A 71,940-nucleotide genomic window follows, 5' to 3' on the forward strand; every position below is an offset into this window, starting at 1 on the left:
AGATTCCTTCTGAGAGCTTCAGGCCGTATACCTCTGCCGGGGCGGGGGGGGGGGGGGGGGGGGGGGGGCACTTTCAGGAACCTTGTTTTTCTCCACCGCTTGGTTCTTCTGACTCACACAGCACATCTGTGATCACATGGCCAACGTTGATGGATGCACTGTTACCAACCCCAGCATCAGATATCAGCCCGATCCTGGCGCCCAGCGATGATGCGTGGCGAACAGAGCCGAGACAACGGTGGCAATGTGCAAATCCATCTGGACCACAGCTAAAAAAGGCCTTTAATGTGCTTTAATTAAAGGCAGACAGAATCCGGGCGATCTTATTTGATCTATTCACACACACACACACACACACACACACACACACACACACACACACACACACGGTCCCCTATCGAGCCCCCTCACAGTCAGAGGCCAGACAGGGTCAAGCGGAGGGTGGGACATTTATGAGGTGTAGATATTTGTACAGAAAGCATTCCTTCTGTCCACACTGAGCGACACCGTCTGGGTCCTGAACAAAACTGGCTCTGAGGAGTAACGGCCGCCTGTTGAGTGAGAGGTAAATAATAATAATTCTGAAACCAGCATATTTATGAGGTGCCCTGGCTAGATTCAGTGCCCTTATATTTTCTGCACACCATCGTTGGCTGAATTTACAGTTTAAAATCCGAACCCTGATGGGTTTAATCTCAACAGCTCCAGCAGGAATGACTAATGAACCTTTCCCAAATATTAGCATCCCCGCGCCCTCGCCGGTACAGGAGGGGCCGCGGCTCAGAGGCGGGGCAGCGGCCATAGCCAACGCTATAGGTTGTGGTGGTAAACAGAGCTGTTTGTGTTCGCTGGGCTGCTGTCTGAGATGACTGATGTGTCCATTAGCCCCCATCGGGGCATTAGGGGGAGGAGCAGCGGCTCTCAGGCACCGTGCATGACAAAAACAAAGAACCCCTGGGCTTACAGAGAAAGGTCGCTGACCCGTATTGTGTCTCCTTCAAGCCCGGCCAGAGGTTGTTTCACTGATTCAGGTTAGCCAGATTTACAGTTTTGTCGAGGGCGAGCAGCGCGTCGATGATGTAGACGCGACGCCTCGGGCGCCGCGTGGTGCTGGAATTAAACGGACCTCTGCACACGTTCTACTTTTCTTTACATCCGTCGTTAAGTTAAAGCCCGCGTAGTTCAGCCGCACATATTAAAAAAGATTTAGTGGAAGAAAAAAAAGATGTGGGCAGATATGTGCTCAACGGTGCTTTAACAGAGGAATTCAAGCAGCCTCGGAATTCTAAGGGTCACATTAGAACAGGGAGAAGTAGTAAATGATCCCCAGTAATTTTTCTCCCAACAGCAAATTTATGTATTGGCCTTCCTGGTAATTAAAGAGTGAAAAATGAATTAAAGGTCCGCTGCAGTCATTGACATAGTGCTGGATATTCATATAAATATGGAAGAGGGTCCCCCTCCGCGGTGCTGGAAAACTGCTGCACCATGTTTCTACAGGAGCTCAGAAAGGACAAAAAGACACAAAACAACAGCAGTAATCTGACGAGGATCATTATCCCAACAGTAAAGCTGTGAACATAAGTTTGTTCCCTGTCAGCCACCGTAGGTCCTCCAACACCATTAAAAATGCAGGAATTCAAAACATTCTCACGCTCCCTCACGCACACTTTCAGCTCTAAAAATGTGTTATTATAAATTTACAGGAATAAAAGACTGAACTCACAGATGTTTGCGGATGAGAAGAATCCAGTGTTGCTTTATTATAATTATCCTTTTTTTTTGTTTGTTTCTTTTCACTAGGCGGCCGCTACAGGACCAGTTTTATTTAAGAAATGCAAATGTGGCATCACACCAAGAAAAACAATGTCACATTCTCATAAAGCGCTCTTGGCATGAACAAACAGCAACAATGACAATAAATAAACCGTTGGCAAACAAAATAAAACTTTGTGAACAAAGAATACTCGGGATCGCCTATCAGACATGACGAAAACAAAGTACTTGGCACAAATTAAATAAACTGAAGTCGTTTTCGGATTGAGGAAACCTACGCTAAGTCCATTGCTTTGTGAATCTGATTGTCCTTCACAGTTAGCATCGAGTTAAACTAGCTCCAATTACTTGTCAGTACTCTACACCTTCGTTTGCCGGTACCTTCGCCCTGCCCTCTTGTTCGCACAGCACAGAACCGCAGGTGCGTTTGTGAGAAATCATTGTCACAATGCAAATCCCATATACAACAATATGCACGTGGCGGCGGACAGTTATTCCAGTAATATCTGACTTGAATCCAGTACAGGCGCTCGACCTTTATTAAATTTAAATAAAGGAAATAAAAAATATAAAAGACACTTTGGTATTTTGTAGTCATAATGTGCTAAGCTACGCTATTCGTCAATGAGTGCACACGGAGGATGCTTTTCATCAAGAGACCCAGTCTTGTTTGGAGCTGATTTGTGTGGACATGATTATAGTGATGCCAGGACACTTCATCACACACAAATACTGTGTCAAAGTACTCGGATCTGACCTTGACTCGTTTTGACCCTTGCAGTCCGGCGGGACGTGCCTGACGATGACCAACAGAAAAGTACATAAATTAATGAGAAAAAAAAAAAAGGCGTCTTCAACAGAAGTGTATGAAAAAGCTAAGTAACACAACACCTTTACAAAAAAAGCCACTTGACCTATTTTTAAACAGGATGACCCCTCTCTCTTAGAAAGCGAGCCTTGACCTGCTTGGGATGATTATTTTATAAATTTGATTTTCTGTCTTTGTGCTCTGTCTGTCTCCGTCCGTTTCAGCAGGGCATAAGCAGTGCAACACTAACATCTCCCATCTTCCGAAAAAGCAAAGGGAAGGAAGAAAAAATGAACGTCATGTTTTTCTACATCCATATAAAAATAAATCAGTTGCAAACATGGAAAGATACATCTCATATATACAATAAATTCCTATATAAAATAGCTTTTATGTACATATAGACAACAGACGACGATACGATAAAGGAACTGTACAATATACACCTGAACAGTTAAGACAGGCAAGAGGTACTGAAGTGTATGGCTTAATTAGGAAAAAGAAAATCAAAATATTTACACCTATTTTACATCCTTTATATGTTTAGAACTTCCCTGGACTGTGAGGTTGAAGGAGAGACCCTGGCCTCACTTTCTTGTCTATTCCCTTAGGTAAGGCTACCTTGAATTGGTCCACAGAGACTATTCAGCCTTATTGTACTTTGTACAGTCAAATGCACTCGCAGCTCTCGTTTAGTGACGCGTGAGTGGAGTCTGAAAACCAGTTATGGAACTGTCAATCACATTGATTTGTTTGGGGTATAAAAAAAACAGAGGACATGCCATTCGCTGAATTCGCCCTGGAAGAACTTTGACTTCCACCAAGAGCATCCACCGACAGACTCCAGTGTGCAACCGAAGTCGGCCCAGCTGTGGTGAGTCCGTGGGAACACCGACGATCTTCCAAGGCTGGATTTGTCTCTTCTCCAAAGGTGTCCTTCAGTAGTGACCTCACGAAGGTTCAGCACACGATGGAAACCCCTTCAGCGGTGACCAGCTGGCCAGAGGTAGGATCATACGTCCCTGCCAGGTAGTAGAGGTCTGGGGGGGCACCGCCCGGCTTTTGATTGCGGGTCAGACACTCGTACTCCTCCCGGCTTACCACCTGGCACTTATGAGAGATTGTCTGGACGTCATTCTCATCCTCGTGGCACGACTGGTACAGGGCATGCTGAGAATGGAAAAGAGACCTGAATGTAAGTAAGAGTGTAGGTGACCAGGGACCAGGAGCCCATACAGGCAGTTTAGTCAATCACGCCTTCATAATATTCCAACACGCATCGGGGCTCACCTTGCCATCCTGATGCCTCTTGCCCAGTTTGGTTTCTTCCGGGTGGTAGAACCACTTGACTTTAACTACCATGCTGGAGGTCCAGGATTCCCAGAAGTTCTCAATTCGTCCTATGTATGGGAGATTTGGACGTCCCGCTGAGAGGAAGACAGCGCAGTCCCCAACCCTCACCGTGTCTCTTCCTCGCACGATTGCCTTGTAGAACAGTTTCCTGGCTTTGCCCTTCAGACCTCGTCTCTGTTGAAAACCGGATGATATTAGCTGTTCTAACGTCTACTGATTTAGAGTTCCAGTGAAGAGCTGAGGGTAAAATCTGGAAAGATTATTGTCCTCACCTGTGTTGGGTTTCCAGACCACCTCCACATTTCTCGCCCTGCAAAAAATGGAGACGTCTTGGGCCTCGGAACGAACGAAGTGTCTTTTGGAAGCATCCTTGGCTTCTTCATGAAATCCTTAGAGGATTTAGAAGTGGAGTTGCTGCAATCCTTTCTCTTCAAGGATTTGCTATTTGAGACCTGGTCAAGAGGTCCTCCTTTGCTGTTGGGCACAGCCACAGCTTTGGCCACAAAGGACTGCTGGTGTGACCTTGAAGAACTAGAAGGTTCAGGGGGTTGAAGGAGTCCCCGGTGAGAAGACAGGCAGCTCTGAAGCATCAGTGTAGAGCTGACCTCATCCTCGGAGCTGTAGGAAGAATCGTTGTCAGAGGAACAGACGCTGGAACTGGAAATAGAACCTGAGGAGGAGGAACTCGAAGAACCTGAAGAGGAGGAGGAGACAGAGAAACGAGAGAGAAAGCGGCCAGCTGTCCCTAGTACTCCTGAGGAGGCAGCCAGCGTGGTTCGCCTCCTCTCCTCCTCTTCCTCATCGGAGTAGGAGCTGTGACACTCCCTGTGGTAGGTGAAGCCCATGTTGCCGAAGTTGCCCATACGTAAAGAATGAGAGGGTTTCCTCTGAGGCGTGGTTCCTTTCACCAGAAGTTCCACCCTGGAGGCACCACCCTTTTTGTTGTCTTTGACTAAGAGTACGGGATGAGAATAAGCGTCTGTCCTTGGGACACCGCTCATACCGGAGGCTCCGCCTCGTAACAGAAGAGCCTTGCTGTTCTTCGTCTTGGGTGAAGTCACTCCTTCGTGATCTAACTTGACCAGAAACTCTGGTCCAGTCTTCCTGACCTTTGGCAGAATAGCTTCATCTTGCTTGCGCTTCTGGCCGTACAGCTCACTCCTGGGGCCCAAGGACAAACCCGAACCTGGGGCCGTGGACTGCGTGCAGAAGGAGGAGTAACCGTTGGCGATGCTGCTGAAGGAGTCCACCTCAAAGGAGCTGCTGCTGAAAAGGCCTTTAGCCGGGGTGGAGGTCGATGGCTGATGCTGAGACAGAGGGAACAGATCCTCCTCTTTCCCTCTAAAGGCCTTTTTGGGTGCCCCGTTCAGCTGAAACAGGTTGTCAGAGGTCCTTTTCTTGGTGTTGGCCAAAAGAGGCCAACACAGGAAAGGTGAGGGACTCACACTGCCCTTGTCAGCCTGATGCTGTTGCTTTTGTTTTTTACCAGATCCCTTCGGTCTCCCTGGAATAAAGAAAATCGATTTTAGTTCCGGTTCACTTTATCTCAAACCGATTCAACAAATTTGATTGGACCTCAGGTTTTTGAACTTTGAACATCAGTTAGAAATTGCAAGAAAAGCAGCTTTAACGGGCACTTTCAAGTCTCACCTGGTCTCCTTTTCTGAACTGTTTGGCTGTTGTTTTGAGTATTGAGTACATTGAGCCGGTCACACGGTCTGTTGCTGATGGGGGCCTGCTCCAGGGTCGAACTTCTCTTGTCTGCTGTGGAGGTCAGTGGGGCTGGAGTTGACTCTCCACCTATTTCCACAACCAAGAATAGTTAGGACTGACTTACCAGTGGACAAATTAGTATTAATGGAGAAAGTTTTTAAAGGAATACAGGCGCCACTCACAGTGAATCTGGTATCCTGGAGGCAGGAGGCGGATATTGTGGAGAGAAATCTTCCCTCTGTCTCCATCATCGAACTCTACCATCACACCTCCTGGCTTCCCTTCATCAGAAGAGCCACCTAAATTAGAACGATAATATTTTAAAAAAATGGAGCCTTAAAACCAAAGTGAACGCCTGTTAATTGTGTCCGGATTGTGAGTTTTAATCTTTTCTCTGCTGCCCAAGTTTCTCCACAGACGCGGTGACACGTGCTGAACGTCATATGTCCCCAAAGTCACTTCCTTGCTTGTGACTGTGGAGATGATGCAGCCATGTGTGACACCGACATCTCACATTAACCAGCCAAAGTCGCTGTCGCGGGCTGCGAGACAGTTCTAACTGTGAGTTCCAGGCTCCAAAATCATTTTGCCGCTCTGTGTTTTCATTAAAAAACATCCAGAGAAAGAGAATCGGAGCTACCCGGCAGTCGCGATCACTCATAATACTGTGATGGAACTGAAGACCTGCAGCGTTTGAAAGAAGCTCACCTCTGCGGACGTAGCCCGGGTACAAGCAGCGTGAGCGCTCGCTCCAGTAGGCACACACCCTGGTTCCTTCGGTGAGCACGCTCTCCGATTCGGGACGTACATCCAGGACCTGCAGGCCAGACCGAAATCTAATTAAGATTCATTACAGGCTACACTCACACACTTAGACGGGCGCTATAAGAGCGGCGGAGCATTGTGCACGGTCAGCCTCTGTGCCACGTTTCCAAGCGGCACTTATCTCATGCCAACGTGCCAGTCAGGCCTGAAAAGAGCGGAAGCCATGATGCAGTAAATCCTGACTTGCTGAGTAATACTAAAGAGGGCTTGAATAGAGGGTTTGTGATTGCAGGTTGCCAGATCCTCCCTTCAACAATGCAGGCAGCCCCAGCATCCGCTGCTCACTGGGGGCTCTTTCAGGTTGCTTTCATTTACTGTTGCCATGGCGAGGGACCCTTTGACTGATGAGGTGTGGATGTGTGTCTGCGTGTGTGCGCACGGGGGGGGAGGGAAATAGAGCGCGGTGAAAATCGGGGGTATTGGTTGCGGGTAAATGACTTTTGGACTAAGTTTGGACAAGAAAGTTGATGCATGGCATAATTAGAGGCAGCTGCGGTTCCAATTTAGAGGTGTCGGTGTTAGAGAATTAGACAATCGCACCGAGACACCGGCTTTATCGGGGCACCGACATCGGTCGGCAGGAAAAGGGGGTCCATAAAGAAAAGGAATGAATCATGGGTAATGTGTTTCCTGGAGAGGTCACAACAGAAAACTGCGTCTGATGCCCTCAATTCAAGTGCGTTTGGTCATCGCTGACACTGAAATATTTTCAAACTTTTGCCCTGTCTGGATTTGAATGCAGTTATTTAAATCCTTGTGACTTGAGGTGGAAGATCCAGCGTGCGCGCTAGCATTTGCTTTATGTTAAGGGTCGTCGTGTCCGATGGCATTGAGGTGTTCAAAAACAACATACAACAAGCTGTGTTTGGCGATAATGGAAACTTTTCCACAGGTGGAGGAGATGTGGGTTTGACAACATTGCTTTAAGTGACCCAGCTGTTATTGGTTCATATAGACCAGCATCCCCCACAGTGGAAAAAATAAATGGGACAAAGGTCACTTATTAGGGTGACTACACCAGGGGGTAAGTGTTAGCTAAATACAAATGAACTGGAGCCACGAGCGTGACGGGTTTTCTACGCTGAATGATGGCGTGCTCAGACGTAGGTGTCTTAGATGAACCAGAGCTGGAGGTTAAAATGATCTGAAGCCAGGATTATGATTCGCCCTCAGAACTGACTGATAATGCTTTAAAGTATTTTGTTAAGACCTCAAAACTCTTCGGTCTGAACCCTTTCAAAACACTTAAGTTCAACTCTCCATTTTAACATTTCACCTTCGCCAAGGAGGTTGTGTGACGTCCCCGTTTGACTATTAGCAAAACAACTCAAAACGTTAGGAGCGGATTTTAATGGGATTTTTAGAAAATGTTGATAAATGGACAAGAAATAATGGATAAATTTGGGTGTTCCAGGTTCCGGAGGGACTTTACCCTTGATCAAAGCCAAGGAAGCCTATAACAAGTTTGTGTAACCTGTTTACTACGGCCTATATATTTATATTGGTATATATGCTGTGGTTGTAAATCACAATATGTGTCAGTGACCTGATTGCCAGAGGTCTGTGCTCTTTAGGTGCTTTTTTCTCATAAAGCAGTAGCAGCTGACGATACCAGTGCATCCAGGTGTTTGCAGGATTATCCCGCCCACACACCCAGATGGGTTCAACGGACATTTGTGGAGTCTCGCAGACATAAATCTAAGGATCCTGACTCCCATATGCTCATATTTACTGAAGAGGCTTAGGCCACTGTGACAGACAGGGGGTGGACCGGGGAGGAGAGAGCCAAGGGACTGGCAGAGCTACAGAAAAGGCGAGGAAGGCAATTAGGAAGAATAGAAGAGTTAAGAGAAAACAAAGAACGCTTCTGTGGAGCAGGACAAACTTACAGCTTCCTGTAGCAGCTGCTCCAGTGAGTAGATTCTTGGGCGGTTTCCTCTTTCGCCATCGATAACAATGCTAAAGCTAAGGAAACACAGGAGAGAGGGGAGAGACAAAGGAGATGAGGGCGTTTTCAGATGCTGGTGTTATGCACGGCGAGCTGCCAGGATCACGCTACTCCCACTCTGCTGCTGTTACAGCATCGTTCCGCTGCCTGGGCCAGAGGAACCATATTGATACGAGCCTAAGGATGGCGCCGCGTGCTGGTAACACGCAAACACACACGGCGAGATAAAAAAATCATCTGGTCCCGGAAATAACTTGGTGCCGACTGTTACGGCGGCTACCCCGTGGAAGTCTCAATGGTTAACCGAGTCTGAGCCGGAACTCATAACGAGCACGTGAACACACGTCTGTTTAGTCCAAAAATCGGCTGTGAAGTGCAACAACCTGAATTGTTGCTTTGGTTTGTCTGCAGCGCCTCCAAATCCTATTTGATCTTGAACATTTGTGGTGAGAAATTCCCAACAGTTTGATCAGTTTAGTGACGCCGCTCTGTCGTCCGGACACTAATAAACACTTTGAATGTGAACTCGTGTGTCTGCAATGAACCCTGCAGCCGCTCCCTCCGCAGAAAATCCATCAAGCTGTCGCACATAATTACATCCAGTCTGCCCGCTTCAATTTCAACCCTAATAATCTGGTTTAGATCTGGGCTTTCACTTTCTGGTCTGGACAGCAGTTGTCAGAATTCTAGTGGACTGGGCAGGACGGGAGAGGGAGCCGATCCAAATCGCACCAGACACGTGCTTCACCTACAATTTGTGTGGAGAATCTGGACACTTTTCAAAATAAAATGCCGGCACAGCTCGGCTTTGACGACCTGTCCCAAGCGCCTCTCCTCCTCCAGCGCAGAGAACATTCAGTCTGCTTACATGTCTGGAAGGTCCAGAGAGTGGACCCTCGCAGCATAAAGAAGCTCGTCCTCCTTGGAGACCAGGACCTTCAGCCCATCAGTTAGGAGATCTTTGGTCAGCACACAGTTAGGAACTGCACAAGGAAAGGAAAAGATTACAAATGATGGAATCATCTTCCTTTTTTTTCTCTCCCCACAGGACACACGGCGGCGCCTCTCACGTTGGGGGACTTTCTTCTCGTATGATTTGCTGCTGTCGTCTTCTTCCTCTGAGAAGCTGCTACCATCCATCTGAAAGCCCTCGTCGGCCGCAAAGCTCTCCAGAAGCCGGCTCACTGCTCGTCCCTTCGACTGGAAAATGGAACAGAAGGAATAAATGGATGCAGGCGCGTCCTGTATATAAAAGTAGGTCCGGAGATTGAAAGTGTGATAGAAGGTGGGAGAAACAACCGCGGGAGACTGTGCGAGGCCTGTACCGTCTCCTATTAGCAGCCATTTTATGCTAACACTTTCAGAGTGTGCGCACCACCCTCCTCCCTGCATCTTGTCTACCGTCCTCTCCTCCCCTGAGCTGGCACAGCGGGAGGTTGGGACATGGGAAACGTGCTAAGCACTTTTAATAGTTCTACAGTTACAGTCCTCGGGGTGAGAAATCTGGGACGGCGGAGACGAAAGGAACGGACGTGATGTGGAGCTGGGTGCCCAGAGACTTTGGTACCTGGTGTTCCTTGCTCCTCCGTCCGGCGCCGCCCTCCTCGCTCTGCGAAGACGCGAGTGACCAGCACGTTCTCCTCTGTGCAGGGACGGAGACGGAGGGGAAGAGCAGCGAGATGTGGCATTATTACCCGTGAACGTGCACGCTAGGTGAATGCAAAATGTGCGCTCCTAAATGAAGCTATGAATTATTAATCTGAGAAAACATGCTTCTCGTTTCCGAGCACATTAAGTTCAAGATTTAATTCCGCACGCGCTAATTAAAGCCTATTAATTAAGTTCAAAAATGAATATCTGTGTACAGACTCTTAATAAAGCTGTCAGACTGCTACTGTACAGATGAACTGGAGGCGCTGACTGGAATTCTAAAGTTTGGACTCACCTTATTGATCACTCCTCTCAACATGGTGCTCTTGCGGGTCGCCCTCTTTAACCTTTCGCTGGTGGTTGGAAACGTGGCGAGTCCCATGCTCCTCCGGTAGCGGCTGCCTCTGGTCCCGATGCTGCCCCAGTGAGGCTCCTTTGACCTGGGAACACACGGCCGTCGGACCCCTTCGGGTCGCTGCTCTTCGCTGTGGTTTTTGGCTGCGGTGGCCAGGCTCGGCCTGCAGGGGGGCTTCTTCCTCACTTTGACCTCCCCCTCGGCTCCAGACAGACTCTGGGAGCCTGTGCCGTTCAATTAGAGAAACAGATTTAGACCAGACTAAGAACCCAGGAGGCAAAACATTAAACAGATGCTTCCCATGAAGATTTGGGGCAACGCTGTTGACGGTGAATCCGTTTCCAAGGACGGTCTTACCGTAAAGCTCCTGTCTCTGTTTTTTGTTTCTGGCTTTCTGATTGGCCTCCAGCTTCACAACAGAAGAGGGGCTCGGACCCGTCACAGAGGGGCTCGTGATGTCCCTGGGGGGCTGCGCTCTGTAGTCTTGGCCTTCGTCAGTGTCATAACTGCCGTCCTCCTCTTCGTCTTCTACCGGATAAAGACACGTTTCTATTATGAGATGGGTCTCGTAACCTTGTTGGGCTGATCGACTCTATCACTTCCACCTTCTCACCACACCTCATTAGCATTTAAATAGTTAAACCCTCCATGCTAATTACAGATGTGGGTTTGCCACGTGCGCTGCAGCGCTCGTGAGGGTGCTTTACGACTGCGTTTGTGAGTGTTTGGTGGTACAAGTTTGCTGGCTAAACATCTTTTCAAAATTATAGTGACTGAGATGGCAAACCAAAAGCATCTTAACCCCCAGTTTACGCTCATGTTAGAAAAGTTCTGCTAGTTTCTATGAGCATTTGGTGTAAAAGTGGTCAAAGTTTGCATATTTTGGGCCTGTTTTATTGCTTCACCTTGATCAGAGGAGTCACTCTCTGCGGGGGAGCTTTCCCCCTCCTCCATGGCCTCTGGTCTCTGGCCACGGAGAACTCTTGCTCTGGGCTGGCCCAGGCGGGAAGAGGAACCCTGTTGTTGAGCAACGGATCCCTTTTGATGCCCACGGCGCACCAGCCCTGTCCAGTTGTCATGGGAACCGCTGTCCCCGCTGGCTGCTTTTGAAGAAAATTAGTGAAACTGATCAAAGCTAAAACCAGAAAATGTGCGAAAATGTTTGTGGACTTAGCGGTCTGTGTTGGTTAAATGAAAATATCATGAGACAGTGGGTAGAGCGGTCTACCTGTGTCGCTCTGGCCCCCAGACTCCCGCCTGGACTCGGCTCTGCTTGTGCCCTGGCTCCGGTGTCTATGCTTGGGGTTGGAGCTGCAGGGCGAAACCTCCTTGTCCCTGGAGCCTGTCCCTGAGAGATTCTTTTTACCCTGGGCTTTCTGTTTGAGCTGAGTCACATCGCTGGCCAGCTTGGAGCTGAGCATGCTGTGAAGGCTGCTTTTTCTGCAGCCCTGTGCTTTTATCTGCTGCAACAGAGGGAGATGAAAGAGGAAGAGAAAGCCAGTTACACTCCCGGTCACAGCAGCCACAAAAGCATCAGAACGTCAGAGGAAGAGGGCTCTCATTTGCTCTCACAGAGAAGATAAAGGGAAAGTTGAAGGCCCACTGCAAAATATATTAACATGGAGAGCGGCGGATTTGACTCCTGAGGGGAGCACCTAATTAGAAATAGCGCGCAACAAAGGAATATATCAGGAAACAAAGAGTCTCCTCTTTCTTCTCCTGTTCCAAGGTGGAGGACGAGGGGACCCTAACCTGCGTGTTGCTGAGTCGCCAACCTCGACTGGACAGCCTCTTCTTCCTTCTGTGGCCGTCTCCGCCTCCTCCGAGGTCCTCGGGCGACGGTGAAAACCCGGCCCCTATCGACCTGCCAGTCAAAACAAGAGAGAGGCGTTCGTTAGGGAAGAATTAGCTAGGAAGGAAAAGAAATGAGAGAAGTCACGAGTGAAGACAGAGCAGAGTCACCTCTCACCGGGACCCAATAACTCTCCTTTCCCTGTTGAATGAACAGAATGGCAGGAAAGGACACGGCAGAGCCAGCGTAGGGGGCTGAACGCTTGAAAACTGCGGTCTAATGAGAAACCTGGGATGGTTTGAGGGCGGCGTGGCGGTACACTTCTTCCACGCTTTATCTAAGGAAGGCTTTCGCAGCCTCTGAAGAACGGCGCAGCTTCGAGGGACACGCTGAATGGCTGGAAGGCATCGCCTTTTCAGGCTCCCGCTATTGTTCTGAGCGAGGATCCAAGCTCCGCGGTCGCACTCGCACTTCTCCGCTGCGCGCTGTTTCCTCTACACTGAGCAGCATCACAAGCCAGCTACCCCAAATGCCCTTGAACGTGCCCCTGGAAGCCAGCCCAAAGACCACACGTAAGCCGGGCTCTGCTCAAACAAAAGATTAACTTGGCGCGCTCCGAGCGTGTCAGAAATCAGGCACATTTACAGATGACAGGGTGTAAACTTTAATCATTTCATCTTGCTCTTCCATTCGCAGTCGTAATAAAGCACACACCTGACTAATAATGTGCGTTTAGTCAGCACAGAGAGCGCATTGTGTGCAACTTCTGCGCGAATCCCCATAATCAGCCTGTCAGAACGCATCTGCGGCCAAACGGGAAAAAGCAAGAGCGACTTTCAGGGAGTGGGACTGTCTCCCCCATGACTGACAGGAGAGGTGGCGACACTGCGTAAGTTTGTCCCTGTGAGGTAAAACCTGCCACCGCTCGCCTTCCAACGCTGACAAATACAGCACGACAGAGGCTCTCCCCCTCTGCAACGGCCGAGCCGGGTCCGACCGTGCGCTGGCTAATTAAACAGAATTGATTAGCAGCGTTTGCTGGGGAGCGGCGTTTTTCTCCCCGGCCTTTCCCTCCCTCATCAAAGCTGGACCCCAGTGATGCACCCGCAGGAGTCGCTGAGGCGCGCACATAAGCAAACAACGGCTGCGATAACGCTCGTAAGCACATGCTTACATCCACATTTAACTGCACAGATGCATAGAATACACAAGCAGGGAGACATGAAATTGTTGCTCAGCAGACATGCACACACACACACACACACACACACACGCACGCACGCACGCACGCACGCTTGTGGCTGCAACAGAATCCGCCGGGGACATGGATGATCCAGCTGGGCTGTTAGCCACGGCTCCCCATTTAGCGTGCTTGAGCCTGGGCGTGAGTGGCAGGTAAATACATGAGTTTACATGACGCTGAATGTAACACAACGCAGGGCTGTTTTTAACAAGCCCGACCCAAATGTTGACCATATTTATATACAGGCCAGGCTTTTCAATGTATACAAACCTGGCAATTTCTGCAGTGCTATTCACATGCATCTACAGAAACCAAGAAACGAGGACCGATGTTGATGCCTGCAGGAAACCCAGCCACCCCCACCATCATTGTGTTGGCCCCGGCCCGCCTGCTATGCGTTTTCGCTGCAGGGCTCTGGGCCGTTACCCTTTCATTTGGGTGTCACTGTCACCCGGCATCAGCTTCCCAGCTCCGATCGGTGCTGGTCTGGCAATGGGGGCAGGGGTACATGGGTGGAAGGAGAGAGGAGGTGACAACGCAGAGGGGCAGCTGGAAACACTGCCCAAAACTCCACGGCGACAAAAGACGGCAGAGGAGACGGAGGGCGGTCGGACACAGCGAGGTGACATTTGCTGCTTCGGGCCTTTATAAACCCCGAAGACGGGACTAATCAAAGCACGGATGCAAACTTCCAACAACCCCCCCCACGACAAGCTCTTGGTTTATCGCTTCAGCCACCACTAAACTCAAAAAATACAAGTTTTAATGCAATTCTTTTGTGATTATCATCTTCCGCCTGTCTCTCATTATTTCTCTTCAGCTGTCCTGTCGGTCTGTTTGGCCCCCTCACACATGCGTGAGTCTTGCACGAGCATTCTAAATGCCAGCGTATCACTGAGTGGGTGCCCAGTCCCGACCATGGTGGTGCCCTTTAGACCCCTGGTGTCCCCACGGGGCTATGGCGTGTCACATTCTCGCTGTTGGGACAGATTACCGGAGAATTCGAGGTACTCTAATTACATCCTCTGCCTGTCATCTCTACGCCCAGCCCCCACCACCTGGTATCAAGCCCAGCTAGGATGAACATGCACTACAGTAATGCCACTGAGGTTTCAGATTACCTAAGCAGACGTCTAACCAGCCCAATGAGTGGTTTTCTAGGTATGCAGAGTCCATATACTGTATCGAGCGTGCATTAATATTCTGCCCCCGCAGACATGCACTCAGCTGACTGATTGGGATGTTAGACAAATAATACCAGTGTTGATTAGATTAGCTTAAGCTCTAGTGGACTTCCTTGAATGGTTCCACGGCATTCTCCGATTTCCTGTTTGTGTCTACTCACTTGACTTTCCTTTGCCCCTCAGATAAGGACACTGGTCCTGTGGTGAAGGCAGGTTTCCGCTTCCTTGGACGCCCCGGCCCCCGTCTCGCCGGGCTGCGAGGTGTTTCCTCCTTCCTGCTTGCAAACACAGATGGAAACACACCAGTGGTCAGAGGCATAGCCTAAAGGGTAAAAGGGTAAAAGGGTAAAAACAATGCTCACTGATGGTCATGCTTCCTCTGGAGTTTGGCTAACTCCTTTTGCTTCTCTTTGTAGCGCCGCTGCAACTCGGCTAGCTTCACGCGCATGGCAAGCTCAGGACCGTCCATGGTCTCCATGGAACCTTTGGCTGGACACACCTGAGGAGGACCAACGTGGTGCTTAATTTTTCTATTAAAAACAACATTCGCATTCAAACGAAGTCTCAACGCAGGCAGAATGCGTTTATTTACAGGTTCATTGCGAGGCGTCCAGTTGAACTTCCGACGTAAATTGAGGGTTCTGCGGGCCGGGAAGCATCGGCCCGAAGCTGCACTGTCGCCCTCCTGGGTGCCCATCTCCAGAGCACGTGCTGCGGCCAAAGTCGCCAGGCTTTGGAGGTCAAAGATCAGCAACTCTTCTTCTGTCATACAAGAAAACAATGGATTGAGCATCTCTTGTCAAAGCAGCAAATCCAAACCGCCGTTTTGATCTTTTTAATTTGAGAGGGGAAATTTAAAAAAAATGGCCATGTTAAATTTGTATGAAACACTCTGGACTGACCACATGCTCTTGTCTCTGTGGCCATCTTGGCACAACGTTCTTGCATGTTTGCCGAGTTGAGTCGAACATAATTTCGCCCAGCTCAGCAAGACTAGTGGGAAAACATCGCAATTCGCTTGTGATGTCACATCTCCGTATAAACGTCTTCTCCATGCTTCTTTCCGCTATTGTTTCGGGAGGTTTTGATGAGGCGCGTGGCCCTTCCCAACGCCGTCAACAATATCACATCACAGAGACAACATGACTGACTTTAAAATCATGTTGATGATACCCTGCTTTTTATAGGCGTCTCTTTTGGGAGCTGTTAAATGCATTAGGATGCTGGTAAACACAAAACATCCCTTTTGCACGGATTAAAAAAACAAAAAACAAAAACACATGGCACTTTGAAAAACAGGGAAGCTTTTAAAGGCACTTTAAAACAATGGGGTCTAATTAGACAGGCAATGCTCCGGGGTACCGACTGCTTTTTGCTATTGGCTGCTTTTGTGATTATACACTAACTTTGTGTGTGTGGGAGAGTGGGAAATCACTCCGCATGTTCAATTTTTTTTTTTTTTTTGCCTCCCCAGTTTTTGTTAACGTAGTGGCTTTTTTGTGGTGTGCACGTGTGTGGATCACACACAGGCAGGATGAAGAGAGAGAGGCAGCTCCCCAAGGGAAGCTGGGGGGGAATGAGAGGAACGGGAGCCCCTCCCGAGGAGTTCAGCCCTGTCCTCCTGCCTCGCCTCCTCCTCCAGAGGCCTCTGCATCGTCAGAGCAGCCTTTTAGAAAATAAAAGTGCCTTTAACAACCAAAGAGAAGCAACAGCGAGCAGGAATGCGGACGGCTTCTCTGGGGACATGTTAGAAACCACCAGAGGCGCTTGAGACCGGCAGGAAGAGGGGAGCATCTGAGAGGAAATATAGAGGCTAGGCTAGGCCGGAGGGGGAAGTGGGAGTTTGTCTCAGTGGACGTGGAGGAAAACTCAGAGATTTAAGTTATTCCCCTTATGTGCGTGTGTTGGGATGCAAGTGTGACTGCTCACCCTTGGTTTTACCACAGGTGCGTTTCTGCTGCTGCAGCTCCAGATCTGCCAGCTCACTCAGAAGCTCCATACCCCGGTGGGGGTTGGGCTGGGAGGGGACAACTGAGGGGGCGCTGAGAGGGAACAGGGGGAAAGGGGGTACATCTGTGCAGAAGGCGGCAGCAATCAGCAGCTCCAGACTCCAGTAGCAGGGCACAGGGGTCGTGTGGGGAGCGGTACCGGCTGCCTGGTTTGAACCGCAAGTGGCTGCAGGAGCAGCGGAAGGGGAGGCAGAATCCACACCAGCGGGGGTCATCTCACTCTGAGGTTGCTGTGTGCCCTCCTTTGCTTCCTCGGGGGCTGGGGACGGAGACTCCGGGGCGCCAGGGGAAACAGAGTGGAGCTCAATGATAGCGGGCAGCTCTGTGTCACGCTCTCCCGGCACGCCGACCTTTTGAACATGCTCCACCTGGCTCTCCTCACCCACCGCCTCATCATCCTCTTCCTCTTCCAAGGTGATGACAGCTCTTGGCCTCTCAGGCTCCTCTGGTGAAATGGGAGTGGGACAGGATGCAGCCTCACACACTGGGCTCTCCGCAGGGGGGCAAACCAGGACTTCTTCCTCAGTGGGGCCCTGCTCCTTCACCTCCTCGTCTCCAGGCACATAGTTGGCTGCTGTCACCGCTGCTACCTCCACATCCTCCCTCTGTTCCAGAACTCTTTCAACCTCTCTTTCCACCTCTTCCTGTTCCACATCCTGGTGTTGGAGAGGCTCTGGGAGGGGCCTGACCAATGCCTGGCAATTGAGCTCCTCCCCCAGACCCGAGAGAGGCTGGGGGCCATGTTCACTTGGCTCCACTTGGACCGCTTCCAGGTCAGCTGGTTCAGCCAAGTGAACATCCTGAGGGGTGGGTCCACTCTTGTAGCCGGGGGCAATAGCAGGGTAGGTGTATCCAGGTGGTAGGGCTGGAGAAAGACACACAAAGATTAGGCCCCTTCACACCAAGAAAGGAATAAAACAGGAATATCTGAAGAACCTTTAGGTTTTTTTTGGTTTTTATGGGTAAATTTGCTTATTCTTACCAGGTTCCAGAGATTCAGGGTAATCACGTGGGGGATGTCCCTCTCCCCTTTTGTCCTGAGATTCAGATCCCTTGTGCATCTGCGGTGGCGCAGGGCTTATGGCTGGGGAGTGGGGGGCCGCAGCGGCGGGGCTGGGGGCCGGGCAGGGTGTCGACGGAGTGCTTTTGGGATGCGGCCGTAGTGAGGGGGACTGGCAGCATGGGGACAGGTGGGCGGCACACGCTGCGGCGGGGGAGGGGTTCCTCTGGGGAGGGTTGTAAGAGAAGGGCTTGGCCGCTTTAGACATTCTGGGCTCAGAAATGAGTTCCTCCAGCTCAACCGAGGGCTCGTTGGGCCTCTTCTGCACCTACGGAGATTCATGAGCAAGTAAATTAGCGATGAAACCCTCAATTCCTCGAAGGCTTGTAAATGACACTAAAAGGTACTTGAGCAGCATAAATTTAGCCTTTCCCTCAATCCCTCTGAGAAAATCAGTATATCACAGAGAAAAGGAAGTTAAAAATGGAGCCGTCTGAGAATTTAAGATGACGGGGGGAGGTAATTGTCTGACTATTCAGCATCTGTTTTGCGGACAGCTGGATTGGCTGAATCACCTGTGCAGTATGAGCGGCGTGGTGCTGCATGTCCACCACGTGCGCGGCTCTGTGCGGCTGCTGCTGGGCGTGAGGCTGCTGTTGGGGTTGTTGCGACTGGTGGCTCTGGTGCTGATGCTGGAGCTGCTGGTGCTGCTGGAGAGCGTACAGCTCCTGTTGCCGTAGAAACTGGGATCGGGAGTACACAGCGGGATGCTGCATGTGGGAGGGTGGGCCCCGGGTGTTGTACACAGGGGGCCAGAGCCCTGGCTGCTCCATCACATCTAATGAGAAAAAGGAGGAGGAATGCGGCAAAGACAGTTACATTAGCCAAAAAAAGGCGTACAGACACTTTTCTTTTGGATTCACATGCACACGTTTTGCACTCACTACTTTAACACCGCTACCCACATTTCTCATTATCCGCCTCCCACATACCCATAAACACTTAAACATCATTGTATTCACTTTATTGCATCAACGACTAATGTCTTTTAAAAAAGGCAGCTTTTTTGTCGACTGCACAGACCATCTCCCCAGGCAACAGCGATCCCACACTCTCCCCGGCTGTGAACAGAAGTGCCGGGAGAATTTTCTGGAATGGCGTGGAGCAATATCATGACAAAATCGTGATGGATGGATAAAATACTGGGCCGGAAATTCACGTCTGTCTCACCGGACCATTAAACAGATTCACAAATGGTAAGAGGGTCCAGAAAGATCGAGGAGGAAACCAAGTTCCCATGACCGTGGACGAGCTTTTCTGTTAACACAGGGACTATCAGGGTAGATACAGTATCATAGTGGCCTTGTTGGACACTTTGGGACTTTTCTTTTGGGGTTTTTACGGCTGTTCTCAGGGAAGTACGGCACAGGGACGACTGATCACTTCAGGACCATTATCATGAGGTTCAACAGTGGTCTCCACAGGATCACCTGCCCCCTCCCCCCAGGTTGTCAACAGCCTTCTAAATGATGGTTTCAGGTTAATGCCATAATAGCGCTGTGTAAATGACTGGAGGCAAAGCTGTGGAGTTTCTAATTTATGTGTGCTCACATTTGCATGACACATTCTGATGGCTAATGCATCCTGCTCACACGCGCACGTGTGTGTGTGTGTGTGTGTGTGTGTTAGAAGAACAATTGCTTAAGTAGGGGAAAGCAAAGGTTGCGTCCTACCCAGGTGATGGGTGGCAGGGTGAGCAGGAGGCTCAGTTGGCAGGACCACCAGCTGGGCAGAGGGGTCCTGGGGAAGAGGCAGGACCGGCTGCAGAGGGCCAGGCATGGCTGCAGAAAACCCCGGGGGCAGGTTCTGGTGCAGCGCAGTGTGACCTATACCTGCTGTTAAGAGGGGAGACATACGTGTGAAGTCACCAGAATTTTAGTGTGGCTCTAAACTATATGACGAAGAAATGACTTTAATACGGCTTCTTTATGTAATCTCCAATCTTTAATTTTTAGGATCAGTCCATGAAGTTTTACAGCCTGACCGCGAATAAACTTCATCTTTTTCCGCGGTGATTAATACTCTCTCACCATACGAGTGTCCTGTCATCCAGAGAGATGGGCTTCCAGTCCTTGGCATCCAATGATGGTGAGCGGAATGTGCAGAAGGATCCCCTAATTGGCCTGACTGGAGGGAAGTCCCACCTGGGACCATCAGATGAGACGGTAGGTCTCCGTGACAGCTGTTAGAGGGGTGGATTCTCGCAAACTCCACCCTTTCCTTGTTGTCCCTGGTGTGGGGATAAAACAAAGAAATCCAGACCACTCTGCAGAGCGTTGCTAACAATAAAAGATTTAACGGAGCACTGAGCAGTGTCTTACCGAATGTATGCGTCTCTCTCTCTGTCCAAGCAAGTTAGATTTATTTGTTCTCCACTCAGCCGTTTTCTCTCCTCCTCAGTGGGATCTGAGGGATACAGGGAGCGCGGTGGTCCTATGAGACAAACATTAGCTTAACCGTTAGCATTCGCTCTCTTGACAGTATTCCCAAGTCTCTCACCAATACTAAAAATACTCCTGCCGTTCACAAGAGACTCACCCGCTTTTCCGTCTTCGCTGTTTTACAAGATTTGCATCATCAACAGTTGGAAATCGGTTTGTACAAACGTTCCAGATTAGTTTTATAACTCTTTCTTAGTCCTATGTCTTAAGCCAGGGAACCTTATGCAACCGCACATCCTAGACAAATACTGTAAATGCTATATTTGGTCAAAACAGGCTGGATTTTTACAAGAAATGACCTTTATTACACGTGGGACCTGCCATTTTAGGGCATTTAAATGATTTTGCACCAGAGGTTTTGCGCCTGCACGTGTCCCTGTTCCTCCTCTCCCGTCCTTACCTTTGACAGAGGGGTGAACTCTGCCCTGTCTGCTGTTGGAATGACTGTCTGCCGAGTGACACGGCGGTTCCCTCTGCCTGGCCACAGCCACAGCGATTCCCACGGGTGGCTGCCGCACCTCACTTTCCCCGTGACCGGTATCACCGAGATCCCGGCTCCGCCCGCTGTAGTCAGGTCTCTCGTTCTCATTAGTTGGGCCTTTTCTGGAGGGCAGAGTTTGTTTGTTGCCCTGCATGGCGCAGCTCCCACCGGCAGGACTTGATTTGAGGTTACCCAGTCCCCCAAAGGGGCTCTTTTGGGAGAGCAGCAGAGGCTGTTGCTGGTTGCTGTACTTTAATAAGCTTTTCATTGCGCTGCTCTCCCCCTGTGTGGGGCCCTGTGGTTCAGGGTGCTGCTGTGACTGCTGCTGTTGCTGCTGCTGCTGCTGCTGCTGACTGAGAGGAGGTGCAGCAGGAGGCTGTGGAGGAGGCAGGCTAATTCCTGGCTGCTGCTGGGAATGCTGTCCCCCAGTGTTCCCCAAGTCCATGTATGTCTTCCTTTGCTCTTCCTCGGGCTGTGACATGTGGTGTGGAGGCCTCATGGCCCAGGGTGGCACCGCGGGCTGCTGGTGCTGGTGCTGGCCACTGCTGTAACCGTACGGAGACATGTCCATCTTTCTTTTCAGCTCCTGACTTGTTCCCTGGTTCAACTCGGCAGGAGACGGAGCGTCAGGGCCAGGCCGACCGTGCTGCTGGTGGCGTATTCTCGCCACCTTTTGACCATCTCTCTGTAGAGAGCAGCTACCTGCAGGGGCGGGACCATGGGATGCCCCTGCACCACCATGTTGACCCATATTTTTACCTCCAAGCGGGGAGGAGTTCGGAGGCGGCCCGGAGTGGGAACAGTCTCTATAAGGAGAGGTGTTGACTGAATGAGGGACTGAGTGCCCAGATTTGTGCCCCTGGGTCAGCGAGGACCTGAAGACATCCATGTCCACGGTGCTGTTGATACACTCAGCACTACGTGAGCGTACAACCTGGTGCTGCTGCTGCTGGGGATGCGCAGGCTGCTGTTGTTGGGGGGTGGAGGAAGCTGTGATGGTTGTAGGTGTTGGTGGTGCATCCAGTCTGGAGCCTTCTCCGTCTTCCTGTAAGCGTGTTGCTGCTGCTGCTGCTGCTGCTGTTTTCTGTGCCAGCTGCTATGGTGCCCACCCCCTCCGCTCTTCTCTATTTCTTTGTCTTTCATATTGCTGCCTCTCCCTCCGACACCCTGGTAGTCAGGATTACCAAGTTGGAATGGCCCAGCAGATTTGTCCCCCAAGTCCGCCACAGATGGCACAAAAGTAGGCCCTGTGACTTTAGGGTCCCGTCCCACATTCGCCTGCCCCCTGTCATGTGAGGTGGGATTGGATAGAGGGGCCGGTGGAGGTGAGCAGAAGAAGTCGGGGTGGTGGTGCGTATGGTGGGAATGATGCGGGTGGTGGGGATGACTCGGGTGGAGCTGAAGGCAATGGAAACCCCCTGGATGGGGATGCGTATGTGGGTGGGCATGAGGATGTGTTTGGGGATGTGCTCCTGCCGCAGACCCCATATGTAAAGGAGGGGCTACAGAATATGACAGAGAGTGGTGGAGTGAGGCCTGGCCCCTTTCTAAACAGTCCGAAGACTGTTCGCTTATCCTCATCTCCCCACTTATCGCCTCTTTTGTGCAGCGACTACCACTGTTGGACCCCATGTGCCTGCTGTGGCCACTTGCCCCACCCCCCATTGCCCCAAGCACTGTGGCCTCCCCTCCACAAGTGGTCATGGAAGCTTTACATCCTGCTCCAGGTCCTGCATCTCCATTTTGCATCTTGCCGTTGTGCAAGCAGGCACTGAGGGGCTTGCCCATAGTCTGAGGATGCTCTTTGCCGTATTCCATTGCAAGTGAGGCTTTGTGTCTCTCCATCCCCCGACTATTGACCTCCTCCAGGGGCAGTGAGTGCTGCGGGTAGAGCGATGGTGCTGATGGGTGTGCGAATGGTGTTGGTGCGTGGGCTGGGGAGGTGGGTGGCTGTGGTGCTGTTGGTGCTGCTGCTGTCGCTCCTTTGCTTCGTGTTTGCTACTGGACCTTTCCTTGTCTTTGACATGTCCCACTCCTCTCTCAACAGGACCATCTTTAAGACCCTTGTGAAGACCCGTTCCTACCCCCGGGTCTCTGTCTCTGCTACAGGACCCCTGAGAATGTCCCGACCCTGCCCTGGACATCGGCGGCAGACTGTGATTGGTTGAGATGAGAGGCGGCTGGGAAGGAAGGCCCCGGAGATAGAAATTCTCTGCAAGGAGAGAGAAGGATTATTTTTAAAAATGCATCGGTGAGGAAATAAAAGCAAAGGACTGAATTTAATTATTAGCCTCTTTAGTTGGCTGTCCCGAGGCATCGAGGACAAATATCAATATCCCACGTCAATTACACCCAATGCTTTGCCTCACCTTTTTGGGTGTCATAGAAACGGTGCTGCCCATAGATAACTCCACTGTTGGCATGGTGATCCAAGTGGCTCATGGGAAGGAAAGTGTGGGCTAGACTCCCTGAGAATCGAGGATACCCTGGAGCTGCTGCCATGTGTAACAGAGAGAGGGAGAGAGACGATCAGGCGGAAAAATAACGACCAAGATGCAACATTCAGGCGCAGCTCAGCAGCAGCTTTGTCCGTCGTGTTTGCTTTTGCCGTCAGAGTAGAATAAAAGCAGGAGGAACCCTCTGATGAATGAAATTTGTCTATGAAACGCAGGTCTCCTTTAATCTCAACGACCGTCAGACCGTCTAACAATGGAGACTGGGCAGGGTGGCCGACCTCTGCTGACCCACGCCACAGGTGGATGCGGGGGCCAGTTACACGATCATCATCTTGTCCCAAATTTAAATGCAACATTCAAATTTCAACGTGGTGTTGAAAAACAAAAAGGCCTTTGAAGGGGGTAGAACAAGACACTGTGGATTAAAAGGCCGCCGCAACATTAGGACAAAAGGAAAACATTACTATGACAACCCTTTCAACCCAAACATTGAAACAACAATGCCAAATGAATGAGCCTGCTTGTTCTGTATAATTAATAGGACTGCGGGGGAAAAAAACGATCTTTAACGACCAAGAGTAACATTCTTTAAATGTCAGAAAAGGCAGGGATATGATATCGGGAACACACGCTAATGCAGGAACGCCGCCACAACGCTGAGCTCTTCCCCCGACGACTCCGGCGCGATCGTGCTAAACTGCACATCTTCCGTCCGTCAGCGGCGGCGGCTTAATGGCTTGTGAGAGGTGCGGGTGTTTCCGCGGCTTTCTATCCCTGCACCTGCACCTGTCTCACCCTCCGGCCTTCGTCTCGAACGCAACTCGGCGCCGTCAAAGCTGGTGGGAGGGAAAGGGGGGGGTGGGGGGCCGTGGCTGAATGAAAGGGAAAAGTATTTGTGTTGGCAAGCATGCGATATGATCCCTGAAAGAGCAGATGCAGTTCATTTGACTGCCTGCCTGCCTGTGTGTGTGTGTGTGTGTGTGTGTGTGTGGGCTGTGGGTTTAACGTGGAGTTCCCAGTCATGAATGTCTGACTTTTGGATAACGCAACAATGGGGCCGGTGCTGTGAACTGGCTCCGCGGAGGGAGGAGTGTTGTGGTGGGCTTAATGACCCCGTCTCAGCGCGGCCTCGGCGTGCTCCCATCTTAATTAAAGAAACAGGCGGAAAGGGCAAACAGCCCTACAAGAACACAGACGGTGCTGCTGCCTGAAAAGGGCAATAGGATCATGATGATAAACCCTCACCTTTAGGGGTTTTTTTGCATATTTTCTCTTCACCATCTTTGATTGATAAGCAGACAAATTTCAGCCAGACTGAAAAGACGTGTGAAGAGCGAAGGTCTTTATTTAAGATGGGTTTTTTTCTTTCTGATTTTAGGATCCAGAAAAGCAGGGAGAGGTTTAACGCTCACTTTTATCCAAGCTGAGATTTTTTTTTTTCCTGCAGCAGCATGTTGTTTGCGAGCGTGACGACTGGCGGCGTAATCCCGTTTCACAGCGTGGTCTGGCTGCGCCCGATAATGCCATCCCGCTCCGTTTCAGCATGCCCTCTGCTGGGGCGGCGAGAGGGGGACTGCTGGGTACGGCAGATCCCATTCAGGCATTAATCTGGCCGGGACGAGGGAGGCTGCCATCGCCGCCGCCGCCGCCGCTGTCGCGGCAGCTCCGGGCGATGTGAGCGGGCTCTTGCTGCGGGCTGCTGACTACACAGCAGCTTCGCTCTCACATGCACGTCCACACTGGAAAGTGGATGACAGAGGGGAGCTGGCAGTGTAATTCCCGCCTTTCCACGGGCGGAGCAAGGGCGAGAGGCTGAACAAACAGAACCACGTCCCAGGGATTTCCACAGCGTGGTGGGGAGAGGGGGGAGGGGGACACAGAGAGAGAGAGAGAGAGAGAGAGAGAGGGCAGAGATGTGGACTGTTTCAGGACCCCATCTCCATTTTTACACATTTACCAGCTCGCCACTGTGTTTATATGTCACCTTCCCTTAAAGACAAAATAGGACAAAGGCTGAATTGGATGTTTTCTCTGAAGATTTGGTGGGGGGGGGGCTTTGGAGAGAAATACATGAGGGGAAAAAGAGAGCCTGGCAGTGAGAGACCAAGTGGAGAGGAGGAGCAGGCTTAGCTGCCTGTCAGGTCTGCTAATTGAGAAAAAGTGACAGAACCATCAAGGCTGAGCGGAAGGAGGAGGGGTCTGGCAGAGGGTGGGCAGGGCTGTCGTGGATCTCCTCAGGTTTGACTAATTGAAAGGAAAAGATGCAGGCTGGCATGAGATGGAGAGAGAGAGAGGGAGAGAGAGAGAGAGGGGAGAGAGATGGGGGAGAGAAAGAGAGGGGGGAGAGAGAGGAGGGGAGAGAGAGAGGGGGGAGAGAGAGAGGGGGAATGAAAGAGGCAGCGGTAGGAGGAAAGAGAGGTGGGGGGTGAGGCTTAAATCCTACAAAAGGAAAAGCAAGCAACAGAAGGAAAGATGGACAACTGAAGATAGGCTTGGAGAGGCGTATCAAACAGAAGTGGATTAGACAGGTGTGCGCAGGCGGCCGCGGCGCGCACGCGCGTGTGTGTTTGCGTGTTTGTGTTGACAGAGATATGACACTGCGATTGTCTTTGGCATATTGTAAGAAGCCATTTGGACCAGAGCCAGCTGGCCTGAAGCCGGCGAGCAGCCTGCAGCTTTTTCTTTTGCAGGACCCCCCCCCCCCCACCCCTTTTTTAATTTCTCCCCTCGGTTAAATCGGTGGTTTATTCAAACGCAAGAATAAATCCTTCAAAACCTCAAAGGGCATAATGTATTCTGCCCCCCCCCCCCAAAAAAGCTTCACATTTAGGAGAATGGTCAATACATTGTGTTTTAATGCTGTGTGTGCATGTTTGTGTGTGTGTGTGTGTGTGTGTGTGTGTGTGTGTGTGTGTGTGTGCAACAATACTAGTTCACAAGGCTTTTTGAAGGTTAAGACTTGGATTAAAGGGTTATCATTAGGGGCTGGGGTGGTGCATTATTTCAACAAGTCCTCATAAAGATAGTAAAAAGGTATGCTTGCCGTCGCCATGAACTAGCAACAGCACACACAATTGGTCGAATGAGGAGAAATCCCTTTTAATTCTTGCCACCCAGTGACATCATGAAAGCCACTAATGGGTTGGTTGTTGGCGCTGTCGTCTTGTACAAATATCTGAGTATTTGTAGAACAGAACACAGTTTTCGTTTCCAAACATAATAAATCTCGCAGCATAAGTCAACACCGGCTTTTCTTCTACCAAACTCACTGACTCCGGAGTTATCCAAACGGACCAGAGCGGCGCTGTTATTTATAATGTCAGCCGGCTACTCCTTCCAGATTCATCATCCTAAGAGAAATGTGGCCTGTGTGCATGACTTTTTCCTGGCCTAGATGTCCTCAAATCACATCCACACTAATGTCTGCACTAATGAGGATTAGGTTCTCGCACCGTTCTCCCTCTCTTCTCTCACCCAACCCAAATACAGGAGAATAAAGCTCAATCAGGCTTGTGTGTCATGTGGCAAGTAACCAATCAGAATGATTTATTTGGGAAGTGTTTTTTTTTTTCTCACCACAAATCTAAATGTTGGTGTTTGAAACCGCTTCAGTTTCTTCGGCTGTGGAAAAGCGGCGCTCCAGAGGAACCCGCCGTGTTTATATCTGACGCGTTTGGGGCTCGGCGAGCTTTATTATTTGACGAGCTGGGCTTGAGGATCGTCTCTGAATACAAAACCGGAGCCGCGCTGCCTGGATCTGCATGCAAACAGCCGCTTTAAGTGCCTGTAAAGCACTTGTAAAAGGGAAAAAAACAACCCAAAAAACAACAGGAAATAAAATAGAAATCCAGAGAAGGTTACAAGTGAGACGCTAACGTTCTGACAGGCGAGCAGGAGTTGGCGGCTGCTCGGCTGCTGGTGGGGTTCTGCCGACACCCGGAGAGAGGAGGCGAGAGTCTGGGTAATTGTGCCGCTCGTTTTGATGACTTGCTTTTTATGCAAAACAGGGAAAAGACAATATGCAATTATCCCAAGAAGGGAACAGCTGAATGCGGCTGATGAACAGTCTGGACTCAATCATGCTCTTAGTGCGTTATATGCAATTAAACTGCAATAGAGATAATGGCCTCCATTGCCAACTGAGTAATAATCCCAGTCATAATCACCTCCATTACTTTTATTAGGCTTGGCATCATCGTCATCACTCTTATTAATATTATTCTACTCTTCCACAAAGAAGGAAATGTTTGACAACGAAACCCTGGAAGGGTAAGGTGAGGGAGCCCGGGCGAAGAGGGCGAAGCATCGTCACCTATTCGCAGCCGCCCCGCTGACTCCAGCCCTGGTGGCTGCGGCACGGGAGCGCCAGGGTGGGGGGGGGGGATCGAGGGGGGGGGGGGGGGGGGGGGGGGGGGGTTGTAGCTGGGAGGCATCCGCTGGCTTAACGCGTTCAGAAAACAGACAGAATCTCAGCTGCGCTGCACTCATTCAGCCAGTCACACATCACGCAACTGGGGCGCCGCTGATCAGTGACCACAAATAACAAACGCTCCCCGCTGGCTTTACTCACCCCACCCACCCACCCACCCAGCCACCCACACGCACACGCACACACACACACACACACACACACACACACACACAGGCAAGACTAACAGCTGGGCTATATTTAGAAGATAAATAAACCGAAGACAGCTGGAAAAACAGGGTCCCGATGAGTTAAGACGACGGTTCGCGAGGCGTCATGTGACTGAGTAATTAGCAGAAAATTACGGACGTGCATAAGCAGAAGTGGCGACGGAGTATACGTCACCCTCGTGCACGAACTGAGCTCACAGTGTGGTTAAGATTCCTGAAATACCTCAGAAAATGAATCTTTCCACTTTATCCTCGCCTGACGCCAGCCACAACCGAGCGTTTGTGTCTTCCCCAACGCGTGTGTAGCCGTTGTGTTTGGTGGGAACCCTCTCATTGAGCTGTGATGGACACGACGCTCCGCTCTGCAATCCCTGCAAGGTTTTATTGACCCACATGTGCACGTGCATGTCCTTGGCTACACTTTCGACCCCGTTGTCTCCATCCAGGAACCGTAGCATCGTGGCCCCATCCCAAACATGCTGGGTCTATTTTAGCGCACAAATAAAAGGGTGGGAATCTGGATCCTGTTAGATGATTACAAGCCACGCTTCAGTGGAAACCTTAAAATACACAATATCGGCGTAACAATACACCCAATAGGAGCTGAGATGAATGTCCCGTGAAACAGCACGGTCAGAGGGTGAAGCTGTGTTGTGTGTGTGTGTGTGTGCCAGAGCGGAGGTACCTTCATGCGAATGGGGGAACCAGATTTGCGAAGCACTGGAGTGGGGTCCACCCCGGAAGGAGGGCGAGGAGGGCGAGGAGGGCGGCCGAGAGGGGTGTGACGGGTGGGAAGAGGCTGTACCTAGACTACTGGCCAGAAAGGTTCCCATGAAGGAGGCGGAGGAGTTGCCCATCAGTCCACTGCCTGCATTTCCACATGAACAAAGGGAAGCAGAAGAGACGGGGTTAGCGTTAGCGGTGTGCGTGTACATGCTGACCACATGTGTGACCAAACACAAAGACAACAGCTTCAGATCATTGGCCCCTGAAGACGGAATGAGTGAAACGGTGGGATTTCATCACTGCCGTGGAGGGAGGGTGTGTATGCGTGCGTTCGTGTGTGTGAGAGAGTGTGAGACACGACTCCCCCTCACTGACACTGGAGTCCTCTTCCCTCGTCTTCTCACCCCCCCCCAACACCGCCCGCCTCTCTCCACGGGCAGAGAGAGGTCTCATCTCACAGCTGAGTACACACTTTCTCAGGCTCTCTCCCTCTCGCTCTCACACACTTTTGCTCCTGCTCCCCAGTGTCCCTTTCTCAATTTTTGCTCCCTCCCTCCATTATGCTCCGCTCTCCATCTCTCACTTTCATGCCCTCGGTCTCTCCCATGCCTCTGTTGCGTTTCACCGTCTCCAGTTCAGCCCTTCTTTGCCTCGGCATGACTCGGACAGCTCTCCGCTGACTCGAATTTGGCATTTTCCTTCATCTCCCCTTCTGTTCTGAAACTTCCCGTTTTTGTTAAGCGTTCTAATGGCACCAGCGGAGTAATCTGTCCCTGACTCGCTGAACTGTGTGTTTAACAAGACTATGATGAGTAATTGACCATCCGTAGCAGTGCCTGTGTGACTGGGGGCTGATTGTCTATTATGCATTGCAGGGGGAGTCAGAGAAAACACACTGATTAAACACTGCTTAAATTACATTCCCATTACGCATCCGCCAGTGCACTTGAGTGAGTGGCCCGGGCACCCGGTTCTTTACACATTCATCTCCTGCGAGTCTCATGCATATGTACGAAAGGGCCCGGATGAGCGCTCAGATGCACAGATTTGCATCAGCGGTAAAGATACACTATCGTTCTCGGCGTCCAAACAAGAATGAATCCCATCCTGCGAGGGTGAGGACAGCTCTGTTTGAACCTGTGACGGAGAGCAGCCAGCGAGCTGGCGGGTCAGGTCAGAGCATAGTAGAGCCGGCCATGGGCGCGCAGTCACACCTGCGTCACTCTTTACGGTTCAGACTTTTTTACAGCTCCTGATGGAAAGCCTTAACTATCCTCATCAGATGCTTCATATGATGCTTGAGCACAACTTGTCCACAATGTTCCGAGCGCATCGACATGCTCACAGGCTAATCGGTCCACTAGGAAGTGCAGAGCTGACTTGGGATCCCCTCAGAAGAAGAATTACCTGGTTACGATTCATCATACATATATTTATATAAGTTCCTTTCTGATCTTTGTTTCAGAACGACCATTACGGCGCTAGTACTGCCACCTGAATCTGTGTAATTTAAAAAAGAAAAAAGAAATCAATGGACATTTTTTGCAGTGGTCCAAATGAAATACAGACATTTGCTGGAAACAAGCACACACTCATACTAATACGCAGTAGTTTGGTCCCCTTACACTAAAATGGGTTCTTCCTTGGCATTTTTTGCTGAAATCCGACTGTAGTTTTCAGTGGAGGATAAATTACGAGAAACTCTTTCATGAGCTTGAGAAAGCAGCATTGTGGGTGGTAAATAGTAACGTCATTCATGCTGGTGAAGGTGGCCTAATATTTACAACAGTAGCCGAGTTTAGTTTTTTCCATTTTTGGCCTGCTTCCTCCCCACCGTCACCTCCTATAACCCCTAATCTAGTGGAATACTGTTGGCAGGAGAAGGTGAAGGTTGGGGTAGTGCAAAGGAGGGGGTGGATTGCGGCCAGCTTGCTTGCTAGATGCACATCCATTAACCATCATCCTCCTGTACTGTGCGCTGTTCGGCCCTCTTCTTCCCTGTCGCCCCAAGGAAGCTTTCCTTGGTGCCCATAAATCGGATAATCTTTCTGCATTATTAACAACCCAACCACAGAGAGAGACAGAGGGCGACATAGAGAGGCCACAAAGCTACCAACTGTGCCCAGATGAAAAGAGGGGATGCCAGGCAAGGTGCCATTTGAAATTTGAGGAGGTTTCTGAAGGAAAACCATAAGAAAATTTTGGATCCACAATGCAGGCAGAGCAACGGCGATCCAGATTTGTAACACGGTCTAATGCAGGGATAATTTCCCAGGGGAACCACAACAGAACCGATGTCTATAATACTCTGATTCATGTTTGTTCAGCTGCATGTTAAGGTGCAAACTGACGTGTGCTTCTGGAGAGCAAAAAGAGCTGGATGCCCCCCACCCGGGCCGTGAAATACCGTCCAGTGATGCACGGTAGTCTAAAGGTCACCGACCCTAGATCCAGAAAGCCAAACCTGGTTTAACCATCTAGAATATTTATGTTTGGTTCTGAAGGAGTGCCAATGGTGTATTAATATCGCCTTTTAAGAAACTCAAGTCATGTGCAACCTAATCAGCACCGATCCCTGACAGCAAGCCAGATTAATCCTATTACAGACTTAAGGGAGAATTGTGAGAAGCCTGCCTCCCTCCCTGACATCCAAACATTTCACCCTGACGCGCTTGCGGTGCGCAAGTCTACAGGCGAACGTGACCTCTGGAGGTGAATGTGCTGCTCCGCCCACGCTTGACCCTAGATTGGTGTAAGGTGTAGGAGTCCGGTATCTGTGCACAAATGAAAAGGCACACGCATACAAAGGCAGTGTTGTGGGCCCAGGCAGAGGCCCCTGTGGACGGACAGAGCCAACAGCAGGCAGGGAGTCAGAGCAGGCAGAGTGAAGGCCTAGTTGTCATGGGAACAAAAGAGAAACAGTGCTGGAGGCAAGGAGGCTGCCGTACAACAGCAGCGGGCAGATGCGGTCAATTGCGTGCTGTGCAGAAATCAGCGGCCCTGCAACCTGCCTTTAAACCCCGCCCCAGCTCCGGCTTCTAATTTCATCTGGTTTAATTTGTCACTCCGTGAGGGGGGGGGGTCCTGTAAAGAACAATCTGAACCCATCGTCGCCCCCACCCGTGAGTCACTGTTGAGGTCGAGGGCTCGTTTGGGATTGAACAATAGGATAGCAAAGGATTGTCTCGCTAACTGCAGGCCAAGAAATCATGGGAGACAAAAAACAACAACTGAGAAGACAACAAGCACCCACCCACAACATGCTGTTCTTTTGAATGCTGGGAATCTGATCAAAATTCCATCCCAAAGAAACACACACCCATCAATTCTCACTCGTGCACTTGCGAACCAACGACTACCGACTACCGTCATTGTTTTCACGTGCATCTGCTTTTAAAAGGCAAGCAGAGCTAGCTCTACAGTTCCCCTCTTCATCAGAGGGGAGGGCCTCTCGCCTACCGGAGTGACGAGGACTGAGGGGGGCGATTTTAGAATGCAGGAATGGACAGGAAAAACTGCAGGTGCACCTGTGAACAATCTACAGCCACGTTCCTGTACATCTGCTGCTTTAGCAGAAATTTGAAAACAGCAAGAATGCAGTTTAAGATTCTTGATAGCTTGGGCATGATTCAGCGCTAACGGCCCACTCAACGGAGGGCTGCTCAGGATCCAGATTTAAAAAAAGAACCCAGTAAGGCTAGCAACTGGCTCAGCTAATGTTGGCCATGCTAACGGAGCCTCCCAAACAGCAGAGGCTGGATTACACATCACTGTTCTCTCGACCGTCCCCTCCCTTGCTGTGCAATCTAAGAGCCGAAAACAGGAAAATTTGGCACATATGTTGGCGAAAGCCAGGGTCAAAGTTTTCAAAATATGTATAATTTATCTTATTCTTTCATGGACTAACAGCAAAAATAACACCAAAGTTATTAAGTAAGAGTTGTCTACTTTTATGATGCAGTTACTTGTAAATTAGAGTTGACGACCAACTGGTTTTAATAAAAGATGTTTTGCAAGTCGCCCGAAGCTTACCGCCGACTTGTTCCTCAGAAATGAAACTAGAAACTACCACAGAGGAATTCAAGTGAAAAATACACAAATCATTGATAACAAGCTTCATCACGTGGAACTACGTCACAAAATCGGTAGTTGGTGCCATGTGGCAACCAGGCTCGGCACACAACAGAGTGATCACAGTGCAGACGCTCTCCCCCTGTCATGTCCTTGGATAAACACACCCCCTTTTCTTCTTCTCTCACATAAATTCAATTAATAACTCCAAAAGTTGAGTGGCGCGAAAACGAGGCTGCTGCGCGGCGTGTTGGGACGCGGACCCGAATGATGAAGATGTGCGAGTTCTGACTTACCGAGTGAGAACATATCGAGCGTCTGGGAGACATCAGACTTTCCGACCGTTGCCACTTCACGTTCTGCCCGAGACAGCCAGACTTTCCATATTCACTCATAAACACACAACCGAGTCTCTGACCTCTCGGAGAAACTGCACGGGACTGGGCGAGTGTACGCACCAGTGGCCCCAGACAGACTGCGCATGCTACGCTGGAGGGCCACTGACTAACCCAGAGCCGACTTCCTCGCAATAAAACGTAGAAGGAATTTCAAATGGCTATTAAAGGATGGGAGGCGGGGGGGATTTCCTTCAAACAATCATCTTGAAAACATTTAAACAACTGGTAGCCAAATTCCTCTCAACATCAACTGAAGTAATTTCTTTTTGTTTGTTTGTTTTCTTGCTTCCCACCCTGGCTTGGGTGGATTTGGGTCGGTGGGTGGTTGAACAGTTGTGCCGCGGGTCCCTGAAAGTTGAGTCGTAGGCTCGTCTGATCACAAGCGTATTAAAGTAAGAGAGAGCGGGAACAGGCGGTCAAGTCCTGGAGCCGGGCCCAGTGCAGGGGTGGGGGAAAGTGCCAGCAGCGCACGCCTCCGACACTCTCCACACTGCGTGCCTGTGGGGTGAGTTTAGTGGATGTGGTCAGCGCGGGGGTGGGAGAAGTGAAAAGGGAGCGGCAGAAGCAGTTGGAGGAGTAGATGTGAGAAAAGACCATGTGCACCAGACGGCCGCATCCAGAGGAGGGGGTACGGGCCGAGAGTTTGGACTTGAAGTGCAGATAAGGGTGCGAGGAAATGTGAGAAAGTTTGAAAGTGAAAGAGCGGCAGAGCGTGTGTGGGAGTGCGCGCTGCCAAACATATGCGAGGCCAGTGTGTGCGTATGGTGGTCGTCTCGCTGAAGTTGACAGCCCGTGTTTGCCGAGTGGCTTCTGTGGTCACCCCCCCCCCATTCACGATTGAGGGGATGGCAGAGTTGTAAGAATTCTGGGAATTTTTTTTTTCTTTCTGGAGCAAAAGTGCTATGCAAATACAAAAAAATCATCTCGGGGAGGTCAGCCAAAGCAACCCACCCACTTCACCCAGCTGTTTATACGGAACACAAGTTGACATGATGGGATAACAAATTCTAATCCAAACAAATTATTCCAACTGACGAGTCCTGGCTTGGCAGGGAGCCTAAAAACAACAATGGCCACAACCAGGCCACAATGCTATGAGAACTAAAATGGATATTATTTTCATATTGTGTTCTGGATCTGGCAAAGCGATGTCGAGGAGCATGCGGGAAACCTCCCAATTTATTGGCTTTCATGCCCTTTCTATCTGCAATGGGCAGAATCACGGTACCTACATATTATTGGATTGCTCCACCTGTCCACATGGCCATGCACCTTGAAAATCTCACCCCTGAGAATGGCCAGAGGGGCCACACGATAAAGACGAAAGGGCAACATCTGGAAGAGTTCCCGCTGGAATGGATAAAGGTTTCAGGGTTAGGGGCTCTGGGGGTGCTGTTTGATACCACGCAGGTTGGGAGATGAAGTTGGGGACTTCCATCCAGCTCCGTGTGAAAAATGCGGCAGTTTGCTGAGTCAATGGCCTCATCAGACATTCCAGACTGGGACACAGGAGGTGGGAGGACATATTGGAAAAAAGAACCAGGACTAAGCCAGGACAAATAAGTTCAAGGCCCATTACCCTTCCTTTTACAGCCTCCCACGCATGCACATTCATATCCCCCACTCCTACAACCCACAGTTAATAGCAGACACAAGAAAAGCCAGGTCACAACACAAAACTCTGCTTTCAATTTCTCCCATTCCAGCCACTCTCCGTGAGCTCAGGAGTAAATGATGTAAGAGGGAATGTACGTTACAACAGACCCTGACGGTTTTCCTTGAAATGGACGCTTGTTACAGGATGTTTTCCCAAACACCATCCTGTGTTTCCCCCATATTAAAAAAAAGAACCTCTTGGTTCAGGCAAAACAAGAGTGTTCTGGGCCATTAGGGCCTACTTGTATGACTAGACGGGCCGTTCTCTGTGCTGTTCTTTGTACCCACACTCCTCAAGGAGAACCATTAATTATCCGCCCAATCTTAACAAACGAGCGCTTTGTTAAGTGACCCATTGTTTCGCAGCAGCGTTTCAGGCCCTCTTTATTTCCGAGGCATGAAACTGCGATCGCCAAAGTGGGGCCCATCCGTCTCGCGCTCTCATCCACAAATTTTTTTCAAATTTTTGTTTTACCTTTGTCTCCATAGCTTGCCTCGCTTTTCCTGTTTAACCCCTCTCTCACTCTCTCACACACACACACAGCAACACAAACACAAAGAGAGCCGCCCACAGCTGCGTCAGGCCATCTCTTTAACAATCCAATCTGTTTTCTTTCCCATGATGTTTCCCACTGGCACAGGGAGGAGAAAATCAGATTTACTCCCCCACAGGGCCCATGCAGTTGCACTGATATGGAAAATGATTTCAGTGCTGCTCGAGCCCATAAACATTATTTTGGTCTCCCCTGTTAATGACACATTTCTTCCCAGCATTGTGGATCTCACAGAGGAAGAGATGACTGTGACGGGGGATCGGGAAGGGAGGAGAGGAACGGGGAGGAAGAGGGGGAGGAATCCTCGAGGGCCGCGCCTGCACCGGGGGAGTCCTTCACCCCTCTAACTGCTGTCCTGACATCCTCTCACCCTCTCCGTCATTCACACATGCGTGCTGAAACACATGCGCAGTGCACACGCTAATCAACCGTGTAGGAACTTAAATTTCCATGGTCTTCAAAGACACACACACACACACACAGACACACAGTGAAAAGAGAAAGAAATGAGAGCACAACGATCCCCCCCACAGGATTTCTCACCTCTCTTTCTCTATCTAACTGTCAGCCTGATTCCAAGCACACTGTATTTGGCTGCAGGGCTCAAAGCAGCACCACTACAACTGTGTCACAGAGCCATGAGAATCTTTTTTTATTGCTGGCTGCAGCCAATACAGCAACCGGCTTCTTCCCTCTTAAACGTGGGAATCAAATTGGTACCTTTAGTGGCGAGTTACAAACACCGTTTGCCCCAGGCACTGCGTCAATGAAAGGACGTCGTCCTGGGACTTTGACACATGATGTTTAATACGGCGGCGTTAAAAGAGACGCTCGACGGCGGCAGCGGCACAGTAAACCTCCCATTTGGCCCAGATTAGAGCCCATATGGAGGACAAAATCTGAGGGTGATAACAGGGGAAAAAAATGGCGTTACATATGACTAAAAAATTCTCACACGTCTCCACATTCAAATATGGGATTTTCATGGTTCTCCTGTTCCACTGGAAACATCACGTGGAATGTTCTGGATCTGGTTTGCTTTACGGGCGATGACTGATCTGTCTAAATCCATTGGTTTTGTGTTCTGGCCATGGGGAGGGATGGGTGACTAACGCCGGCTTGCGTGCCATGTTTCTGCCGACGCAGCCAGAGCTCAGCCAAGCAGGTCATGGACACAGACATGCCTGGAAGTCAGGAACAGGCCGGATAAAACCGAGAGCTCAGCACCGCTCTCTAATTAGTCCCCTGTTAACTTTTGAACTTAATTGGTTAATTGAGATGCGGTTAGACTGGGCAGGTTTCCTCTCCCCCGGGGTGACCGTAAGACCCCAGTATTCCAGGCTGGCACCAACTGGCGCGGGAGGTGGCTCACTCTCCCCACCGGTGCATCCCTCCGCTCGATCCAAAGAAGCGCCGCCGCCGCCGCACGGGAGGCAGTAAAACTGCATTTTGCGAGTGTGTCTCAGCAGAAAGCGCAGCCGCGCACAGCACATATGCTCCTGCCACATCAAAGTGGCTCTGGCTGCCGAGTCCTGGGTGGTCCGAGCCTCTCTTCTCTCCAACGGCATTTCCACAAAGAGAGCTGCAGAGACGCGGAGTGTGAACGTGGGTGATTTTACCTCACCACAGCCGAGTGCCCTCTGTCGAACTGGGAAGTCAGTTTGCTTTGGAGGACAAATGAACGGCGTGAGGACAGAGAGCAAAAGTGTGGCGGGACACAGATACAACAAACACACGCACACGCACCAAGCCACAGGCGTCACATTGCTCGAGTTTCCCCATCTCCTGTGGTGGACGTGTAATGATACAACACCACATAAATCTGGGAGCAGCCCAATTCGCCGGGACAGATTTTTTCCTCCCGTCTTCCCCTTTTAAACTTCCATCTATTCTTCTCCCTCCGCTCTGCTGAACCACATCACTCACTTCCCCTCTCGGTTTTCCCTTTCCGTCCATGCACCCTCTCCATCATCCCTTTTTCAACTCCTTCTTCCTGCCGCCGCTCCGCTCCATATTTCTGTCCTCCCTCGTCACCTTGCCTTCTTTCCTCGGTCACTGTCACCCGCATCCCTCGAAATAGAATCGGCTTCCCTCTGTTTGTCAGGTTTTTCCTTGTTTGTCTCTCGGTGTTCCCAAAACCTCAGAGACTAATGAAAATCTTGCTTTATGGGGGAGTCATAGGTTCACACATCCCTCCATCACAACAGCCCATAAATCAGCAACCCCAGCACTCTACTGGCAACCAGGCCATTTTGGAATGTCCTGTTCTAATGCTCCCACAATCTTTCATCTGCGGCTCAGCGCCGCCTGTAGGTCAGCGGTGGATGCGAGGGGCCTGCTGTTTGAAGAGATTTCCAGCAAGCTCTCATGTATTGACTCGTAATATGATAAAGTCCCACAGTGATGTGTGCGAGAGAAACAGAAGGCAGCTCCCTGCTCTGGCTCCCCACCCCCCCCTCTCTGATGTAGCCTGTCAAAGGCGCGGAGACAGTGCAGAGCAGAAAACAGGCCGGCTAGCTGCCCTGGCTGACTGGCTGGCTAGTGTGGCGGCTCTCGGCTCCAAGGCCTCAGTGCAGCCGTGAATTTAATTTGCTGCTGGTTCACAGGGGGAACAAAGGAGAAAGGTTTTATTCTTAGTGGTGGCTAAGACAAATGCAAGCATTTTGCTCTGATAACCAACAGACAAGAGGAAGGAAGGCACCTGTGTTGTCAAGGCCAAACAACACACACCATTACCTTGTAGAGAACACGTTGCATGCATGTGCATCTCCTCGCTACGTGGAAACAGGCCCGTTCGAATGACGACCTTCTACCCGCTATAGCAGCCTGCACTTTAAAGTGTCCACAAGGTCAGCCACATCGCACAGTAAATTCTCTTATGAAACGACAAACTGGCCTTTAAAATTGAGTTACGTCCCCCTCACCCCACCCCCCACCCCCCCAAACTCCTCAAACTGGTCATCCATGGAATGCTGGTCTCGGAGCCTGCTCAACGTCTGCGGCAAAAACAAAAAAAACAACACACTTGAGCGGAGATGAGTAAAATTAGGAGCATTTCCTGCAATCTGTGTTGGAGGAGAAGGTCGTCCTCACCCCGACATGAGCAGATGAAGTGTAACGCAGAACAGGGCGACCATAAAAACCCCTCTACTCCAGCTGGTTAGCTTGATGCAGGCTTTAAAGGTTAGGAGCCGAGTATGCACATTCCAAGGTCACGGTGGGGACAAAATGGGACAGTTATTATTTTAAGTCAACTGCTTCACGCTTGTCGGCCTGGTTGGTTATCGCTGAATCCTTCCAGCTCCTCAGCAGCCATCACACACAGTCCGCTGAGCAGATGGATGGGCTGTACCATCGCTTGTTCTGCTGTATTTATTTGCAGGATTTACCAAGAGGAGCAAAGGAAGAGGGAGTCTTAATGGGGGTACAAGAGTCCTCCAGCATCTGATGGAAAGCAACAGATGTGCTGCAGCTGGTGGGGTTTGTTTGTCATCACATTTTATCAATCCAAAGATGAACGCGATGCTGCAAAAGCCCACAAAAATACCGCTTCGTTAGTTAATTTGGTGGTTTATTTGGTCTCCAAAACACCAGATTCCAGAGTAAACGATAAAATAATTTGGAAATGTGTGCCCAGGAGGGTTTTCCTTATTTTCTTTAATACACAAAAAGCACTGCTAGTCTCAGAACATGTCATCACTTCAGCATAAGGCCACGGAAGTCGCCAGCTCTCTGAAAAGCCTTGGAAATTCTTTAGAAAGAGCAAGAATAAGCCAATGGAAAGACATCGGGGGGGTTGCAGGGCTACTGAGCTGTGGGGCCCAGACTGCCTTCCATAAACCCTTCAAAAACTATGCTGTGTCACCCATTTTTGAGGAGACATAACAGTTTACCGCCAGGGTTTTGCCAGTCACATGGCAGTCCGGTAGATTCAGCGGCGTCTGGTTTCCCATAAATAATTTTCAAAGAGCCGCAGACCTTTCGTCACGTTCCCGTTGACTCACGTCACGTTCCCGTTAAAGCGATTCGACTTTCATTGTCGAACTATCAAGCGATCTTTGTAAACAACAAAATAATAATGGCAATTAACATTTAACCATCTCGGAGTACCTTTACGGCGCACTGCATAACTGGTCTGGCTTCTTAACCGGTGGAGAAAATAGCACAGACAGACAGAAAGAGCGAAGAGGGAGAGGATGACAGGTAATAAAGAAGAGTTATTAGGGCACTGTAAGGCAATGAGGAGACAAGAGCCTCCTGAAATGTTTTGACACAGAAAAAATAGAAAATGTGACACAGGTACTTAAGCCGGGGTTTGAAAGGCAAACCAGCGCCATCTTTCATAACTCCACTGTTCTCCCTCCCTGCGCTCCAACAGGTGATAGTTGCAGCTCTGGGCGTCCTGAACTGCTCATTGACTTAAGCCCGACGGCACAGCCTCTGTCGTGTCGAGCGGCGCGGCTCCTTCACCCAGATTACTGAAACACTAAACACCCCCATCATTTCCCTGAGCTCAGGTGAGCACCAGGTTGTAGGTAACAGCATGTGCGTTGGGACCACAACGTGATTACTGCTGTTCAGCCTTTTGTTCTCAGTTATTTTTGCGCCGTACTCACGACGGCATCAACAGCAGCTTTCGCCCGCGATGTTGTATGAAGCATTCCCTCACAATGGATGTGTGTGAGTGTGTGTGCATTTTATATCTCCTTACTGTATTTGTTCTGGCACACTGTTCTATTGTGGGCCTGGGCTTTGCACTTGTCAGATAAGAGAGCAGTTATGTCAACACAGGGTGCTGTGAAGGAGCCGCCTGGTCGTGTTGACATTTTACAACACTGATTATTTACTCTGACCACACTCTCAAGCCATCATCCTGCCTCTGCTAATGTCCCAATGACCCCGGGTCTCCTGAGGTGGAGCCCCCTCCTGGCGCTGCCCGGTACTATCGCCTGACAGGTGAGACGAGCAATGAGGGTTTACAGGAGAACTAATGATTATTGAAAAAAAAAAAACCTCTAAAGCCACCTACCAACAGATGAAAACCCCCAAAAAAGACTGACGAATATTTCCCAAATACACACCAGCCCTTGAAGATTACAGCGTGAGTGTGCAAATTGAGCTAAGCAACCCTATCACTATAGCCAGTGGAGCAATCCATGCATAATTAGGGAAGAGGGGAGGGGGTTAATTGACTTCTTTGAGAAGGATCCTGATTTCTATCAGCCGGTCCCATAATTATATGAGCCAGGGTTCTCATTAAGCCCCCTCCCTCATTTATCTCTCTTCCCCTCTAACCCCTTCCCCTCTCCCTTCCTTTCCTTTCTGCTCTTACGCTTTGAAAAAGGGTGGAAACCCAACCGCTCCTCCCGTGTCCTCAGCACTAAGGTGCACATAAACACATGATTAGTGCACCTTCCCGTGCGCACACTCAGGCCCCAGACTGCAGCTGACCTGACTCTGAACCCCAGTGCGGTAAAGTACAAGCAAAAGCGTATTAGCGGCAGACCTGTGTGCATGTATCCCTGTGGCGAGAAACCGTCTCCAGACGGGACTGCTTGGCGAATTCAAACCTGATGTTTTTCTCTTTTTTTAAAAAAAAGAGTAATTTTTAAGTCATTCCGACAATAACGCCCAAACCACAGTGCAGCGGGAACAGAACCGTAACACGGCTTTTGAATCATTCACAGACAAAGTATACGCTGCCTAATGACACGCATCTGGACCACAAACAAAAGACATTATGCCGACATGTCAACACTTATGAATATTTACTAAAACATCCAACAGAATTCACCACTTGTGTACAAGTGTTCTAACCAGATACAGAGGGAAACGTTTCCCACGTTTTTCCTTTCTAATTTATTTTCCCTCTTTGGTCATTGGACACAGTACAAGTCTAATTTCATTGAGAAAAGAAAAAATTATGGAGAAAAAAGATGAAAAGCGACAAATGAGAGATTTCCTTTTCGGGCTCATAAATCAGCAGACACAGGCAGGGGCAGGGAGAGGTCCCCTCTGAAAAAGCCAAACTCTTTTCCTTCTTCACAGCCAGCGCTAACCACCTCTCTCCCTTTACATCCACGCGAGCACACAGACCTACAGTATGTGCAAGATCACATGCACACTCTTCCAGATGGCTGTGTTCGGCCGGCGTCCCTCTCCCCACCAATCTGATTGTGGCGCGGCGGCCCTGGCCGACTGGCGCGGAGGCAAGTCTCGTAAAATCTCTCGCACTTTTGGAGTGGCGCTGGCTTTTAAAGTGACACGTGCCTTCAAACTAGCCCCGTTAAAAGGTGGTGAAATAAATCCTGATACTTCTGTCACATAAAAACACTACAAAGAGAGGTCAGGTGGTGTAGCGACGACTCACTCGGCAAACAGGCAGGAGTTAGCGGGGAGCTAAAGCAGCAAAAAAAAAAAAAAGGACTGACTGTCAGCAGAACGTTTGGTGGATTTATTTGCGTTTCTGTTGGCAAAAGCTGGGAAAGTTCTCAAATCTGTAACCATGGTAGACTTCCACCGACGTACAAACAATGGTGGAGCTACAGACAGAGGCCACCAATTGGTCGGAGTGATTCCATTTTATTAAAAACTCTCAAATAAGCCCACAACGAAGCACCGGTGGCCATTGTTGGTGTCCTGCTTGTCTTCATTTTTAAGGCTGTGGCAGCATACTGTCAAGTTGCTAACGTAGTCTACACATCTATCACATCTGGCCCATAGGCCACACGGTGGAAACTCGGGTCAGATTAAGGTGTACCGGTACTCATCGGTAACTCTCCACCATGTGTCCTGATGCGACTACAACCTCGTCAGCGAGGACGTGATATTCATTGCTGAGTAACATGAGCAGGATGATGGAGATCCACAAAGACTCATGGGCTGCTTTCAATCCGAATTTTCACCATCTGCCTTGCTGGAAGGAGAGCCACATGGGGAAAGAGTGTGTATCCATGCCTGTGTTTGTGTGTGTGATTGTGTGTGTGTGTGTGTGTGTGTGTGTGTGTGTGTGTGAGATGTACCATGTATGTGCAGCCAGTGTGTCAGTATTGATCCTCAAAGCAGCCCCATTTTTGAGAGATCTGTCAAATGCAGATGTGCACACATCTACATCCCACATCCCCCCCCCCCCCCTTGAAAAAGGCATTATATTACAACCACATGGAATAAATAAAATCCCTTTTTTTAGACATAAGACATCTGCAGCACCATCAAGTATTCCAGTATGCGTCCTCTCTTTCCCGCACCACTGCAAATTTAGTCCACCCCCGGCATACCAGTGGTATTGATCCATCCATTTTCCACGAGTACAGACGATTCTGGTCTGTTCGTGCCCTGTAACCTAGAATGACCACTTTTCTCCTCATACCTCACAGCTCTGTCACACAGTAGCCAGAAGGATATAGGCTCGCCGCATTGCCAGAATAAACTGAACACAGGTCCTGTTTTGTGTCTTAACAACCGCGCACCAATCCACATGTGGCATCTATTTATAATCCCTAAGCAACCGCGGTCTACTGCTGACTCCAGCCTATCTATGACCTATCACTAACCCATGGAACAATCAGCCGAGAAGAACCCGGCTAAGATACTGTGATAAAAAATTGCGCTGACCTCCTGACCCCGCCGAAAGCCACAGTGATTTTTGAATTCTTTCGCTCTTGTTGGAGGAGAGATAACGCAGTCCCGAGGGGCCTGATGAAGAAACAGCAGACGCACTCCCCATAACTGTCACCCCTGTGCCGGGAATGTGTTGTGATTTAAAGCACATGCTAGCACAGCAGTAAACCAGCAGCTTCTCAGAACTGAAAAAGTTGTTCCACGAACCAAAAAAAACAGAAGAGTAGCTCAAATTTTGAGACCTGATACACGACACTGTATGAAGCCAACTCAGATATATTAGCTAATCAACGGTGTAATTGAAGTGGGAGGATTTGCTGCAAACGCCCCACGAAGACGAAGATAAAGATGGATAGAACATAAAACGCCCCGGGCTGAGGTAGAATTAGGCACCTGCATCAGCAGCACCCCGTCCACCCCCGTGTGCTGCCCCCTCAGCTGCCTGCCACTCAGTCTTCTCGCTCACTCCTTACACAATCTCTGCACCATACGGTTCTTTTGATTGCCATTTCCCGCGAGCACGCGCACAAATGCTGCACGTGGGTACACAAAAGCGCACTTTGTGAGTTTTGATTCCGAGAGAAAAGTTGCTGCTAATGCAAATAATGACAGGCACACCGGAAACAAGGCAAGGCTCGTTTATCAGACGGAAAACACACGAGCAAGAGGCACAACTGACAAAAACACGCCAAAAGCACAGGAAGCTTTTCTTCAAAGCCAGTTTGATGCACACAAGCAGCCACCTACACATTACAAACACACACACACACACACACATGTGCATCAACACACCCTGCTATTATGCTGTACCCAAAAGGCATTCAGCCATTTCAGCAGTGTTCTGAGAACCAGCCAAGTGAGAACTCTTTCAGTGCATTAGCCAGCGTGTAATCATAGCCCAACCTCACTGCAATTAGAAGTGTTCCTAAATCTTCACTGAAAATGCTGCCTTCTTCCCCAGCTAATAGCTCACTTCGGCAGCTGACAGAGCCGACCCAACCTTCTCGGCATGGCTCGGCATGCTTAACACACGTATTTACACTGATATACATCCGCAGCTGTAGGTCATCTGTCAGTAATGGAGATCAAAATGGACCCTGGGAGTAGACCCCAGCAATGTCCCACTTGTATCAATTAACCGTATCAACCTTAAGAGTCTTAGGGCAGTGCCACAGTTCACCTAAGTGCTGGTGCTCTGTGATTAAGGCCTCCTCACTGCTGAACCCAAATCTCCTATTCCATAACAAGACCCCAAGAGCTCTGAATGGCTCACAAGAGGAAGGTGGCGTTGTAGCGTTAGCTAATGAAGACTGGGGGAGTGGGGCTGCTTGCTATACTGATGGCATTGCTGTTAGCCAAAGCTGGTGCACTTGGGTGTCACTTCAAAGCATTCCCTGCTATTAATCAGAGACTATCCAGCCCTCCAGCGAGGGCCCCTACTGCCTGCGCCACCAATGACCCTCCTCAAAAGCAAAACAATGGAACCATCATGATGCCACAATTTGGCCACTGGCTGCATCTTCATCTCTGCATATATATCGCAGGTTACACGCTCAAGTCCAATTGCTTTACCTGATGGGCATTCGAAGGACAGTAGCAGAGGGGGAGGTGGTGGTGAGCTGGCTCACACTGACATTATGCAGGAGTAGCTGCATTTGGGTTGGGGGAGGGGCAGCACCTGGCTCAGGTTGCATACTACGGGCCATTTCTTCCCGTCCAGGGGGTTCTTTATGAGTGCACCTGTCTGGTGTAGATTCACAAGCTCAAACCTGTCACTGATCAACCAACCCAATGGTGAGCCACAAGGCAGCAGGCTAACATCCTCCTCCTTCTCCAGCCCTCCCCCTCAGCTAACACCAGCTAGCTGGATATCAGCCACCGGGCTTGAGGATTAAGTGGGACACTTGCACTCTCCCTTCAATAGCAGATACTTTTTATACAACGCTAATCCTCAACATCAACTCTTTCTTCCTTTTGTTTTGACTGATGTGCAGACAGCACTTTCTGCCGGGTTGCCGCCACAGCTGGCGGGTTAAAGGGTGGGGAAATGATTCACTTTTTATTGGACGGGCTTGTCAACTGAACATATCGGGGAGGCTAATGGAAAGGAATACATCGTTTTAGTTGGCATTGCCCACTTCTAAATTTGCACATTCACGTTATATGAGGATGAGAGAGCTTATAATACGAGAGCCTCCCCTCCCCCAACACCTCCTGTTGTGCCGCGCTGAGAGCCTGCAGACTGTAACAGTGCTGAGTGGATGAGATAACCATTCACCATTGTGAGGATATGCTGTCAAAGCTTTGTTTTCTCTCCCTCCCTCCCTCTCTCTCCCTCCCTCCCTCCTCCTTCCTCCCTCTCTCATGTAAGAATATAAAAAAAGGAGCGGCGGTTGCAGAAATAGTCCCGTTTCTATAATTAGATCTAAACAGACGAACCAGACTCTCAAGCTCTGTCCCACTGGCCCCGTGGCCTCCTGGGAAGCACCATGCGTCAGTGTGTGTATGTGTGTGTGTGTGCGTGCGTGCGTGCGTGCATGTGTCTGTGTGCGGCTCAAGCCTTTGTGTGTGTCTGTTTGCAATGCACCAGTAAGTGTATGACAGCATGTGACAGTGTGCATCTAGTCTCGCTGTCACATTCCCCTATTTCTCATGCATGCGCACCAAAAATCAGTACACCCCCCACCAACCACACTCGTCGCTGAGGAGCCAATCATTTCCCCCGTATCCCAATGATGCATTCTGTATCAGAGAGAGGAGGCAGTGTAGCCTAGTGGTCACAACAGGCACAGGGGACAAAGACAACAAAAGGCAGGGCAAAGACAGGGGGCAATAAAGGTAGGGTGGGGGTGCTGACCATGCAGACGGGAACAGAACAGAACGATAGTGTGAAGTGTGTGAGAGAAATGAAGATTTGGTTTAAAACCACCGTCAGAACAGGAAAGCCAAGCAAATGAGAGACAGCAACAAGTCCCCTTTGGTTTGAGGACCAAGCAGCTGGCTGGATGCTCCCAAGAGACTTATTAAAACAAAATTCCTGATGCTAAAGGCCTGACACATCCTTGAGAGGCTGACTGCGTGTATATTTAATGGTGGATCTCTGCATATATTTAGCAGCGCACCTCATTGTTTGCTGCTCCGTCACCGTCGCCCTGCCGCTCTAGTGACAACCACAGAACCCTGCTCACATTATTTGACTTTATTTGTCTTCTGTTCTGACCTTCCACCCTACTCCGCTGCATTTAGGGTGTATAATTTAAATGTACCAGTTCAAATTAAAACTAATAAGGTTCAGACTTCAAAGTTTTGGTGGCGCAAAAGGGTTAGGGTGGAGCGGAATCTTTTTTTAAACTTTTTCAATATCCTCAAATGTGCAGGAAGGCATCATTACAGTGAAGCACAAAGCGTGAGCACATATGAACGCCGCATCAGGAGCATAAAACCCTGGCAGGAGCTTGAGCAGCAGCAGGGACAGACTCTGACGTTAGAGGGACTAACAATGCACCTGTCTGGGCCCCACAGCAAACCCCAGGGTGCCTCCACTAGTGGGGGGGTGTCTGAGGAGCCCAGCCCAGCACACACGCACAAACACCCACCCACCCAAACAGGAACCACACACATGCTCGTAGCGTGTGCACACTGTATTGTCACTGTCTGCAAATCTGCTAACAACAATAGGCCAACGGTCCGTGTTTTGTTCCTCTCACTGGTTTGACTGGAATAATAAAATTTGAATTAAAAAATAACAAGTAATCTGGATTTTCTGCTTGAGCCGTTAATAATGTCTAACAGCTGTCACTTGCAGTGGGTCGAGGTGAGCCCGGGGCTGCCCGATGAGAGTCGGCCCGATACGAGGGAGGGGAGGACAGAGGAAGAAAAAAAGAGGGAGAAAAGATCCAAGGAGAGTTATCTGAATTACCAACAAAACGACGGCAGATGGCTTTGGACAAATCTATCTGCTTCAATCCCACAAAAAAACGTATATATCCAGTCCGGCGTGCACGCTCTCCCTGGGAAGCAAAGGGGAGAATTTCATCGCCCCTGCCGGATCATTATTGCGGATTCTTACTTCCTCTTCATATCAAGAGTAAAAATAGAGGGAAAGGTTTGAAATCCAATCCTCTGAAATCCGATACAGGAAGGTATTACCCTGCCTGTCACTCTCACCCCTCGGGTCTCCTTTGTGTTTGTCCTGCGTGCACCCCCCGCGCTCGAGGCAGGGGCTCTGTGGCACCATGCCACACGGCCTTAGTGTGGGTGGCGTTCTGTTTGAAGAGCCCGTCTATGAGGCACTTACTTGCCAAATTCCTCTTGCGAGAACAGAAACCTGCCTCCCCCACCCCCCCAACATCCACAGCCCGAATTTTTGCTTTCCATGATTAATACTACTGATACCAAATAGGAACTGATGAGGCATTAACACTTCACACACCTAAAGTAATAATTTCCAGATGTTCCTGTGTTTTCCGTGTTGTTTTTGGCAGGCTGATTCAACAGCGATGCCTTAAATCACTTGAAACCATACGGATTCCTCGCAACTGAAAAAAATGCAAATGGCTCGCGCCGTGAAAAAAAAAATGGTTTGGATTTCTGGTGGGGAGTGTCAGCGGAAGGTGACAGATGGCCGCAGCACTGGTGCAGAGAGGCGCTCTTTCAGCCAGGTGCACGATGCCAAGCAACACCTCCACTATTCGGAGGAACGTCTGCGACATGGCGCCTGAGCGGCGTCATATCACAAGAATTCACAAATGAGCGCGATAACCAAGGCCAAGGTTTTCACTGTTTTGCAGAGCTGGAGCCGAAACGCGAGGGAGCGGACGAGGCCCGAGCCAACTGGATCTTGGCCTAAGACCCACGTTCTGTCACCGCACTTCCAGCACAATGGCTCCCAGATAAATCCATCTTTTTGATGTCATTTTTAACATATTCAGCGCATCGGATTTCAGGCGAAAAAATGCCAGGATAATCAACTATCGGGAACGTTGGGAAAATCTGCCCATCCGTCAACCTCCAGTTTATCTTTCACCGCCGGTATCATCTTACCTCATCTAATTTGGGCTAAACAGTGAGACGAAAGTGAACTCCTTCAGTCTGAATCTGTACAGTCTATGATTTTACCTATTCTTCTTCTTCCACAAACATCTAGAGACTACTACCCCTGCTGGCCGGATGACTATCTCTTCCAAAACCAAAAGTTTCTATTTTTGCATTGTTCAAACTTAAACCTTCTCCGACCAAGCTAGCTACGCTTTAGGCATCTGGTTGCTGAGTCTCTGCTCGAAGGGTCGAATTGTGCTTCTGTCTGGAATTTTCACCGTAGCTTTGGCATACCTACTGTGGTGCAGGAATCCAAGACCGACCTGAAGAAAATATAGCCATGCATCAATGCAGAAATAAAGCAACAGCTGTGCCTGTTTCGATCGGTCCCTGTGGCTTACCTAACATGAGTGTTCCGGTGATTTTTCATTCCTGCCATGTCGTCCTAAATATGCACACCAAGAGAAACGGATATGGCGTAAACAAACAAAGCTCTTTGTGTTTTTTTAAAAGTCGAGAGCAGGCTTAAAATTGTTCTGAGCAAACGAGGCCGGGTTTGTCAGGAAAGCCAAAGACAAGTAGCTTCAAAACTGAGCGGTTACAACCTAAAAGCTACAAGGCCAAGGAGGCCTTCCCACAAACAATCCTCACACGCTCACTGAAGTGGTCGTAACCAGCCCTTTGCTAATTCTACCAAACACCTGTGTTTGTCTTTGAAGCATGTTCCTAACAACCACGGACCCATGGGATATTCCGGCAATGAGACGTTCAATAAAAGTCTCTGTAAAGTTATTTATTCCCCCCTGGAACAAAATGGCAGCAGGCAGACGGCATAGGTAACCTTTGAAGAGGGGACTGACTCAGATATCCAGTGAGGACATAAAACTAAAGGAATGGCAGGGACATCCTACCAGAAAACAATAAAGGGGGTGGAAGGGACTGTTTTTTATCTTTAACAGCAGCCGTAAAACACATACAAAGCTGCGGTCTGCAACAATGGCTCGGGGCAGGGGAGGAGGGGGCTGAAACAGAAGTGGCAGGAAGACCACTGCTTCCCAGACACGAGAGTCTTCCTGCTGGAGAGAAAGGAGGCCTCGGAACGCAGGGGAGGAGAGGGAACAGCTGAGATGCGAATGAAGAGGAGGCACGAGTGAACGAGGTGACACGAACGCAACCTCGGATTGCACGGGGCATTCAGAGCGAAGCCGGGGTGGGGAGAGCGCTGGAACCCCCGCTGCTTTCACACGGCCACACCTCGGCCAGAGCTCGCTGATCAGAACAATATGGCTGAAAGATGAGCTTCCACCCCTGAGTGCCAGCAGCAGAGACAGCTCCACCGCGTCTCCTCCTTTGACACCATCCAACATCTGAATCCAGGCCTCACAGCCAAGCGAGGACAGTCTCCAGATCGGCGCCGGAGCCAGACAGATAAAATTACTATTTCAAAGTCCTTGTAAATGAATGAATTATGAGTCATTGAAATGGATGAAATAAACAGCATTAGCTATGTAAGATGAGTTTATGGGCTTCGCTGTAAAAGTGAGCCTATACACACAGAGAAAAGTCGCTCCAGTGTCACATTCCCAGAACAAGTGCAAACTATAATTTGACCACCTGACATGTATTACAAACGACTCGGCTGCAGTAGGTGAAGATGGACAGAGGCAAATGCATCCTGACAGACTCTCCACTGGTCCTAACACAGTTGACTGGGCAAGAAGGTGGAAGAGCACATCGGCGTCCATTTTTACCTGAATGACTCCAACCTCGCCGGTTTGCGCCAAGAAATCTGAGATATGAAAGTAGAGGAAATTCCCCCCCACCAAAATAAAAAAAATTGTTAAAATGCTGTGATGATAAAAGATGAGGGTGTCACAGTCGCCGTCAAGGGTGAAGGGGAGCGCTCACAATGAAAAACCTCTGCAAAGTCAGACGAGCGCTTTCAAGGAGCCACATCAGAAACCTGCCTCCGAATGCATTTTTACACCGACCCTGAAATATTCATGCTCTTTGTGAAGTATTCATGTGAACCAGTGTGTGAGTTAGTCCCTGGAGGGAGAATGTCGAGAAACTGAAGGGATCCAACGATCTCGTTCTCATTCTGTTGTGCTAATGTCACTTGCTCACGGGACACTTGGGGCAGACGCTAATGACCCGCCCCGCCGAGAGAGGGCCCTGCCCGAACCAGTTTGGTCAGACCAGCTACTAGTTACCTGCTCTTAGGTGCTGTCATGGCATCACTGGCCTGTGGTGACTGTAAATTAGCTTGGCAGTGCAATTAAATAAACATTTCAAATGAATAATTATCACATTTTAACTTAAATTTGCTTTCTTTGCGTTATTTTGATGGATTACAATCGAACAAACATTTGCCATAAATAATTCTGACTTATATTCCATGTCTCCGTTCCCCATTTACATTGTGACATGGTTGACATTTACACATATTATTAAAATAATAAATCAAAGATGGCACATCGGCGGAGCACAATAACAAAATAATCCTAACAGCGCCTGCAGGGCATTTAGGTGCCGAATTATACCAGCTATGATGCAATAAAATGCAAATAATTAAGTCATTTTCCAAATGTTGGAGACGTTAAATGGACGTCTATTCAGCCTCAGACATGTGTTAGTGATGAAACGGGGGAGACCAATAAACCACCTGTGCTGCTCATTGAACAGTGATGACATTTAGAGGGTCTTCGCTACGGCGCAGCGCTCAGGAAAAATGCTAAAAATGACGGTTTAGGGGGGAACCTGTGCAAGGAGGACGGTTTTAGCTTCCCTGCACAGCGTTCCCAAAACATCTATCTATCTATCTATCTATCTATCTATCTATCTATCTATCTATCTATCTATCTATCTATCTATCTATCTATCTATCTGTGTGTGTGTGTGTGTGTGTGTGTGTGCGTGCGTGCGTGCGTGTGCGTGTGTGTGAGTGCACAGCCAGAAGCCAACATGAATGGTGAATGGCACCCATGATATTCACTCTAATACCCAATCACAGGTTCATTTTAGCACAATGAATCTCATTTGAAAATCTAATTTAGAACACAAAATATCGCCAAAGAGGGGGGAAAACCTACGGCAATATTTTTTACCGACATGTGTAATTCAAAATTTTAATGAATAAATCCTCCTGTGACCCAAAGGATTCCTCGACTGCAGCATCAGAAATGTTTTTAGGAACAATTGTCATATTCAAAAAGGTTGTTTTTTTTCTTTAAATATCTGACTTTGAGGAAAACGGTGTTGTAGTTTAAGTCGGGAAAAAAAAGTTTATTTTACATGAAGAGACCAAATGAAATGCAACACGCATGCGTGAAACATGAGTGTTTCATCTGTTTTTGCCTCATTAAACCAAATATATATATAGACAAATTAGACCACGTGGATTCAAAGGTGATTATAAGTAAACTTACACAAATACAGGCAGATTAGATTATTGCACCGTAGGATAAATATACATAATTGCTCCCCAACAAGTTTTTTTAAAAGATCTTTGTAAAGATGCACACTTAGAGAAATCAAAGTCACTTGCTAAACCTGATGCACGCGCTGTGAACACATTTGCACCCTGACACGTTGAAGCTCAAAATAGAAGGAGGATTTTCTACAATTGCTCCTCTTCCTACATCGTCCGCGCGCGCACACACGCGCGCGCGCGCACGCACACACACACACACGAACACACACACACACACACACACACACACACACACACACACACACACACCCCAGTGCAGGATGATTCAGCTCCTTCATCTGCCTGCTTCCAGCTCTGAGTTTGTCCGGTCCTTTTAGTTTCTGATGATAAAATCTCATCTCAGGTCCACCCAGTGTCCCTGACTGCCCCCCCCCCCCCCCCCCCTCTAAAAAAACCCAACAGCTTGGACAGCTCTTAAATGTCACTTATAAATACATGTGGCATTTACCCCAAAATACTCAATGCATATTTGCTAAACTAATGTGGTTTTATTGCCATTACAAAAATGAAATTAATATAACATTTATTCATCCTAATCCACCAACAGCCACAAATTAGAAACAAAGGTCCCAAATCCACACCACACACGCACGCCATATTCTATTAGAGAGTCACAAAAACGAGGGGGAAAATTAACATTTGACTAGCTGCATTCTTCTGTGACAAGCACAACATAGTCGAGATTTGACTGACCTGAGTGGGGAGCCATTGGTATGTGCGAGGGGTAATATTTCCCCGGCGGGAAGTGACCGGCATGCTGCACAGAGCTGTGGCCCGAGGGAGCGATCCGAGAGGCGGCTCGGTGCACCAGGGCGCCGCGCTCCGACAGGAGATGCGCCGGAGCAGCAAAATCCCGTCCTTCCATCCCGAAAAAGTAATCCGAAATCCGGAAAGGTCAGGAAAATTCAAACGCAACCCATATAATAATCCTTTCCTCTAGATCTATGTGTTGCATTCAGTCGATCCCAGGCTTCCCCCGACGACGCAACCCCAGATCATCTTTTCTGTAAAAGCAGGAAAAAAAAGAGGCAATTTTCATTAGAAGACAAACGGAATGTCCACATAATATTCACGATGCAAATATACTGACAGAGCAGTCCAGTCCTGTAAAATGTTACAGAAGACAGACCATTAGTTCCGCCCCATTGAATACCTCTCTTTTCTTTCATATGCAGGTTTCTTTGGCGTGAAGCTGAAATCGAGCTAAAAACTGAGGGGCTACAGAAATAAGTCACTGCGGATGGCAGCGACCGAGGAGGCGTCCAGAAGCCCACTGAGGCGGGGGGGACGTTCAATTGTATTGATCACCCTGGGATCCAGGCCTGGATCATGTGGAAGAGAGCACTTGATATTCCGCAGACATCGAGCAGATTGCTGGGACTTAATATTTTCATCTTCATAGCATCTGTAATCCAACTGTGCACGCGCCACCGCGCTAAATTCCGTTTTTTTAACCATTAAATCGTGATTGATGCAAACGGCGTCGAAACGCTTTTCGGGGGAGGAGGACTGTTGTCCTGTTTGGGTGTGTTAGAGATGATGGAAGCCTGCATTTCAAGGTGAACAACACTGAATGTTTCCTCCATCCTCTATTGTTTCACAACGACACTGTCGTTTTTTTTGTTTTTTTTTTTAAATCCCCCCTTTCTGTCAATCCGGCCCTCGCCACATCTCACTAATTGGACATTTGGCGCACGGAGACACACAACTGGAACAACTACTCATACGTGCTGAATTCATTTAGCATTTGTTTGCAAAAGTCGAAAAACAGCAAGAGTCAGAGAGCACCGTGCGTCGAGCGTGCACTCCCATGCAAATAAACGCTGGGCAGTGTCATTAAGCTGTGAATTTAAAATAAAAATGGGTGGGGGGGAAGAATCTAAATTCGCAAGATCTGAGTGTGAACGTGTGTGTGTGTGTGTGTGCGTGTGCGCGCGCCCCGCGTGCGTCTGCGCGTGTGAATAATTGCACTCTCACTGTCTTGTCATCTGCCTTGACCTATTTCAGGTCAGGTAATCAAATGTTGCAGTAAATACATTACAGCCTATATCCTCTGCCGTGCCACAAAAATGTCATTATGGAATCAATATGGTCAAAGTCCCATCTGCGTAAATCACGATAAAACAGCACATTTCACCGGATTAAAAAATATACATGTGTTTTTGCCGTTTGAGTATCATCTGAAAGGGGCGGCTTGTTTTTTTGAAGTGGCTACAATTCATTTAAGCAGAAGGCAGGTTTTATTGTTCTAATTAAGTGCGAGCAATTAAATAAATCTACTGGATTCTTTTTTTTAAAAATGCGTGACGCGTTTATATCACATAATTTCAGTCTCGGGCCGTATTTCCCCGCAGTCCCATTTTACTTTTAAAAGCATAATTTTACTGCAAAATAAATCAGCCAAAATAATCTAGTGTGTAAAAAATGGCAGACCTCTCCTACACCGTGCGCTATTTCAGCACAATTATCTCCCCGTGCCTCCAATTCACATCGACAACAACAATAAAAATCCCTCCATGCGGAGCTCATTGGGGCAAAATCCCAGCTCATCTGGTTAGGAGCCGAGGTCTGTGCGTGCGTGTGGCCCCGATGTGGAGGCCGGTTTGTGGGACTGTGCTGGGGACCGTGGTGAATGGCCGCCCGTCAGGAGAACAGTCTTTGTCTCCACACTCAGAGAGGGCTTTGCAGGCAGCCATTACCTTCCTCCCCCCTCTCACCACGCTATCGCCTTCATCCCACTGGATGTGTCCACCAACAAAGCTCGGTATCATAAAAATATACAAACACACCTCGAAATGATCGGAGAATGTGGAAGGAAAAACGCTGCTGTTGCGTGTTCGAATCGCTGCAATCTGCGTCCTCCGCGCTTTTCTTCCGTTTTAACGCAAATATTCTCTTCAAATGTGTTTTTTTTTAACCGTTTTAGATGTTTGACCCCGGTACATTTCCTGCACGACCACCCCTTCATTTGGAGGACGAGACGGCAGAATACGCGTAAATGTTAAATTATTTTTTTTAGGTCGAGTCCCGCTGAGAGGGAAGCGGCGCTCCGTGAGAGAGATGGCCGGGACAGAGTGCCCCTCGCTCGGCGTCAGCATGGAAACCGATCCGCCTCCCTCGTACGGATAACTCCCTGACCGAAATAAAGTCAGACCGCACAACAAACGCATCGTATTCTTCTCCAGCAGCCCGACAAAAATTTAAAATATATTTGAACAAGTCATCCAATGCGCCAAAAATGTAGAAAATATATTTTACGTAGCCTGCCCTTAAGGGAATATAAACGTTAATTAAAACAAAACGTCAACAAATAAACCGTAATTCGAAGACCAAAGACTTAACCCAAACGCCCTTCACGCTGTTAATATATGCCCCAATAAAATTAACATTAATAATATTTGCATTTTCAATTGTCGACAGATAACGCCCGGCTATTGTTATATATTAACTAATTTTATTTTCTAATTACGCGCGTTTCTTTTCAGCTCAGTTCAGTTGATAATGCATTCATTCCACGCAGGACTTAAATTCACTGGTTTGGGAGGCAAATTCAGTCATTTTAGCGTCTTAAGTGTCATGAACATCATTTAACAGGCGGTATTTTGGACTAAAAGCGACGTTCTTCCGAGAGGAAACAGACCTCCAAATGTTTTGTTTTTTATTTATTGAAGAGGAAAAAATAAATATATAAAATTACTACTTACTGGTATGTTAAATCCTTGCATAACAATAAATTATAAAATCACAAAACACAAGGAAGGTGGGAGCGAGGCCGCGTGCGTCGCCCATTTAAAATTCAAAATATGAAATGAAGCATGTGGCTGTGGGTGAAATCCTACAGTATCTCCATGTGAGGCTGAGCTGGAGCCTTCTGCTTTAGTCTATGGAAGCTGTGGGACTACGGCTTCCGGCCTGGCTGGATCGCGGCTCGGATCTCCGAGCAGCGGTTTCTCTCCCGGTGCAACTGCGTACCTCGCGTCTCGAGGGCAGGGTAAACACGCCCTCCCATTGGACGGATACCTGCATGTTAATGAGCTCGTGCCGCCCGCCCGCGGCTGAGGGGGCCTCTGATTGGTCGCCGGCGTTGGCCAATGGTGTCGTGACTGGCAGAGGGAAACGACGTGGAGCGGCAGATTTAAAGGCCAGAAAGGAGCCGAATGTAGCCCGAACATGGCTACACGAAACCATTTCTTTTCCATCTGAATCAGTATAACAGTTGCTTAGTTGGGTTTCCTTCAGTCTATCGAGGTTAAGGCTAAAATGTCCATTAGCTAAGCTGTTAACGCCCTTCCCCAGCTGCTCGTTCGCACGTGATGAAATTCTATGTTCCTATTCATGTTTACTAGTAGTAGTTAGCATTCTACCAAACTATCTGAAAGACAACGTATTTTGCTGCTGTTCCAAGCAAAGTCTGCAGATAATTGTTGTTTCCAAGCAGGTTGTGTTATATGCTAAGGAAGATTTAATTAAAGCTACGTTGAAAGAATCGAGATATTTTGGACTTGTTCATGCCCTGTATTGACAAATTCAAATCAACCACACCCAGTGGGTGAATAGTTTTCCATAGGTTTGTTTCAGATGAGTAGTTTTAGTCTGGCCACAAAATGTGATGAGATGCCAGTAGACTGCCCCCTAATTGTGGGATGCTGCAGTTCAGCAAGTACCTCGCTACCATCAATTGTTTCTGGACAACTGTAGATAAATTCTCTAAAACTGAAGCCCCATTTTTAAGTTACAGTTCACAAATTCTAACAATTAACCTGTCACATAATAAAGATGGCACTATTAAGCTTTACAAAATCAGATGATAGGTATTCATTTATCCTTAACATATGGGAAGGAGGCTAGCCTCTATATGAACAACGCTCATGGATTCAGGCTGTGTTGAAAATAAAGTGCTAAATTTAAAGGCCTGGCATGTATAGCACAATTAACCATTTAGAGTTAAATTCTGCTGACTGTTAGGAATTGCACTTTTACCATGTAAAATCACTGTTTCAGCCACAAAACTATTGCTTTGATTCTGACAGTTGCAAATGATGACAAATGACAAATGATGTCACCAACCAAAGATGCTCCTTCCCGTATTCCATGGTACAGTTGCTGCACTTGTGTGTACAGAGAGGAAGTGGCTACAATGTATGTTCTTAACTGCCATGACTAGAGTATAGTGCTCACAACACCTCGTTTGTGAGGTATTTTCCAAACACAAATAATGGTGACAATTTTCTTTTTTATTTTGCTTAAAACCTTCAAATATCTGCACTAACAACAGAGCTGATGAAGGCTAATTCCAGCCTGCCACCAACCAATTAGGATGGACTTTTGTTATTACATTATTCCAAATGTTTACAAATGAGCCCCCTCCTTGTTTTGGAGGTTTTGATTGGCTGGCTCGGTGCCAGAGCATTGTCAGTCACAGAATGTAAACAAGCCTCTGATTGGCTGATGGCCCGTCCGCATTGCCCCCCCCCCCAAAAAAAACGCAATAACTGGCCCCGCGGTTTCAAGGCTTCCCGGGTTCGATGATGAAAGGGGATAAGACGAGGCGGTTTCAAGGCGCCCCAAAGGCGGACCCCTATTGGCCCTGAAGCGATATGAGTCAAGCGTGAATCAATGGGAATACTGCAGAGAAAGGGGGAAATTATAAATTGGATATTTCAAATAATCGGGGTTAGTTTTCCACATAAATGTGGAACAGTGGCGGCTGACCATTATGAAAAGTCCCGAATGCAAGTGAAACTCGAATGAATGCGGGCAGAGGAGGCTGCGCGTCCGGTGGAGCGGAGAGGGAGCACCGCGGTGGAACGTCCCCGCCGAGGTGCGCTTTCACACGGACAAAATCTGAGGTTCGGCGCGCTCGCTGCGGTAAAAAACGAAACGTGGGGGGAAAACGCGCAGATTGATTCCGTCTGATGTGAAATTTGACGTCGGGTGAAACGAGCAGTTTGTGCTTCGGCTTCGAATTCAGATGAGGGCGTAAATGTTTACATGGCCGAAGGATGCAGAGGACAATGTAGGGATGATTGTACGTGTGTGTGCAGCCAAAATATTTGACGTTTTCTTTTTCCAGCACTGACGTCCACGGAGAAAACACGGGAACGCTGTGCAAACGGAAATTTGTTTTAAATTATAGGCTCATGTTTGTGTTGAATGAAGACAATAAAAGAGAGAAATATCTATATTTTGTGTCCTTTTTTAAAGCTTTCACCTTCATGCCTAATTTAACGTGCAGGGGCACAATAAGATAACGAGGATATTCACGTTACATTAATTAATTGATGTAAAATGAATACATTTGGTGTGTTGGTGACCCTTAAACCAGAAAAGATTTCAATTAGTTTCTTTTTAAAATTAACTTGGACCACAATCATTACCTGCCAAAATTGACACATCCTTTCCCCATTTCCATATTATTTATCTATTATATTGCTGCCTGTGAGCTGAAGTTTTGCAGGGATGGGCATTTTAAAAATGTGTGTGTGAGGTAGGAGGAAAGAGGCAGAGCTAGTTTAGACACAGAGGGGGATAATTAATGCAGAGCTGAGTGATTTCTCAAGAAAAAGGCCATTTTTACTAGGAGGATTGTCCTTGATCAGTGTAGCGCTGATGATTGACAGTCTGTCTCCCCACCCACGTCTCTGACAGTGAAAGGACCAGTGGACTCATGTCTCCAGTGCTTTTAAATACATTTAATTCTTTCAAGGAAAATAATCTAGTATAGATGATCACCTGGCAGCCACAATTCATGTATTTGTAAAAAAGAAAACAAAAAAGAATCCACATGGTATTGAGATGAGATCTTCAAGATACATTTTTAAAAAAAGAAATAATACCAGAAAATAAATGAGCAAGTTAAGATTATATTTGTGTTCAGGCTAGTCATGAAGTGTGTGCGTGTGCGTGCGTGTGTGTGTGTGTGTGTGTGTGTGTGTGTGTGTGTGTGTGTGTGTGTGTGTGTGAGAGAGAGAGAGAGAGAAGCCAATTATTTGAATTAATAATCTGATTAAACATCAGTTGCTGCACCACTTAATCCACTAATAACACTGTTTTCATATAATTCCTGTAGCACTGGCGCAGGGAAATTCAAATTATTGACAATTTCACCCGGCAAATATGATCCACCAGCTTCATTTATTCACACATCACCTGAATCCAGAAGGTGGATAATGTGGTAGATTTACGATATTTCTCAAAAATAAACACATAATATTAACAAGTATATATAATTTTCCGAAATTAAGGTGATGTTACTTTCGAATTTCAGCTCTGCTTCATGTGCAGTCAACATTGATCACATATTCAATGTGAACCCTTCAGTTCCATTAAAAGAAACAGCATTTATAAAATTTGAACACCTGCACGTGTAAATACAGCAATAGATAATTATTGATGGATCTGCACTCACTGCGCGGACCAGTGGTCTTAGTGGGCCAGCTGGAACATGATGATCAATCTTTCATGTGGCGTTCAAGTACCTACCTATACCAGCAGTAACAACGCAGATGAATCAGCAGTTTTATTTGCCCGTAAATAGTCGATATGGTCATTTTTCTCAGAGTGGATCTCATTAACTTATGCTCCATGACGCAGTCTTGTGATCACAGATGTCTTACAAAACTGTTAAAGGCTCAACGGCACAAGAGCAACATTGTGCTTCGGTTACTAAACTCATCGCCCAACTCACTCGCTCATGCCCCCAACATCTGCAGCGAGGGGTGCATCCCAGAGTCATGTGACTCCGGGATGGCTGTCGTCATTAAAAAGCTCTTGTCTGAGAGAAGAAAGGGGGGTTTGTGGCGCGCCTGCTCTCTCTTCCCCCCACCCAGCTGCAGGTTGGAGGAACATTGCTTCAGGAGCACCACGCAGAGCGGCCCGGGGTCTCAGACACAGCTCGTCTGTGTCGCTACGTCAGCTCGCTGCCCCTGCATTCACTGCACACAACTCTCACTTTATCCTCTCATGACACCAGAAATGCTCCCCGGGGGCCGATTGAAAGCATCGTGATTTCACCCGTTTGATAGCGAAATCAACATGAATCTGATGAGACGGAGAAAGCAGGTTATGTTTCCACTTAATTCAATCAAAATTCATTTCTTTCTTGACAGCTAGCTGCTACGCGGCAGCTGCAACCCTCCAGGTGCATAAACGCATCAGCTATGGCCTGTAAAACGTAGGTTAGGTGGCTTTGTTGATGCCATTATTAGGAAAGATCAATCCATGGTTGAAATGTTCATGTGGCACATTCATGGGAAGTTCAAACTGAACAAATGAGGCTGGAACACAACAACAGCAGCTAGCCTTGCATGCTAATACATTAGATAAAAGCAACTAAAAAGAAAGAGGAGTTGCAGAAAGGCCCATTATCAGCTCTCTATCAGAGATATATGATTGCATTTATTGATAATGGTGTCAAAACTACATTCACTGGTGCACTTGTACTCGGCTCCATTTGTCTCTCTGCTCATTTCTATAAATCCACATCAGCCTCTGAATCATATTTCTTGCGCTTTTACATGAGACCTCCATTCCAGATTTCCTCTGTGAGGCCTGTGACAGTTCTCCGGTCTGCCTTCGCCCCCTCCCCCAGACAGCGGCCCCCTTTGCTATATTCATTTCACATCCCAACGGCCGTTTGGGCTCCTGACATTAAAGGGACGAGCCGTATTTCAGCGTCCCCGCTGATGTGATTTGCAAAGATATGAGGGCCTTTTTTATGGGTGCCCAGATATGAAGTTATCGCTCTCGCTGCCCACCTGGCAGGCCTGCGACGTCAGTCAAAGTTCACGGGCGCTGATACAGGAGCTACAGCAGGTGCAGCTGCGTGCGCCACGCGCTCTTCGGTGAATTTGTGCAGAGCTGATTTCCATTCATCTGGTTTGGGTTCGCCGACACGCCAAACAAACAGGGATCCTTTGTTTGTTCGACCAGCAACAGCACAGGGCTGACATGTTCGGGGTCCCGTCGGAGGCATGTTTGCATGTCCGCGCACATGCAGACGTGTTTATCCGACATAAGAAGAGACGCAAGTTAATGTTGTTTGATCGGGGCTGCGTGTTCTTGGACCATGACACATGGCCTGTAGTCCAGAGGACAGAATAATGTGTGGCAGAGTGAATGGCTGCACATGCTCATTAATGTCATTAATCACCAGGGACAGAAATGCCACATGATAGATGTGGGAGGGGGCTTTCACCGGGGGGAGATATGACAGAGATTAAATATTCCTGAAGAATATTAACATTTGAGAAATCAAGTGGCTTTTATGGACATTTAGATTTATCTGTTTGGGGCTCTCTGGAGTCTGACGACGATGTGCTACTGGCCCCAAACAATGGAGCCAGTGTAATTAATACCAGGCTTAATTGTGAGTGTAAACTGTCGCATAATTCTAATTTATCGTGTTGCTCTAACTCTGACTGTGAGACAAAACTGGGCTGAGCCAGTTCCTCTGGAAATAAAGGATCTCTTCGGAGGATCAAATGGGGTGTGTGACATTTCTCTCACAGGCGTTTGATTGTGAACCGAAGGACTCCCCTTATGGGGCTTCTGAACGCCCACCGCGGGAGCTAATGGGAGCGGCCGAGCTCTGAACCGAATCTCGGGGCGGAACGGTGTCGGCTGCAGCTCTGCCTGTTGGATGGGAGCAATGAGGCCCCGAGCCTGGCCGTCCCTGCGCGACGGCGGCAGGCTCTGGGGATAGTTGTGCACGGCGAGGGCAAGCTGTTTGATCAGCACATATTTTTAATTGGCTCCAGGCACCCTGGGGTGTTAGCATTGCCATGGAGAAGGTTCCTATTGCACCTTTCCTAATTAAAATCATTACAAATTCCAGGCACATCATAAAGGATTAAATGAGTGAAGGTGTGTGTCCATGGGTGTGTGTGATGAGTGCGTTGTCTTCTGGGTAGCTAACACATATAGCCTAATTGTTTTTCCCCTCAGTAATGGCAAATGAGGGAGGCCTGGCTGCAACCCCGGTCCACTAATCAGATTACATGAAAGAGAATCTGGTGAATACATTCACTCACTAAAACACCTCCGTTTCTGTAGGTTCCCCCCACCAAGAACGGGAAAATAAATACAAGCAGCGGAAAACTTTGGGGAGTGTTTAACCCGCGGTGTTGCTTGTTTTATTGAATATTCACATCTGCCCTGCTGTGCACGGCAGATTTAACGAGCGCTGTTTGTCTTATTTGAAATAATTGATGTCAAACAAAATGCGCGACTCCTCTGAGATTCCCTTTTTCAGACAAATGGTCTGAAGAAGAAACACTTCAGTGGATGTTTTACTCATCACGTCTTTCAATGGCAGCAGAACATACATGTGTTCCATGAGATAGATATTCGAGCTCACTGATTCCGTTGCTATTGCACCCTCCAGGGGGTGAAGAGGGAGTGGCCTCGCTCCCCGAAACAAAGAAGGCTTAAATCAAGTTTTAAATATCTCCTACTTGTGCCCAGAGGGAGCAGAGAGACAAGGGAATGTTTCTCTGCTCTGATATTGAAAGAACAAGCTCATGAAGGCAAAAAATTCAAGTGACTATGGAAGGATTGTTTTTTTTCAAACGGCGTCTGTTTGGAAACGTGCCCATCATCTAAAACGCCTGCTATACGCGGTGAAAACCACTGCGATTTACTTGATATGCGTAAAAGCAGAATTTCACACACAAGACACTAAACAAGGAGATGCTAGAAGGCAAAGCATCAACCCTGCAGTGACCACTGAAACAAAGATGGAGGATTTCCTACGATTTACCGAAGAAAATCCTCTCAACCATGGACTATAGGGCGGCCATCTTGAGGTGGCGATGTTATTCATCCTCCACAGGATGAGCAGATGCCCCTCTCAGCTGATTTCTAGGTTAATACACACACCCTTCCCAGCACAAGGTCACCTGTCTCTCCTGACCCTGTTTGTATCAGGCCTTAAGTCCACATTTTCCATTCACGATATTATTATTATTATTTACTACATCCGACCACCAGGGGAGCTAATCGGGATCAATTTAACACTCACCTTTTCTTAATAGAACAAGTTATTGGACGCTTTTAGAGATTAAATTTGCTTCTGAAAGTTGGATGGAAAAAATGAACGCGACTTCCTGTTTTTCAGTCGAATCGAGGCGTAGACATAACGCAGCAGTGTAGGAGACAAAGAGACAAAATGCATCACAAAGATGAGTGAGGGTGTGGCATCTCCTCGGCTGCCGCTGCTTCCTGTCCTGAAGATTCCATTTATCATTTTAACGTCTTCATGTCGCTTGTTACTTCGCCACTAGCCAGAAGTGTGTCCCAGCTGACACGAACGATTGATGAGATGCGGGCAGGGGTGGCGAGCATGGGTTTGGGGTGGAGATGATCAAACCAGATGTGGTGTGATGCGGAGCTGGGATGGGCAACAAGGGGCGCTCCGTGAAGGTCATAATGTCACCCGCTAGCCTCATTAACCATATCCAAACACGCATAGTAATGGGGTTTAAATAATGAGGCTTCTAAAAATTCTGTGCTAAAGGAATGTAAAGAAATGTAAAGGAACGGTGGTGGGAAATGTTCCCACTGGACATTGGCAGATTATTACCTCTCTGATGTCCGTGTGAAAACATCAATCTATCCTCAGCAGCCGGTTATCTTAGCATAGCACAAAGAGAAACATGGGAAAGCAGCCGCCTGTCTCTGAAATCAGCCTGCAGGCAGCTTTAAAAGTCACTAATTAACACAATCTTGATTGTTAAAACCCTACAAAGACAGATGTGTAGAAATGACACGTTGCGGTTTTACAGTTTTAAGTCTATACTACCCAGCTGTTGCCGCTATCTTAAGCTTAACTGTACATACAGCAGAGCAGCAAAGGTGTTCTTCAGTATTTTTGCATTTTGATTTGCCTAGTTAATCCTAAATTTTATGGCTCATCTCTTCTCTGATGCACCGAGAACTCACAGACCACAACAGCTGACACATGATAGTGTATCATCCTGGACTCCCCCTGGTGGTAAAACAGAACACAAGCGCAGAAGACTGCCAAACAATAACACGTGACGGGGGGAGCCCAAGTCCAACCGAATTACACTTGATCCAAGAATAATATCAAAAGGTGTTCTTTCTCCCCTCGACTTTCTCTTCATCCAGCGCGTCCCCCCGCTGTCATGGGCGTGCTCCAAAATCCGTGGCTCTCCCAACTCGGTAGCTGATCAAAACCAGGTGGGAAGGCCTGCATGTGCTTTCCATTTGTGCAGGATGTAAATGGATTCAATTAGATCCAAATGCACAACCTGTCAGCCAGGGGGAAGTGGCAGTCTTTCAAAGGCCATTAGATTATGGACAAGATTTGGAATAAAAACTTTGCTGGCCGACGTTCTGCCATTAAATCGCTTGATATGAAACTACTGAAGTGATCCGAGCTAGCGTGCTGACTCTGCACTATTCCCATGGGTGCGACTTCTTTCTCACACGCATGCACACACACACATGCCAACACATTTTGAAATTATCTTTAGTGACCCTTGTCGGTTTGCTTTGGCCGTGCCTCAGTTTTCCGCGAGCCCACAATTGCTCGTGCAAGTGCAAACGCACAAACATCGCGCTCCGAGTAGTAGCGTATCCCCAGACATATTGCCGATGGCCTCGCATACGTGCCTGCATTAAAAACAGTAGCTCGTACAGCTTTAAAGTCAGACGGCCCCATCACTCATGGCTGTTAAGATTCCGGCCGTAAAAATTTAAGGCTTCCAGAAAAATGACCGACTGTAACACGTATCCCTTGTTTTGATTGGCTGGAATGATACGGTATATTCTGTTAACGCTTGGCTTCGCTCCGCAAACATGTAAAGGAATTTAAGCGTGTTGTGGCAAAAACCCAGCGCGGGTCGTCTGTCTTTCGTGCGGTCGTGCCTTTTAACGCGTTTGTTGCAGAAACGATGTCACGGGCCGCGCAGACGTGTTAACTGAACCGCTCACCGAAACACTCGTTATGAACTGGACACAGGGGGAGGGGCAGCTGTTACACTGAAAACAAAGGACTTGTCACCGAGATATAGGAGTTACAGAGGTGGAGGGGTTCAGCCGGACCCTGGGTTTAATGTGATGAGGCTTTACTTTACAGTCCTGATATAGAAGTGAATCAATGGGACATTTCTAAGCCATTATTATCAATCACCATTGCTTAAGACACCCTAATGAGCTCATTAGATAAGACGAACAGCAGATTGATTGCAAAATGGGGCGAGTAAAAAGTAAGATGTAGAGAAGCAGAAGGTGATGGAGGAGCAAGGAAATAGGTCTCTTGGATTCCGGAGTTAGGAGAATTAGTCAGATTCCAAAATTTGTTGGATAAAACAAGGCCAACAAAACAGGTTGAAAAGGACGACCGTCGTATAGAGGCCACAGCTCAACGTCTGCCTCCTGACCCGACCTGTCTGCTGTCAGGTTCAAGGCAACCAGCTGCGCTAGCTGATAATATGTGAACACAAGATGGAGGGAAAGGAGTCAGCCATAAAAGTAGGAAGAGAGAGAACAAAGGGATAAAGCCAGAGAATGTCAGTGAAGTCATAGAAGCAAGAACAATGAGGAGGAGGGGAAACGGTGTGTACGACTGTGTACAAGATGTGATCTGGACAGACGTTTGCTCCCCCCTCTCGGCTGAGCTTTAGAGGCCATTCTGTCTGAATCTGGGGGTGACCTAGGAGAACCCCGCCGGTGTTGGATTTTGACGGTGGCAGCAGAAGATGAAGACTCATAAAGTGAAAATATTTAAGGAAAGGTCAGAGTGAACGCATCAGCACGTCTCCCCGTTTCCTCCTAGGGCGGAACAGATGTGTGCTCGACCCCAGCTGTTGCCAGATGTGGATCTGGGACCATCTGCGGTAGCTGTGGCCGCGTGTGCGCCTGTGTGTTTCCCTACAAAAACTTCAAAACACACGTGTCAAAGTGAAAAACACTGCTCTTTTTTTGGCAATTTAATGCCAAATCTCTGTCAGAATGATTGTAGCTGCCGCTGGCCTTAGGGTGAGTTATTGAAGGAAAAATCGCTAACATTTTAATTACTGGAACATACTTTGGAGTGTGTACACACTCTTTAGCATCTTGTCACAACGTTGCATTCAAAACAGAATCATAAAAATGTTGCTGCACAAACATACCTTGATCTCATGTGTGGCCAATTATACTCTCAAGACTGCCTCTATTCATCCGTGTTTACGCGGCAGCATTGCAGCGTTCCTCCAAGGTGAATTTAGTAGGCTGACAATATGCCTTTCTATGCTAATGTAATGCCAGTTGCATCTTTCTTTTTCGGCTTGCAGCTAACGTAGCTAGGAACTAAGAACACAGCACGAGAGAAGGGTGAAAAGGAGGAAAAAGATTTAACAATCCCAGAATATAAAACCTGATGAGACATGTAATGCTATAAAGCCTCCCGAGACCACGGGAGATGGCAGATTAAAGCGTGCATGGGCGAATTCCACCAATGAAGGTAGAGGCACTGGCCGCTCTACCGCTGTGCTCCGCTCCACCAGGCAAAGAGAACGGTCTGAATAGATTTCAGCAACCTTCATAAAAACCAGGGCTAAAGCTACTTCACAAAGGGGGAAAAAACCCCATGCCAATCAATTATTGCTCCCCCAATAATGACAAGTACAGACCAGAATAAACGCTTTCAGACCCGGCACGCCAAGGAAACTCGCTGGGCTCTATCATACCATGGCATTAAGGAGGAGAGTCAGGGTCTCCTCGCCGCATGTTCACCGCTGCTTTCTTTGTGTGTGCATGTGTGCTCTAATGCATTTGTGCGCATGTGTGTGTTGAAAAGCCCTCCATTGAATGAGTACATTCAACGGGGCACCGGGGTCTTTAAATGCCAATGAAAATAAAGAGAGGGAAATTGCAGGCAACAGGAAAATAACCAACGAGGGGGAAGCCAAAAAAGAAAAGAAAGTTGCAGCATTAATAGAGACGCCAAAAGGTTTAGTAGCACTCTACACAATATACGGCAGCCATAAATTCTCCACGTTATGTCTTTGGGGCTCCATTTTTTTACGCGCAGTGACAATGACAGTGAGTAACTTCTTTTTAAACTTTTTTTTTTTTAAACTTTCAAGTGGGCCAGACAAACCGCAAAGTTTACTCATTCCACTCATTAGAGCTGACATTAGTTTCAGGAAACGAGGCACGCGGGATGTAAAACACTACATTACCGGTGAAATTTGGAAGCAGTAAATCATTAGGGACACAACGGAGGGCCGAGCGCACTACCTGATACCGTATCGTGCGAGGAGGCCACATATGCTGAAATATATCTGCGCTAGGTTCTTTTTTTGGCGATGTTTCGGGGGATCCGATTCAGTCGTAAAAATGCCGTTTGCATTGACGTTGCTTGTATAACATGACAGAAGAAGTTGCGGTTAAGTATCAAGGGTAAACTCTTCCTGCCTTCCATCAAAAGAGGTCATAAAGCATGAAACTGGAGGAGATGAAGAGCTGAGTTTCACTTTCCAGCGAAGAAAAATGACCCTCTCACTCTGGTTTCCAGTTTAATTATTAATACATCACATTAGAATCTCTTCGTGGGCCCCTCAGACCTTATTTTGAAGTGATTCAAACATTCAACTTTGAATCTAAGACAGCCTGAAGGAGATGGAAAGCAAGGTAATAACATGGTTGTAAATAAGGAACTCCTCATGAAGTATGGCTCTTTATTTCTGTCTTCTAAGTAATGTAGAAGTACCCAGGTTTTATATTATCGTGTAAAGTAAGTGTACTTGCTCTACCTGTGCTATTTCCTGGTGGATAAGTTTGTTAAACTCCTCTTTTGGCCCATTTTAGTGTGGGGTAATTACACTAGGCTAGAAAGATGCCTGTGCAAAGAATCCTCTGAACAGCGCAGCTTTTTGGAATTCTTCACCACTGGAAGCATATAGGGACACGGAATATTTTCTATAAATTTCAGCTGTGTGTGCAGTCGGAGACACTTTACACAGATAGACCAAGTGTCTGCCGCTGATTTTCATACAAATCCTACAAAGACGTGTTTCCACTGAAATTACGCAGGATTTTTTTTTACTTTCCCAAAAAGCTGTTTTCGGGTTCTTTAGAATTCCTGAGGGGTGGGGCTGTGCAGCACCAGCGTTGATTGGTGGAGCGTATTTGCACTGAAGTGTTTTAACAGTCCTGAACTTGCCCAGACAATCAAAATGGTTCAGGGATTACTCGCTATTTTCCAGTGTGAGTTTGCTTTTCTATCTGCTACATAAATCCGCGTTTCCGTGTATCCAAACCCCGGAGCGTCACGTCCTTTCTCATCGTGTTCCTGGTTGTTCACAGTTGGTCTTGATGGCTCATCAAGTTGTCATGGCCTTCCAGTTTTTACAGCATTCCTTTCTTTATGTCATGGGATGTGTCTTATTTTCTGCCTGTGCGTGCCGACGGCACCATAAATCGAGCACAATAAAAAGTTGTCAATGTTGCCCTTCGGATTACGTTGCCATAGCTTTCCGTTTAGAGCAGGAGGTCACCGTGTCTGAACACCAGTTTTGGAAAATCCGATGGCGAAATGTAGACCAAAAAACGTAGACTGTTTGGTTCAGACAGCCTCAAGGTTCCCAGCCAACAATGCAGGGATCAGTCCTGGGTGGGAGGAGTGTCAGGTCGTTGACTTAATGACGACCGGACCAGCTGACATGATAGATGTCTTTAATAATCTCCGGCTGTTTTTCTTTTTATCGTCCTTCAGGATTTGCTGTTATTAAGATCTGCGTCCTATTATGATGCCTGCCGCCGCCGCCCACATCACATGGTGCGTCAGTCCAAACAGTCCAAGCAAACAGGAAGCCCGAAAATATCGGCTCCTTCTGCGCTGATACTGCGGCGGCGCCTCGACCGTGGCCCGAGAACAGAAGCTTTGCAACAAAGGGGACCCACCTGTGGAGTCAGAGTCCGGCCAAATGACACTTGACGGTTTTATTAAACATTTCGGCTACTGAAAAGAAGGAAGAGCAGCAGCGCTGGGGATATGGAACAACTGGTGCTCACTGGTGCCAAAGGAGCGGAATGAGAATGTTTTCATTGCGCTTCCCTTTCTTTGGTGTGTCTGAGTGGCTTCAAGGTCTATCGCAGGCCTGGCATTGGTGAGGGCCCATGTTTTATTAATCTGCAGATGAGCTCAGCTATTGATGGCAAAGGCCGCCCGTGGGTTCAATTAGGATAATACAGGGAGAGGGGAAGATTATGGGCGGCTATTTAAGTGAGGGTATATCTCTTCCTGACAGTTATAGCCCAAATGCAACAAATTGTACCTCAGTGGCTACAAACGGCGCCGTGTCGCTCCCTCTTTGATGAAACATGCCTTTGTGGCAGGTCAGCCGTGTGGAGCCGACACCGGGCTGAGGGAGCCACATAGCCTGTCCTCCCTGAGCTAACAATGCCGGCCAGAGTGGAGCCTGTACCCATCCGGTTAATAGGGGCCATTAGAAAACAGCTGTCTATATGGTGTTGCACTTAGCGACTCGGCCACCCTGGACAAATAGTCCCACTCAGCATGACTCTCTCTAGACGACTGCAGCTCTTTCCAACTTGCCCACAACTGTTAAAAAATTGGGACCTTTTACAGACTTGTGTCCGAACCCTCTGAATCGGAGACTGAATTTGGAATGTCCATTATCCAGCTGTTTAGGCTTCTGCCCGTTGGAAGCATTAAATCGGCAGACAGCCCCACAGAGGCTCCACAGGCGGGTTTGCTGTCTTTCGCTCAGCGACATCATGGCTGTTTCTCGACTGCATCGAGGCCTCGTGTTTAGGCTACAGGTGGAGAGATAAGCCAGTGCACCACTCCACACCCTGACGGCAAAAGTTAAAGAAAGCGTGAGCGTTCGCAGGAGCACTAGAGGATGAAGGAGAAGATCCCTCTCAGGTTGTGTTTTTACTCAAGAGCAGGTCGTTTCAGCCCAAGAGCTGCGCCTTCACAGCTATAAATTCAGAATTTTAACAACCTCTCCCCTCAGAACGGGCCTGTCCGGCTTCCAGGAGGGGTGGGAGAAGAAAAAATCCAGATTTTTTGACAAAACTATCTAAATTCCGATCCGGCATGACCATAATCTGTGACACACTTCATCATCCTGCCCGACTGACCCTTCCCTCTTTTTGCTGGCCTGCCACAGACCAGGCTGGGACATTAGGGCACCGCTGATGTGCTTGGCGGGTCATTAATTCGTGGGACTGGCCGCGGGGGCAGGACAACAGACGAGCCGCGTTGTTTGATGTTGGGCGAAATGGTGGTGGGGAGACGAAGCAGATGTTTGCGTTGGCTGGTGAGGGAAAGCGGGGTTGTGGATGCCAACCTCATCACCATCTCATGCTAGGCAACAGCTGCCCAAACACATCTGGCGAGGAGAAGCAGGGGTGACCATTATCAGCTTCAGCCCGTTTCACTGATACCGAAGCCTGAAGGTCTGTCTGGTGGCCAGTTTGTCTACTCGTCTGCTGGACGATATTCTTTAAATCTAAACACACTGGAGGCCAATTAGGCTGCAGTTGTGCAGCTGAGATTCACTGTGACACCAGGAAAATGGAACCGTCCGGTAACCCACATCTTCTTTTGCACTGGCCTCAAAAAATATCCCAACGTATGCGCATACATACACCCCCGGAATGAGGACAGGCCATTTAACTCTCTCCTGCCTCTCCACTCCACTGAAATCAGTCATTCATCACCGCCCACATTCATATCTGCCAAATACCCTGGAAGGACAGTGTGTGTGTGTGTGTGTGTGTGTGTGTGAGACAGAGAAGAGAGTGCTGCCCTCTGCTGTTTGAATCGACATCTGCACTCAGTATATACGGAGAAAATCATTACGATCCTTCTGTGTGATTTAAATGCGCTTTGAATTACTTCTGCTCATTTTGGAACATTTTACTGTTTAAAAAAAGGATTTTAAAGCAGGCACACCTGGGAGAGCCGCTGCCTTTCATCATCAGTTCATTAGCCGTCTCTAATTGAGTCGAGGTGGAGCAGGAGAATCAAAGAAGCCGAGGTAACCGTGGCTACGTGCGGCGCATTAATGCCTGTAATCCGTTACGTTGTCTGTGACAAGACAAGGACATGTAGGGTGCTAATTAAAGAAACCTTTTGGTGCTCCTCGCAGGTCATATCTCATTAATGATGGTATCCGCACACGGAGAGCCGTTCATGGGGGGGGGGGGGGGGGTTCTGTTTGTGCCTATAACAGGTGCACATTGAACAGGAAAAACGCACACATGCGTGTGTATTAAATGTTGAATCATTTCTACAAAGAAAAAAACATTTTTATTTTTGAAATGGAGGCATAGTCACAGGAAATGTCAGGTTAATGCCATGAATGTACAAAAATACCACTTAAAAAAATAAACCCCATCTTCAAAATATTTTCAGATTAAAACCCAAACTGCAAAAAAAAATCAAAGTAATTCAAAAATGCCAATAAATCAAGTCAGCCCTCCCAGTCTGTAAATGTGACAACCTTTGGTTAGTGCACAGACACGCGGTTTCCTGAAAGGTTGCAACCCAGGACGCTCGGTTGTGGATCTGAAAAGAACTGGTCCATCATAGGAAGCCAGGGCTGTGTGACAACATTAGCATTATCTAATTCTAGAGTTTTATCATCCACAGTAGGAACAAAAATTCCACATTTAACTATGGAAAAACTGATCCAAACAGTTTTGTATCATGCACTATTCCTAATGAATGTGATCTCACCTAAAACTAGATCTGGAATCTGACTTCACTCGACATCTAATTGGAATCTATAAGAAAATGTGATTACTAGACTAGCGGAACACCCTTGGCTCCCACATTTCCCCGTCGAGGCGTTCCTGTCTGAACATGGAAGCAGTCTGAGACAAGTGCAAGTTCCTCCCTGAGACCGGTCCACACGCTGACACACTCGTTTGATCACACGGGGAAACAAAGTGAGCCGCGATGTCCGGCCGAAAATGGCCTGTTGGCATTTCTGGAGCTACAGTGGCACTGTTTTAATGAAGACAAACAGCAAGGAATTCATCATCTGCATCATCAGCCAACCACAGAAGGCTCAGACAGCTTTGTCATAGGTGTATCAAAAACATCTAGGGTTATTGCTAAAATGATCACATCGGTCCGTCTGAATGATGAAATGCTCCAGATGTGTCACCAAATGCACCTGATGTATGTCATCTGTCAACTGCGATGTGACATTTTAAAAAAAGAGATGGAAGAATCAGCACGAGAGGTTCTGAGGTGCCTGGACAACCTGACGGAGAGACGCCTCGGCTGGTCACGTGTCTCTGAGGCGGCTTCGGCTCTGCAGGCTGTGGAAATGGGCCTGTCTCAGGATCCGGTTGATCTGCAGGTAAGACGGCGTGTCTCTAGGCCCAGCCAGGTCTGAGGAGTCGCTGGAGGTGGTGGGGGTGTAGGTGTCTGCATCGCACCGACTGGTGCAGCTCACGGCGGCGTGCTCTGGATGGCTGATGCTGCTCTCGCTGAGAGATGACTGCAAATGCAGAAATCACCATTTTTGGGTGTTTTTTTAATGGCAAATATCAAGTAAACAAGGCATGAAGATCCAAGGACAGAGTGATACTAGCGTCACACAGTAGGACTGGATACAGAGGAACATCTGCAATCATCATCATAAACAAGATGAAGGAA

General features: G+C 48.4%; 2 protein-coding genes across 2 annotated transcripts in view; both read right to left on the reverse strand.

Annotated features, from left to right (window-relative positions):
• Window positions 1-1,731: 1,731 nt before the first annotated feature.
• On the reverse strand, window positions 1,732-55,255 carry LOC130514677 (BAH and coiled-coil domain-containing protein 1). Its single transcript, XM_057014408.1, is given in 31 exon segments — window positions 1,732-3,754; window positions 3,875-4,111; window positions 4,210-5,441; window positions 5,588-5,737; window positions 5,833-5,949; window positions 6,359-6,467; window positions 8,365-8,440; window positions 9,292-9,406; window positions 9,494-9,623; window positions 9,991-10,065; window positions 10,369-10,652; window positions 10,786-10,956; window positions 11,334-11,528; window positions 11,657-11,891; window positions 12,181-12,292; window positions 14,809-14,922; window positions 15,010-15,146; window positions 15,240-15,409; window positions 16,577-17,521; window positions 17,639-17,984; window positions 18,232-18,494; window positions 19,390-19,548; window positions 19,747-19,946; window positions 20,038-20,149; window positions 20,558-21,610; window positions 21,613-22,530; window positions 22,533-22,850; window positions 23,008-23,133; window positions 28,418-28,600; window positions 51,981-52,291; window positions 54,992-55,255. Coding segments are annotated over 30 exon segments (8,664 nt in total). The 5' UTR covers window positions 52,153-52,291; window positions 54,992-55,255; the 3' UTR covers window positions 1,732-3,544.
• Window positions 55,256-70,558: 15,303 nt separating this feature from the next.
• The window catches only part of LOC130515453 (protein FAM104A), a 2,666-nt gene continuing 1,284 nt past the window's right edge, over window positions 70,559-71,940 (reverse strand). The window contains exon 3 of the mRNA XM_057015694.1: window positions 70,559-71,782. Within this exon, the coding sequence (XP_056871674.1) occupies window positions 71,567-71,782 (216 nt within the window). The 3' untranslated portion in view covers window positions 70,559-71,566. The remainder of the gene's footprint in view (window positions 71,783-71,940) is intronic.

Source organism: Takifugu flavidus, chromosome 18 (assembly GCF_003711565.1).
Source record: "Takifugu flavidus isolate HTHZ2018 chromosome 18, ASM371156v2, whole genome shotgun sequence".
NCBI classification, from domain to species: domain Eukaryota; kingdom Metazoa; phylum Chordata; class Actinopteri; order Tetraodontiformes; family Tetraodontidae; genus Takifugu; species Takifugu flavidus.